This window comes from Molossus molossus, unplaced genomic scaffold, assembly GCF_014108415.1.
Source record: "Molossus molossus isolate mMolMol1 unplaced genomic scaffold, mMolMol1.p scaffold_m16_p_5, whole genome shotgun sequence".
Taxonomy (NCBI): Eukaryota; Metazoa; Chordata; class Mammalia; order Chiroptera; family Molossidae; genus Molossus; species Molossus molossus.
In genome coordinates this window covers 115,862,357-115,921,829 of record NW_023425388.1, presented here as the reverse complement: position 1 = coordinate 115,921,829, position 59,473 = coordinate 115,862,357, and the positions used below count along the sequence as shown (strand labels likewise).

At 45.7% G+C, this 59,473-nt stretch overlaps 2 protein-coding genes across 2 annotated transcripts in view; one reads left to right on the top strand and one right to left on the bottom strand.

The window, feature by feature from the left end:
- Positions 1–11,619: 11,619 nt before the first annotated feature.
- EIF2A (eukaryotic translation initiation factor 2A) lies at positions 11,620–35,046 on the bottom strand. The gene is made up of 12 exons (XM_036243464.1): positions 35,028–35,046; positions 34,836–34,896; positions 33,502–33,601; positions 33,011–33,093; positions 29,871–29,944; positions 29,606–29,750; positions 29,297–29,413; positions 25,302–25,861; positions 21,176–21,289; positions 13,753–13,878; positions 12,598–12,663; positions 11,620–11,719 (listed from the first exon to the last, which is right to left on the bottom strand). The coding sequence occupies exons 3-12, from the start codon at positions 33,510–33,512 to the stop codon at positions 11,654–11,656; spliced, it is 1,362 nt and encodes a 453-aa protein (XP_036099357.1). The 5' UTR covers positions 33,513–33,601; positions 34,836–34,896; positions 35,028–35,046; the 3' UTR covers positions 11,620–11,653.
- A 21,299-nt stretch (positions 35,047–56,345) lies between these two features.
- SERP1 (stress associated endoplasmic reticulum protein 1) overlaps positions 56,346–59,473 on the top strand; it is a 3,689-nt gene continuing 561 nt past the window's right edge. Inside the window, exons 1-3 of the mRNA XM_036243436.1 lie at positions 56,346–56,471; positions 56,582–56,657; positions 57,859–59,473. The exon at positions 57,859–59,473 is cut by the window's right edge and continues 561 nt beyond it. Coding sequence (XP_036099329.1) covers positions 56,388–56,471; positions 56,582–56,657; positions 57,859–57,899 — 201 coding nt within the window. The 5' untranslated portion in view covers positions 56,346–56,387 and the 3' untranslated portion in view covers positions 57,900–59,473. The remainder of the gene's footprint in view (positions 56,472–56,581; positions 56,658–57,858) is intronic.

Here is a 59,473-nt window from a genome sequence, read left to right as displayed (position 1 = left end):
AGTAACAAAAAAGACCTCCACAAAAACTATGTGACTCCTTTATAAAAAACAACATAAGAATAATGGATATACCAGGAGGATAAGAGAGGGAGAAGAAGACAGAGAGCCTACTCAAAGAAATAATTGATGAAAACTTCCCAAGCCTGTGGAAATAACTAAACTTAAAATAGAGAAAGCTAACAGAAAAACTCAAAGATCTTTTCCAAGATACATTTTATTCAAACTATTAAAAATTAATGACAAACAGAATGGCTTCCATCAATAAATCATCAAACAACAAGTGCTGGCGAGGGTGTGGAGAAAAGGGGACTCTAGTACACTGCTGGTGGGAATGCAGACTGGTGCAGCCACTATGGAAAACACTATGGTGTTACCTCAAAAAGTTAAAAATGGAACTGCCATTTGACCCAGTGTTCCCACATCTAGAAATATACTCTAAGAAGCCTGAAACACTAATCAGAAAGAATATATGTACCCCTATATTCATAACAGTACTATTTACAATAGCTAAGATCTGGAAACAGCCCAAGTGTCCATCAGTAGATGAGTGGATAAAAAAGCTGTGGTACATATATACAATGGAATACTATGCAGCTGTAAGAAAGATGGATTTCTTATGTTTTGAGACAACATGGAGGGACCTGGAGAGTATTATCCTAAGGGAAACAAGCCAATCAGAGAAAGACAAATATCACATGATCTCACTTATTTGTGGAATATAATGAACAAAACAAGCTGGAGAGGGATGGAAGGGGAGGGAAGAGTTAAACCACAGAACTTATACGCATGTATATGTAACCATGGACTTAGACAACAAAGCTGGGGACTGGGGTCAGGGAGTGGTGGGAATCAGGAGGAGGGTGTCAATGGGGAAAAAAGGAGAAACATCTGTAACAAAAATAAATTAATAAAAAAATAAAAAATAATTAATGCAAAGAATTCTCAAGGAAGCTGATAAGGGATAAGGGAGACTTAACCTGTTACGTACAAACCCCCCCCCCCATTAACCTATCATCAGATTTGTCAGTAAAAACATTAAAGCCAGGCCCAGCTGGTGTGACTCAGTGGCTGAGCATCGACCCTGCACCAAGAGGTCACCAGTTCAATTCCCGGTCAGGGCACATGCCCCGGTGGTGGGCCTGATCCCCAGTGGGGGGCGTGCAGGAGGCGGCCAGTCGATGTTCTCTCTCATTGATGTTTTCATCACCCTCTCCCTCTTCCTTCCTCTCTCTCTAAAAAAATCAATAAAGAAAAAAATTTTGAAAAAGAAAAAGAGGAAACAAAAGCAGCCAAGGATAATATGTCCAGTGAAGTTTTTCTTTAGATGTGGAGAAACAAAGGCTGCCCTAGGCAAACAAAGCTGAGGGCATTTGCCATGACGAGACACATCACAGGAAACGTCAGACGGAACTCCGCCACTGGAAACAGAGACAAGCGGACACAAAACCGTGAGTGAGATGACAGACAGACCAGCAGGAAACTGCAACCTGACTTCGGAACAGGATTCTGAACACTTAATTACAGCGAAAAGTTGAAAGGCCGAAAAGGGCATTAAAAATAACGGTAACTGCTACAATTTGGTAAAACCAAAAACGCACAATGTACAAAGAGATCATTGGTGACAATCACAACGGGACAAGCAGGCAATTGAGTGTATACAGGCGAAGGAACATAAGAGGCCACTAGAAAAAGGACTATTGTATATATGAGACGTTTTACACAAACCTAACATAACCACAGAACAAAAGTCCAGAGCTGACACAGAAAGCATAAGAAACACAGAGGAAACAGGAAAAAAGCACAGAAAACCACCAAACCAAAATAGCAGGCAGAAACGCAGAGGAAAAGAAACAATGGAGACTCAGAGCAGCCAGAACACAAAAGGTAAAATGGTCGTGGTATTTATCTATCAATCGTCACCCAGAATGTAAATGAACTGGACGCCCTGCTCAAAGGGCACCGATCAGAGTCTGATGGATTAAAAAACAAGGCCCAACTATATGTTGCCGGTAGGAGACTCATCTCACCTCCAGAGACAAACAAAGGCCCGAAGTGAAGAGATGGAGGAGCACCCCCCCCCCCCGAGCGAACCGCATCCAGAGAAAAGCAGGTGTATCAGTACTTATGTCAGACACAACAGATTTCAAGATAAAAAGGTAAGAGGAGACAAAGAAGGACTTTTTATAATGACAGGAAAGAATCAAGAAGAGCTAACACTTATCAACATATATGCACCCAACCGGGGAGCACCAAAATATACAAAGCAATTTCCAATAGACCTAAAAGGAGAAACTGACCAAAATACAATTATAGTAGTGGACCTGATTACCCTACTGGCAGCAATGGATAGATCATCCAGACAGTCAACAAGGCAATATAGGCCTTAAATGACACATGAGATCAAATTGACTTAATTGATATTTATAGAACTTTCCATCCCAAAACAAAGTACAAATTCTTCTTCAGTGCACTTAGAACATTCTCAAGTATAAACCATATGTTGGGGCAAACAAAGTACAAATTCTTCTTCAGTGCACTTAGAACATTCTCAAGTATAAACCATATGTTGGGGCACAAAACCAGTCTCAGTAAATTTAAGAAGATTGAAATCAGAACAAGCATATTTTCCAACCACAACATAAAAATGGAACTTACCTACAAGAAGAAAGTCAGGGAAACCACAAGTATCTGGGGATTTAACAACATGCTACCAAACAACTATGGGGCAAAGAAGAAATAAAAGAACAGAAGAAACACAGACACAAATGGAAATGAAATATGTCACACCAAAATGTTTAATGTGCCGTAAAAGTGGTACTACGGGGGAAGTGAAGAACATTACCAGTCTACACCAAGGAACAAGAAAAATCCCAAATAAACAACCTAACATTACACCTTAAAGAACAAGAACAAGAAAAGAACAAACAAAAGGCCAAAGTCACTAGTAGAAATAAATTAATTAACATCAGAGCATAAATAAATAAATACAGAACAAAAAGACAATATAAAAAAAAATAATGAAACGAAGAGCTGGTTCTTTGAAAAAAATAAAATTGACATACCTCTGGCTAAACTCATTAAGGAGAAAAGAGAGACGACTCAAATAATATCAGAGAAATTACAACAGACACCACAGAAATACAAAGAACTATGCAAGAATGCTGTATAAGGCTACATGTCATCTAATTCATTTACCTAGAAGAAATGGAAAAATTCTTAGAAGTATACAACCTTCCTAGACTGAATCATAAAGAAGTAGAAAACCCAAATAGACCTATCACTAGCAAAAAAATGGAAACAGTAATTTAAAAAATTAAAAACAAAAAACTCCCCCCCAAAAAACAAAAGTCCAGGACCAGATGGCTTTACTAGTGAATTTACCAAATATTCAGAAATTTAATACCAATCCTTCTCAATGTCTTCCAAAAAACTGAAGAAGAGGGAACTCATTTTATGATGCTAACATAACCCTGATACCAAAATCAGACAAAGAAAACAAAATTACAGGTCTGTATCTCAGATGAGCATACAAAAATCTTAAATAAAACATTAGCAAATCAAATATAATAATACACTAAAAGGATCATACATCACAGTCAAGTGGGGTTCATTCCAGGGGTGCAAGGATGATTCAACACTTGCAAATCAGTCAATGTGTTACACATTAACAAACTAAAAGATAAAAATCATATCATCGTATCACTAAATGAATAAAAAGCATTTCATAAGTTACAACATATCTTTATGATAAAAATACCAATAAAGCAGGTATAGAAAGAAAGCACCTCAACATAATGAAGACCGTACATGACAAACCCTCAGCTAGCATCATACTCGATGGTGAAAACTGAAAGCTTTTTCTCTAAGATCATAAACAAGGATGCCCACTCTCTCCTCTGTTAGTCAACATAGCACTGGAAGTCCTGGCCAGAGCAATTAGACAAGAAAAGGAAATAAAAGGAATTCAAATTGGGAATGAAGAAGTAAAACTATTTGAAGATTATCTGAATACACACACACACGGCCCTAAAACTTCACAAAAACTATTAGGAAAAAATAGACAAATGCAGTAAAGTTGCAGTTATTACAAAAGTAATATACAAAATGTGTTATATTCCGATATACTAACAACAAAATATTAGCAATAGAAATGAAGAAACTAAGCCCACTTACAACTGTAACAAAAATAATAAAATATCAAGGAATAAATTTAACAAAGAAGGTCAAGGACCTGTACACTGAAAACTACAAGACGCTGTGGAAAGAAATTGAAGACATAAAGAAATAGAAAGATATTCCATGATCATGGATTGGAAGAATTAACATTGTTAAAATGCTCATATTCCCTAATGCAGTACACAAGCTTAATGCAATCCCTGTCAAAATCCCGATGGCATTTTTCACAGAACTAGAACAAAAAAAATTGTTTTCTGCCCTGGCTGGTTTGGCTCAGCGGTTGGAGCGTCGGCCTGCGGTACAGAGAGACCCGGGGTTCAGTTCCCGCTAAGGGCACCTACCTCGGTTGCAGTTTGTCCCTGGGCCTGGTTGGTCGTGGGGGTGGCAGCCACTCGATGTGTCCCTTCACGTCGATGTTTCTCTCTCTCTCCCTTCCTCTCTCTCCCTCCTGCTCTATCTGAACAAAAAAGGGAAAAATGTCCTCGGGTGAGGATAAAAAAAAAAAAAATTGTTTTCTTAAATTTGTATGGAACACAAAAGATCAGAATAGCCAAAGCAATCCTGGGGGGTGGGGAGGAAAAAATCAGAGGTATCACACTCCCTGGTTTGAAATTAGACTATAAAGCTACAATAATCAAAACAACATGATACTGAGAGAAAAACCACAACAGACCAATGAAAGAGAACTGACAACCCAGAAATAAACCCACATATATATGTGCAACTAATTTTAAAAATTTATTTTTTTTCTTCATTGATTTTAGACAGAGAGAGAGGAAAGGAGAGGGAGAGAGAGAGAGAAACATGGATGAGAGAGAACATCGACTGGCCGCCTCCTGCACGCCCCCCACTGGGGATCGGCCCACAACCTGGGCATGTGCCCTGACCAGGAATCGAACCGGCGACCTCTTGGTGCAGGGTTGACGCTCAACCACTGAGCCACATCGGCCGGGCTGTGCAACTAATTTTTGACAAAGAAGCCAAAACAAACAGTGGAGAAAGGAAAGCCTCTTCAATAAGTGGTTTGGGGAAAACTTGAAAGCCACATGCTAGAGAATGAAACTGCTGTCTGACTCCATATTCAAAAATGAACGTAAAGCTCTGGCCGGTTTGGCTCAGCGGTTGGAGCGTCGGCCCGCAGACCAGAGAGTCCCAGCTTCAGTTTCCGATAAGGGCACGCACCTCGGTTGCAGTTTGTACCCAGCTCTGGTTCATCTGATGTTCTTTCTCATCGATGTTTCTACCTCTCTCCCCCTCTCCCTTCTTCTCTCTCTAAAGAAAAAAAAATTTTAATTCTAATAAGGGGCAATATCCAAAATATATAAAGAACTCATACACCTTAAAAACAGAACAAGCAATCAGACTGAATAATAAACAGAGGACGTGAATAGCCACTTTTCAAAGAAGGGCACACACGTGGCCCACAGACACATGAAAAGATGGTGCAACATCACTAGTTATTAGGGAAATGCAAATCTAACCACAGTGAGATAGATACAACTTCACCCCTGTTAGAGGGACTGTTATCAACAAGACAAGAAATAACGGGTGTTGGATCGGATGTGCAGAAACGGGAAGCTTACACACTGCTGGTGGGAATGTAAATTGGTGCAGCCACTGTGGAAAAGTATGTGTGGAGATTCCTAAAAAATTAAGAATAGAGCTACCCTACGATTCAGCACTTGCTCTTCTGGGTATCAACCTGGAATTTTGAAAACACATTCATAACTGGTTGCTGGAGGCAGATGAATAGGGGGAACACCAAGGATTTTTAGGGCAGTAAGAACATTCTGGGTATTATAATGGTGGATACATGACATTATGCGTGTGTCTGAACCAAGAATAAACCCTAAAGTAAACTATAGACTTTGGGTGACTATGATGTGTCAGTGTAGATTTATCTTTGTTAAAAAAAAAAAATATATATATATATATATATATACATATATATATATATATATATATATATATATATATATATGATTGTGCCCTGGCTGGTTTGGCTCAGCTGTTAGAGCATCGGCCCCCAGACCCAAGGGTTAGGGGCAGGTACCTGGGTTCAAGTTCTGTCACCGGACCTGGTTGGGGTCATGCAGGAGGCAACCAAACGATGTGTCTCTCTCACATTGATGTTTCTCTCTCTCTCCCTCCCTCCCTTCCACTCTAAACATCAATGGAAAAATATTCTCAAATGAGGATCAACACACACACAAATACACACACACACACACACACACACACACAATTCTGGCGAATGACGTGGATACGGGAAAGGCTACGCATGTGTGAGAGCAGGGGATGTATAGGAAATATCTGTACCTACAATCAATTTTGTTGTAAATCCAGAACTGTCTAAAAAAATCAAGTCTTAAAACATTTTAAAAAATATATTACCCCTATATATTACCCCTCTGTTCATTGCAGCATTGTTCATAATAGCAAGGCACGGAAAGAGCCCAGTGTCTTTTGATGTATGATTGGATAAAGTTATGGTACATACATACAACGAAATATCACTTGGCCATAAAAGATACAATATTGTCACCTGTAACAACATGGGTAGATCATGGGAGTATTATACTAAGTGAAGTAAGCAGATGGAAAAGGACAAAAACCATATTATTTCACTCCTATGTGCGATATAAAACAAAGCAACAAACGAACAAAAAAGCACAAACCCACAGATAAGATGGGATGATGGTTACCAGAGGGGTGGTTGGGGGAGGGGGAGGACGGTGAGCACAGAGTAGAGCATACAGATGGCGTATTATAGCTGTACCCCTGAAATCTGTGTTAACCAATGTTACCCAATACATTTAAAAAACCCACTCAATACCGATAAAAGATGGAACTTACTAGGTGTGCCAAAGGCGGAAAATACCCAACCCCAGATGCCCACAGGTTTGCCGTGTTCCAATGTTAGCAAAAACGTACGTTTAAAATCACAGGAAATATTAGTGAACAGTATGTCCACAGGGCAAGGTGCCAAACATTAATATTTTAAGCTCCATACAAATGGAGCTTAAGTCTTTTGGTACCAGATTTCGATTCTTCACTTTTCTTTTTATTTCGTTTCATGAACCAATCTTTCATCTACCTGCCCCGCAACAGAAAAAAATAAAATCACTCGACGTCCACATATATTGCATGACAGTATTAGTACTGTGGGAGACTGGAGAGCAGAGGCTGGGTGTGTGGCCCCCAACTTTGCCGACACACTAGGATCACCTGGGGAAGTCTGTAGAGAATGCTGGTGCCCGAGTCCCACAACCAGTCGTTGCTGCTGAATCGGCACAAAGGAGACACTGGACGCTGGGTGCTGGAAGGCTCTCAGACGATTCTGTTGTGCAACATAACTTGGGAATCATTGGCCTAAGTTACCCTGGGGATAAAAAACATCTCTAAACCCTCGATGACTAATCAAAAGTTTATTTCTCATTCATGCTACTAGTCCAACATGAAGAGACCCACCTGCTCCGTGGGGCAGTGCTACCTCAAGCCCCGGCCGCAGGGTCCCCACGGCAGGGAGGCGTGAAGAATCACACCTGGACTCTCTCACGCTTGCTCAGTGACACACTGCGCTGGTCATTGCAGTGCGGAAGCAAGCCCCTCGCATTCCTTACTTCAAGAGGACACGGGAGTATTTCTCTCCATGCCCAGGAGATGGGAACGAGAAATATCAGAACGACATCTCCCATCTTTTTAACATGATTATGTTTTTAAATCCTCATCTGAGGATATGTTTCTTATCAATTCTGGAGACGGAGAGAGGGAGAAACATCGATGTGAGAAACGTTGATCGGCTGCCTCCTGCACGCATCCTGACCGGGAACCGAACCCACAGCTCAGGTGTGTGCCCTGATGGGAATCAGACCCTTTTGGTGTACGGGAGGATGTTCCAACTAACTGAGCCACCTGGCCAGGGCTGTCCCATCTTTCTGTCCTTTTTTTTTAATCTTCACCTGAGGACATTTTGCATTTATCTTCACATAGAAAGGGAGGAAGAGAGAGAGAAACATCGATGTGAGAGAGACACATCAACGGGCTGCCACCCACATGACCCCAACCGGGGTGGGTACGAACTGCAACCGAGGTCCATGGCCTTAGCGGGAACTAAACCCGGGACTCTCTGGTCCACAGGCTGACGCTCTAACCGCTGAGCCAAACTGGCCAGGGCCATCTTTTTTAAATCAATATATATTGAATGCTTTTAATGATTTCCCCCGGTGTAAAGACTGTTTTGGTCTCCCCAAGGTGATGGTATTCGGAGGCGGGGCACTGGGAGGTGATTGGCCAGGAGGGCAGAGCCCTAACGCATGGACTTGTGCCCTTTCAGAGAACTGAGCCCCTTGCCCGCACAGCACGATGGCCGATGGCCGGGAACCAGGTAGCAGGACCAGCAGACCCCAAAGCTGCAGGTGCTTTGATCTTGAACTCCGCAGCCTGCAGAACTGAGGGATGTCCCTGCTGTTTACAAGCCTCCCAGCCTACCTGTGGTCTTTTGTTCCGGGGGCCTGGACGAACGAAGACACCTCGCCACAGCTTTGGGCCCCAGGTTTCGGTTCTTCCGTTTTCTCATTTCATCCCTTGACCCAATCTTCCATCCAGGAGGAATCGGACATCACCGAACGGCGCGCTGGGTCTCCTTCGTACCCAGCCTGGATGAATCGATCGAGTAGCTTGAAAGCAAGCGTGGTCGTTCCTCCTGTGCCTGGTTTGACGTGCGGCGCTGGTAGCCCAGGCCGGGGAGGCACCTGCGGCGGGCGTGGCCCAGTCCCTCCTGCCTTCCAGGGCTAAGTCGGAAGGATGCAGCCGTTCCCTTACTCAGCTTTGCTGCGGCTTCAGTTACCTGTGGGCCGTTGCGTTCTGAAAACATTCCATGGAAAATTCCAGAAATACACACTCCACGTTTTAAACTGCACATTACGAGCAGCGTGATGACGTCAACGCCATCCTGCCTGGGACCTGAAGCCCCCGTCCAGTGTACCCACGCTGTGTGCCCCCCACCCGCTAGCCACCTAACAGCGGTCTCGGGTCAGACTGGTTATCAGAGGAAGAGCACGTTCACGTGATTACTGTGTGTTGTTATCACTGTTCTATCTTCTTGCTGTTGTTAGCCTCTCACTGTGCCTGGTCTACAAATCAAACTTCATCACAGGTAGGTCTGTGTAGGGGAAAACAGCAGCGCAGGGCTCGGTGCTGTCTGCAGTGTTAGGGGTCTGCTGGGGGTCTTGGAACATCCTCCTCCCCGGATAAGAGGGGACCCCTGTATTTAAACCTCATCGCATCCACTTTTTTATTTCTACCACCTAACTCTTACACCCAGAGAATAATATATTTAAAATAAAAACAACAAAAATGGGTAGTCAAAGAACATCTCAATGATTTTTATATTGATGTGTGCTCAGTAATTCTTTATAAAGAATTACATGATTAGCCCTGGCCAGTTTGGCTCAGCAGTTAAAGTGTCTGCCTGCGGACCAGAGTCCCGGGTTCGATTCCCACTAGGGGCACGTACCAAAAAAAAAAAACCCAAAAAACAAAAAACAATTACATGGATTAAATCATTACAGAAATAAAAAAAATTCTACCAAAAAAAAAAAAGGTCTGAGAATTTTGGTAGAAATAGTGACCCTGGAGAAATTAAAAAACATCTAAGACAAAAGTTTCAATGAACGACCTGAGATAAAGATTTTATAAATGATTAATACATTCACTACAAACTGTGCTATAAATGGGGATTAATTAAAACAACTGTCAGGCTTCCACGCCAAAAACACATGACACTGCTTCAGAATGCACTGTTTAATATTTTATTAGAAAACATTTTTTAAGTAATATACTGATAATCTGCCTGTGTCAGTGTCTATTATCAGAAATACATGAGGAAGTGTAGAAAGCAATCATATGTCCACGCGCACATACTCAGACACTCCACACACAAAACATTTGTTATTAATTCTAGATCCTCACCTGAGGATATTTTCCCACTTATCTCCAGACAGTGTGGGAGGGGGGGAGAGAGAGAAACATCGGTGTGAGAGAGACACATCGACTGTTTGCCTCCCGCACAACCCCGGCCAGAGGTGGGGGCTGAACAGCAACAGTGGTACGTGCCCTTGGCCAGAATCGAACCCCAGACTCTGTGGTCCATGGGCTGCTGCTCTAACCGCTGAAACAACCCGGCCAGGACCACACCAGACATTTAAAAACCCACTCCAATTCAACACATTAGGTCTTTACCCAGTCCTGACAGAAAATCAGGCACAGTAAACGCAGTCCTCGGTGCGCCTCTCCAGGCGTCTCTGGACTCCTCCGCTCTATCAGCTTGAATGTCAGCTCTGTAAAGTGAAAACCCGCGTCAATGCAACGGAATGGAAACAATTTCAGCCTGGCTGGTGTGGCTCAGTGGACTGAGCGTCACCCCATAGACAGAGGTCCTAGTTCGATTCCGGGTCAGGGCACGTGCCCGGGTTGCGGGCTCGACCCCCAGTGGGGGTGTGCAGGAGGCAGCCAGTTGGTGTTTCTCTCTCATCGATGTTTCTATTTCTCTCTCTAATAAAAAAACAAAAACAAAAAAACAATAAAAATATATTTAAAAAATGAAAATAACTCATTGTAATAGACTCTAAAACCAAATATGAATTAATTTTGATAGTTAAATGTCTTGAATTATCATATCATTGTTTCATATGAAACTACAACCAAAACAATCACAGTTCACATCTGAAAAGTACCTCATCCTCAGATCACCAGGTTTATTATTTAAAATATCAAAATAAAATATTTTACTATTTTTTATTTTTAAGTCTATATTTACTTTAGAACTAAGAAAAACTTTACTTCAAATAATACAAATAATATAAACAATTTAACACGTTTACTACAACCTGATCTTTAAGGATTTAAAGTTTTGATAATCCAGAACTATTTTAGGATCAAAAGAGCTGTATTATATATTCAAAGGCAATTTTCCCAAACGTTCCTTCTAAATTTAATAAAGGACTTGAGTGAGAAACTTATAACAAAGCCACAAGAGATTAAATTTAAAGTATCTTTATTCATTTCTATGGTGAACAGTCTCCCCCTAAAAAACAGTAACATTTGTCTTTCAATCTGTCAAGCTGAGCTAGAAAAGTCACCGTCTCTTCTTTACATCACATGTCAACATGATACAGGGCGCAGGACGCAGAGACCAGTGTTCGCAGGCGTCGGGAAGCGCTGCGCGCGCAGCATCTCGGGAGGCCGGCGAGAGGGGCGGCCGCGCGGCAGCGAGCACTCTGCGCGCCGATGAGCGCAGCAGCGATGGGCCCCGTTCCGGGAAGATCAGTGTTCGCAGGCGTCAGGAAGCGCTGCGCGCGCAGCATCTCGGGAGGCCGGCGAGAGGGGCGGCGGGGCGGCAGCGAGCACTCTGCGCGCCGATGAACGCAGCAGCGATGGGCCCCGTTCCGGGAAGCACCTTGCTGCCTGTGGCCCTTTAAACGCCCAATTCCAAATCTCCCAGCTCCCGGAGGAGGCCTTTCTCCTTCTGAATTTTCTCCAACTAGAAAAGTTTAGAACAATAAAGTTATTCAATAGGAAAGAAAATAATTCTTAGCTCTACAGCCGAAACAAAGAAGAAAATACTCCGAGTGTCCCTGACTATCAGAGCCACTGGTAAACACAGGTGTGGGGGCGCAGCCCAGAAACCGCCTCCCGGGGTGTGTGTGGACGGGCAAAGGACAGCTGTCTCGCTGCACCCCCAGGCAGGGCGCAAGCAGGCAGCGCCCCCTGAGGCACAGCCAGGAAGAGACTCCGTATGTCTAACGTGTGCTCATTTTCAGCAGCGACAGCACTGATACAGCGCCTGGAAAGGTGACTTCCGGACTCACCGTGCCTCCCTCTGTCCTTCCCCGTGCAGGAGTGAAAACACTGAAAACTCTATGGCAGCCCAGCCACTGTGGCTCAGTGGTTGAGCGTCGACTCTGCACCAAGAGGTCGCCGTTCGATTCCCGGTCAGGGCACATGCCCAGGTTGTGGGCGCAATCCCCAGTGGGGGGCGTGCAGGAGGCGGCCTATCCATGTTCTCTCTCATCGATGTTTCTTCCTCTCTCTCTCCCTCTCCCTTCCTCTCTCTAAAATCAATAAAGAAAAAAAAAAAAATGGCATATTATTTCCAAAAGATATTTTTAAAATCTCTGTGCTCTTTGACCCAATTAAACAACTGCTTGTAATAAAAGGGGGAGGTGCCAGCTGGTGTGGCTCAGTGGGCTGAGCGCCGTCCCACACCCCAAGAGGGTACCGGTTCAATTCCCGGTCAGGGCACACGCCGGGGGTGCTGCCTGGTCCATGTCTCTCTCATCAGCGCCCCCTCCTCCCCCCGAATCAGTGAAAGCACATCAGGGGGAGTCACGACTGCGAACCAAATAGAAGCGCAGAGACCTGGTTCTTCTCCAGCTGCTTCCCGGCGGCGGCCTGCTCCTTCAGCTGCTCGATCGCCTTCAGCTTCTGCAGACACCGGGAGGGGGGTCGGTCACCTCGGGACGCAGCGCCCTAGGCCCCGGCCCTCAGCCACACGGCCGGGAGACCCGAACGAGGGTCAGTTCTCTCACACTTGTGTCAAGAACGGTCCTAAAATGCTAAGGTAAACTATTTTTAAAATTAAACGTGGGGGGATGTAGAGTGCAGCACAGGGAACGTCATCGACAACACCTGACACTGTGTGGTCCGGTGGGCGCTGGACTTCCTGGGGGTCGCTCTGTAAGTCATACAAATGGCTAATCACTACACACCTGAATACTGAATGTAAACTTTAACTGAAAGAATCAGAAATAGATAAATTTTAAAAAATGCTCCAGCTCTGGAGAAAAAAAAGAAAAGAAAAAGAATCCAGGATTTGGTCAGATATTTTCCCAACTTTTAATTACTGCTGTATATGCACATGTATGTAACTATCTCACCAACCTCACGTTTCTCTCAGCACCGCCCCGGCCTGCACCTGTCGCTGGCTCAGACACCAGGGAGCGGGCGGGGCTCTGGGCCGGGTGTCACCGCCCCGGCCTGCACCTGTCGCTGGCTCAGACACCAGGGAGCGGGCAGGGCTCTGGGCCTGGTGTCACCGCCCCGGCCTGCACCTGTCGCTGGCTCAGACACCAGGGAGCGGGCAGGGCTCTGGGCCTGGTGTCACCGCCCCGGCCTGCACCTGTCGCTGGCTCAGACACCAGGGAGCGGGCGGGGCTCTGGGCCGGGTGTCACCTCACAGCCGGCTGCGATCTGACGAGTCAACTGCTATTTCCTCACCTTTAAAATCGGGATACAGGCCTGTTCCTGCCTGTCGCACGTGTCTAACAGAACACCAGGCGTAAAAGTGTTCAGCATACTTCTGTACGGATGGACATCACTTCTCATTACTCGGAGATCGAGAACAAACAGACTCACAGGCCTTGGACAGCACGGAGCCGGGCGGCACATGCACAGCGGCAGAGCAACAGTGAGCCCGGCGCGGACGCCTGCCCCCCGGGTCTGCTCGAGTATCGCTCTCCATGCAAGTCTCACGCGCTTCCTCCAACAGACACATCTGCGTGCGCCCGCTCTCACCTTCCTCAGGTTCTTGATTTTCTTGTCCACCTCAGGGTCCCCGGAAGTGGGCGGAGACACGGTGCCCCGCGCCGGGCTCTGCGGGGGGGCGGGGGCCAGATCCACGCTCCTGTCACTTCTTGCTTCCTGCAGGAAACAGTTTCAAAGTTCAGTTTTCTAAAGTGAAGACACTGAAGTGTTTCAACCAGAACAGCCTTGGTGTATAAAATGCAGAAACCGAAATGTGATTTTATCTTTTATGCTACATGTTATATAAAGAGAGGATCTGAACTGAAAGTCTCCTAAAGCATGTGACATTGTCCCATGATAAATACAACGCAGCCTAAAGAAAGTCTCACAGTATAATGAGACACCCAAAAGGGTCTCACTAGATTTGTCAAGGGAACAGTTTGCAAGGTCTAGAAATTTTTTAATCCTCACGTGAGGATATTTTTCTATTTATCATCAGATAGAGTGGGAAGGAGAGAGAGAGAGAGAAACATCGATGTGCGAGGAACACATCAACTGGCTGCCTCCCATAGGACCTGACCAGGGCCGGGATAAACCACAACCCAGACACGTGCCCCTGACGGAAATTGAACCCGAGACTCATGGGTCCGCAGGCCGACACTCTAACCGCTGAGCCACACCGGCCAGGGCTGCTAGAGCTAGAATTTAAAGTAACATAACAAAAATTAAAAGACTATATTATGTTAGAATATAATAAAAGAACAAATGAAAAGAAATGGAACGACCTTAGCAGTCATCCAGGAGGTTTCTGAATCAGCCAACAAGCACTGAAAATGCTGTATTTCGGGAGGTCTGGAAGAGGGAGAGGGCCGTTCTGATCAAGGGATCTGACATCTACTCCTGTCATAGCTCCGAAACTAATGAGCGAGCATGACCAGGTGCACGTAAAGAAGGACGCACAGGACGAGTCCCACAGAGATTCGCGTGTGATCAGACCTGCGACAGAGTGCCACGGGAAACATGTCCCACGTGGGCGCCATTCTGCTGCCGACCGTGGACGGGGACCAAAGCAGACCCCAGCCCAGTCGGACAGGGGTCCCTTCGAAGTCAGAAGACAAGCAGGTTGGAGACTAGCGGAAGGGTTAGGTAAGTGGCAGATGTAATGCAGAGGTGCCCAGGGCACGGACGCCCCCAAAGAGGCTGCCTCCCCCGCGGCCGGGTGGCTCAGCTCGGGTTGCTGTGGGGCCCGGGCCACAGGCCACAGGCCACACCTGTCCTCGCCAAGCCCAGGAGGCGGCACCTGCCCTGGAGTCCGAAGCTTCCGTGGTGCAGTTTCGTCTCCATGGATCAGACCTCCGCCGACCTTTCCAGCCTCACCCTCCTCACCAAGAACCACTGATTCTGAGCCGCCTTCCCTTCCCCTCAAGGGCGGTGAACTCGTTTCCAAGCCTTCGACTGTGCCTGTGCCAAGAGCACTGCAGGAGACCTGGCTGAACCTACGTGTCCCTGAGGCCTTTCCCCCAATTTTCTCCAACTCCCAGAGACCGGACCAGCCACACAGCAGGTGGTCGGCGGCCCGTGTGCGCCACCCGCCGTCAGACTGCACCGAGGTCTCCCTGTCCACCGCGGGCTCGTGCCCTCAGCACACACCTGCTCCCTGCACGCGCTGAGCAAGTGGGGGAGGAGAGGGATGGCCTTCCTTCTGGTTCAGACGACACGCACATCGTGACAAAAGGGGGACAGCGTTATTTAAGTCTTTATTGCCCTCGAGGTAGGCCTTCTACCTCCTCCTCATAGAGTTCCCAGTGGGACACACAGAACCCCAAGAATCCAGAACCTTTCTCAGAGTTCAGGGCAGAATCCCCCGAGTCCCCAAAGCATCCCAGGGGGAACATGGGACACTCCCAGATTTCCAAAACTAAAAACGCGTGCCTGAGAACCTGGAGACTGCACAACAGAGTCACCTGTTCTTTTCAAGACACGTCACTGCACTTTTGGTGCCCTCCAGCGCAGCAGCTGCCTTCCGTGGGAAACACAGGACTGAGCGCCACAGTGTGCCGAGGACACCGTTCAGTTCTTCTCTTAAGGAGATGAGTGGACAATGAGACAACAGCGCCCTGGCCGGTTTGGCTGAGCGGTTAGAGCATCAGCCAACGGACCAGAGAGTTCCAGGTTCAGTTCCTGCTAAGAGCATGTACCTTGGTTGTAGTTTGTCCCTGGCCCCGGTTGGGGTCGTGTGGGTGGAAGCCACTTGATGTGTCCCTCTCACATTGATGTTTCTCTCTCTTCCTTCCTCCCACTCTCCCTCCCGCTCTATCTGAAGATGAATGCAAAAAAAGTGTCCTCAGGTGAGGATAAAAAAAGAGAAGAGAGATACTCTGCCTATCAAAATTCACTTTCAACATCAGATTTAAAAATTTAAAGTTTAGTTGTTTGTAATGAGTTGAGAATATTAATTTTTCTACTAAGAGAGGTGGATGTTATAAATGTAAGACTATTATAATAGTAAAACATTAATTTAATTTTCTATCCTATTTTAAATACCAAGAAGAAGTTAAAATGTCTGCATGATTGTAATTTAATTGCGGCCATTCTCTGGAAAGGATACGTATATGGCAAAACTACACTTTTAGTTTCAATTCTGTTGGGTACAGTGATAAGCTTATAAAACCATCACCAGTTTATAAAAGCACTTGGTTAGATTATATGCACCCGACTCTTTTATCTCTGGTTCCTTAATTCAGACCAGGACGAACAAGGTGTGGTCAAGCTGACACTGCCATGGACCATTACTCTGCTCTATCACACAGCCATAACTTACTAACTCCAGCCAGACAAAGACACACCCTGAGAGGGTTATGTTGCCAGGAGAAAGCAAATTTTACCCCCACAGGGAAAACAGGCAAAGGGCAACTCCCCGAGTGCTGGGTCAGCGGTACTGCCTCTGCACGGAGCACCCCTGGGCGATGCAGTCTCTGTGGGGTGGGCGGGGGTCTGGTCTGCAGGTACTGTGTCTCACACTGATGGGGACCTGTCTGTAGTTACTGTGTCTCACACTGATGGGGACCTGGTCTGTAGTTACTGTGTCTCACACTGTTGGGACCTGGTCTGTAGTTACTGTGTCTCACACTGATGGGGACCTGTCTGTAGTTACTGTGTCTCACACTGATGGGGACCTGGTCTGTAGTTACTGTGTCTCACACTGATGGGGACCTGTCTGTAGTTACTGTGTCTCACACTGATGGGGACCTGGTCTGTAGTTACTGTGTCTCACACTGATGGGGACCTGGTCTGTAGGTACTGTGTCTCACACTGATGGGGACCTGTCTGTAGGTACTATGTCTCACACTGATGGGGACCTGGTCTGTAGTTACTGTGTCTCACACTGATGGGGACCTGGTCTGTAGTTACTGTGTCTCACACTGATGGGGACCTGGTCTGTAGTTACTGTGTCTCACACTGATGGGGACCTGGTCTGTAGTTACTGTGTCTCACACTGATGGGGACCTGTCTGTAGTTACTGTGTCTCACACTGATGGGGACCTGGTCTGTAGGTACAATGTCTCACACTGATGGGGACCTGGTCTGTAGTTACTGTGTCTCACACTGATGGGGACCTGGTCTGTAGTTACTGTGTCTCACACTGATGGGGACCTGGTCTGTAGTTACTGTGTCTCACACTGATGGGGACCTGGTCTGTACTTACTGTGTCTCACACTGATGGGACCTGGTCTGTAGGTACTGTGTCTCACACTGATGGGGACCTGGTCTGTAGGTACTGTGTCTCACACTGATGGGGACCTGGTCTGTAGTTACTGTGTCTCACACTGATGGGGACCTGGTCTGTAGTTACTGTGTCTCACACTGATGGGGACCTGGTCTGTAGTTACTGTGTCTCACACTGATGGGGACCTGGTCTGTAGTTACTGTGTCTCACACTGATGGGGACCTGGTCTGTAGTTACTGTGTCTCACACTGATGGGGACCTGGTCTGTAGGTACTGTGTCTCACACTGATGGGGACCTGTCTGTAGTTACTGTGTCTCACACTGATGGGGACCTGGTCTGTAGGTACAATGTCTCACACTGATGGGGACCTGGTCTGTAGTTACTGTGTCTCACACTGATGGGGACCTGGTCTGTAGTTACTGTGTCTCACACTGATGGGGACCTGTCTGTAGTTACTGTGTCTCACACTGATGGGGACCTGGTCTGTAGGTACAATGTCTCACACTGATGGGGACCTGGTCTGTAGTTACTGTGTCTCACACTGATGGGGACCTGGTCTGTAGGTACTGTGTCTCACACTGATGGGGACCTGGTCTGTAGGTACTGTGTCTCACACTGATGGGGACCTGGTCTGTAGGTACTGTGTCTCACACTGATGGGGACCTGTCTGTAGTTACTGTGTCTCACACTGATGGGGACCTGGTCTGTAGGTACCGTGTCTCACACTGATGGGACCTGTCTGTAGTTACTGTGTCTCACACTGATGGGGACCTGTCTGTAGTTACTGTGTCTCACACTGATGGGGACCTGGTCTGTAGGTACTATGTCTCACACTGATGGGGACCTGGTCTGTAGTTACTGTGTCTCACACTGATGGGGACCTGGTCTGTAGGTACTGTGTCTCACACTGATGGGGACCTGTCTGTAGTTACTGTGTCTCACACTGATGGGGACCTGGTCTGTAGGTACTGTGTCTCACACTGATGGGGACCTGGTCTGTAGGTACTGTGTCTCACACTGATGGGGACCTGGTCTGTAGTTACTGTGTCTCACACTGATGGGGACCTGTCTGTAGTTACTGTGTCTCACACTGATGGGGACCTGGTCTGTAGGTACTGTGTCTCACACTGATGGGGACCTGTCTGTAGTTACTGTGTCTCACACTGATGGGGACCTGTCTGTAGTTACTGTGTCTCACACTGATGGGGACCTGGTCTGTAGTTACTATGTCTCACACTGATGGGGACCTGGTCTGTAGGTACCGTGTCTCACACTGATGGGGACCTGTCTGTAGTTACTGTGTCTCACACTGATGGGGACCTGGTCTGTAGTTACTGTGTCTCACACTGATGGGGACCTGGTCTGTAGTTACTGTGTCTCACACTGATGGGGACCTGGTCTGTAGTTACTATGTGTCACACTGATGGCACTGCTAGTTTTTTAAGAAAAGCCACCAGGGCTCTCTTTAAGTCCAATTATTTTAATATTGACTTTCAGAAGTAAAAGGTACTGATTCTATGACCCCTGACACAAATTTTATCAGAGAAACACACAAAACTAATATTTTATTACAAAGGAACCACAGCACAGTGCCAGCAATAGTCACACTGAAAATACCTATGAAAGGAAGAAACACAGTTTATAGCAGAGGATTCTAAGGTGGGTGGGTTTCAGAAGGGCCCTTCAATCTCCATTAGAAAGGCTCCTGCCGGTGCTATGGAAACCACGGAGGTTCTTCAAGAAATTAAAAACCGAAGAATCACGTGACCCCGCAACCCCACTGTGGGTACATACCCAGAGGGAACAAAATCACCATCTCAGAGACACCTGTGCCCCATGTTCACGCAGCATTATGCGGCACAGCCCAGGATGAGAACCAGGGTAAGTGACAGATTTACACATATATTTTTTTTTTTATCCTCACCCGAGGACATTTTCCCTTTTTTTTTTTTGTTTGTTTGTTCGTTTGTTCAGATAGAGGGGGAGTGGGAGAGAAGAAAGAGAGAAACATCAACGTGAAAGGGACACATCAAATGGCTGCCACCCGCACGACCCAACCAGGGCCGGGGACAAACTGCAACCGAGGCACAGGCCCTTAGCGGGAACCGAACCCGGGTCTCTCCAGACCGCAGGCCGACGCTCTAACCGCTGAACCAAACTGGCCAGGGCTACACATATTTTTTTAAAAGGAAAATACTGCTGCCCTGGCTGGTTTGGCTCACCGGTTACAGCATTGGCCCGCGGACCAATGAGTCGTGGGTTCGATTCCGGTCAAGGGCACGTACCTGTGATTTGTCCCCGGCCCTGGCTGGGGTTGTGTGGGAGGCAGCCACTCAATGTGTACTTTTCACATCAATGTTTCTCTCTCTCTCTCTCTCTCTCTCTCTCTCTCTCTCCCTCTCCCTCTCCCTCCCTCCCACTCCATCTGAACAAAAATGGAAAAATGTCCTCAGGTGAGGATAAAAAAGAAAAAAGAAATTTCTGGATGAAATCCATTAACTACAGAAGAGCACACTGATTTATTAAAGCCCAGGTTTTAGCAAATATGGTTTTTTTTTTTTTTTATCCTCACCCGAGGATATTTTTCCATTTTTTGTACAGATAGAGTGGGAGGGAGAGAGAGGAAGGGGAGAGAGAGAGAAACATCGACGTGAAGGGACACATCGAGTGGCTACCACCCGCACGACCAACCAGGGCCGGGGACAAACTGCAACCGAAGTACGTGCCCTTAGCGGGAACCGAACCCAGGTCTCTCTGTACCGCAGGCCGACGCTCTAACCGCTGAGCCAAACTGGCCAGGGCAGCAAATATGGTTTAATAATTCCATTCTATACCTTCAAACAGCTAACTGCCTACCGAAACACACAAGAAACCTAAAACTGTCAAATAAATTTTTTTTCAAGCATCACCAGCAAGACTGCATTGTTTGAATCAATGTCAAGCACCCAGTCACCGTGACTTCACTAACCACAGTCCCAGCCCAGCAGGTGTCACTGTGAGCCACACAGGACTGCAACTTGTCAACTGTTACACTGGTGTGGTTTTGCAACTACAAAATCAGATAAAAATGATGTTAGCAGTGTTATTGTTGGGTACTCCTGGCATTTAGGTTCGCAGCTGAACGATGTCCCAGCGTGACGTGACACGGGTGACAGGGCGCGTCACCGCCGTGCACTTTCGGGCTCTCCTCACAACACGTTTCAATAAAGCAAACGAGACCCCACAAGGCTCGGCCAGCACGGCCCACAGCGAGCAGCAGCCCACACGATCCCCCAGGGCTGGGTTTGAGGTCGGCTCAGTTCCCTTAGTCTCTATTATATACTGAGAATACTTAAGCATTCATAGCCGTACACAAAAGAAAGACTTTCTGACTAAGTCTAACTCCAACTTCATTTTTTTTTTTGTCCTCACCCGAGGACATTTTTAGATTCATCTTCAGATAGAGTGGGAGGGAGAGAGGGAGGAAGAGAGACAGAGAAACATCGACATGAGAGAGATACATCGAGTGGTTGCCACCCGCACGACCCCAACCGGGGCCGGGGACAAACTGCAACCGAGGTCCGTGCCCTTAGCGGGAACCGAACCCGGGTCTCTCCGGTCCGCAGCCGACACTCTAACCGCTGAGCCAAACCGGCCAGGGCTCCAACTTCATTTGGCAACATACAGTCAAGTCTTCAGGACAACAAAACTTTAAGGCTTCAAACAAGCTGAACAGATTTTGTCTGAGAGATTCATTTCCCGAATACCTGCTTTGCCGCTCTCTTAGCTTCATGTTTTCTTTGGTTTTTAAGGGCTGTTTTTGATAACGGCTTATCATTTCCTGGCTGCGGTTTCATATTCTGAGGTGGCTCTTCCTCATGCTATGGAAAATGTAAAATACACGACTGTGAGATAGAGTCCATGCTTTTAAACACAGTACAACAAATCACACAATTTTGCTAGTATGGGATAAACTTACTTTATCAAACTTAAGATTACCAATAAAGAATATTTCAAAACTCGGAGTGTAGCAGACACTCTCTAACTGTCGGGGAGATTTAATGAGGCTCTTCCTATGAGTTGGTAGATATATCTTACATAAGACCTGGCAAAGTTCACTTCAATTTTGTTTAAACAACAGAATTTATCTATTCATTTATTTATTTAAAAAAATTTTTTTTAATCCTTACCTGAGGATATTTTTCCATTTATCTCTAGGAGTGGGAGGGGTAGAGAGAGAGACAGACAGACAGACATTGATGCGAGAGAGACACATTGATCGGCTGCCTCCCACATGTGCCCCCACCAGGGATCACACCCATAATCTGGGTCCAAACCCACGAGCTGGTCTGTGCCCTGGCCAGGGACCAAACCCGCCGCCTTTTGGTGCACAGCATGATGCTCCGACCACCTGAGCCACACTGGCCAGGGCTGGAACTGTTTTTTTTTTTTTAGATACTACTATTGACACATGATTCTTACGAAATTAAATTAGATACCAAAAATAGCCTATTCTGGAATCTTTTTGGATCTGACTACTACCAATAGAAACCCAGTTTCTTCATTTCTTTTCTTTGCACTAAGAATTATTTGCTAGCCCTGGCCGGTTTGGCTCAGCGGTTAGAGCATCAGCCTGCAGTCCAGAGAGTCCCGGGTTCGGTCCCCACTAAGGGCACGTACCTCAGTTGCAGTTTGTCCCCAGCCAAACTGTTGGGGTTGTATGGGTGGCAACTAGTCGATGTTTCTCTCTCTCTCTTCCTCCCTTTCTCCCTCCCACCCTATCTGAAGATAAATGCAAAAATGTCCTCGGGTGAGGATTAAAAAAAAAAGAATTATTTGCTTGATCTCTACTTATAAAATCAGATTAGAAGATTAAAAATAAAAGCAAATAGAAAAACTAAAACAGACATCAAGAACATAGATCAAGCCCTGGCTGGTTTGGCTCAGCGGTTAGAGTGTCGGCCTGCGGTCCAGAGAGACTCGGGTTTGGTTCCCGCTAAGAGCACATACCTTGGTTGCAGTTTGTCCCCGGCCCTGGTTGGGTCATACGGGTGGCAGCCACTTGATGTGTCCCTTTCACATTGATGTTCTCTCTCTCTCCCTCCCACTCTGAACAAAAAATGAAAAAATGTCCTCGGGTGAGGATAAAAAAAAAAAGAACATAGATCAAATAGGAAAGAATAAGTAACTGCATAATAATAAACCCAGGATTAACATAATGAAGTGGCCTACAAAGACTAAGTAACTGTCAGAAGATAGGATCAAGGAGCATCTGATGTGGAAAACGGGACCATAGTAAACAACACTGTACTGTGTAACTGAAACTTGCTGAGAGAGGAGAATGGACATTTCTTACCCAAAACAAAAACTTCATCTACCAGTGACTTCATCGCAATTACCTTCGATTTAACTGTCTCTCGGGCGCTGTCGTACTTGGCACACAAAAGGGACGATGCCCATGAAGGTTCGTGAGCACCAGATCTCAGGTCTGTGTGCATCTCGTAAGTGCTACGAGGAAACGGGCTCAAACATGCAGGACAGAGTCACTAGGAAACGACAGTGACTTTGTCTTCACAGCCATTAGCTGCTTCAGATCATGGAAGTTCTGTGGGTGCACATATCCTGCTCGAAGCTACTGATACAGACCGGGGCCAAGCAGGTTTACAGTTGTGAGCAGGAGAAACAGTTTACTCCGGCCTTGTGAGTATTAACTGTATCGGTTTCCATACAAACATCCGTGCACCTACGTTGGCCCCACCCTGCATATAAAAGCCCACATTTGTAGAACAGAAAACTCCGAGGGCAAGTCTCTGCCACTTCTGTTTTTGTTTCCACTCTGGGCAGTGTGAGTGGAGATGTACTAAGATGTGCTGAACGTTTGTTTTACACATGAAAATCTTCTACAGCACCTTGCTTTGGCAGAGTTTGTACTCACGAGAACTTCAAAAAATGGCAAAGCAACTAAAAATGACGCAAGAAGAACGAGTTATGAACCTTCCCCGTGGTGAGCACCATGCCGCCGCTGACAGATGTCATTTCAGACAAGCAAACAGCATCCACACAGCTCCTCGCACCGGAGCTTTTCGGATTCAGTGCTACTGCTCATTGTTCACAATTTCATCCTGACTAGTGAGGTGTGCTCTTCGCCAGCCGCAGTGGCTCAGCTGGTCGAATGGCTGGGGTTTGATTCCCTGTCAGGGCACGTAGAGAAGGCAACCGACTGATGTTTCTCTCTCACACTGATGTCTCTCTCCCTTCTTCTAAGCATGTCCTTGGGTGAGGATTAAACATAAATAAATAAAAATAAATACAATAAAATGTGTTTCTTCAGTTATATCAATTACTATGTGACTGTTTTGATAAACACATAATAAAAGTGAAGGGTTGTTTTTTTTTTCTGAAAGCCAAAAAATACTTCCTTAAGTATAATTTATATATACATTTTTGCTTATAAAAAAAGTAATTTTCTTCTTCAATGGGAAAAATCCCAATAGTTTTTTTTCCTTCTGTCATGGAACCCCCTTCCTTTGTGAAGTTATTGACTACAAAATCTTTGTTTCTAGTAATTTCTTGACAGTATTTTCTTTGCTATTTACCTAATTTCTGGAATTAGATATGCACAAAAATTTCTCACTAGTGGTTACCTTGATTAAAATGATTTGTTAAGATCACATAATTACAATACCACATACAAAAGTGAAAACTTAGTGAAATCTTAAATGTTAAAACATTTTGGTTTTAAGAAGTTCTTACTTAGTTTTACCACCATTTTCAAACTATAATCTTTCTACATTAATTTCTCTACCTTCTCCCACCAAAACAAACTAGTTTTATGAATGAGAATATAAATATACACCAATTCAGAATTTCTTCCTCTTGTGCTCTCTTAACCAGATTTAGAAAGCAGGATAGGTTGAGGTTACTCCTGTTTTTATCGTAGATAAGATAAATTTCAATATACATGGGACAAATCTAAAGACTACAATATACTTTCCTTTTTGATCTAATAAAAATATCAGTAGGGCTTAATTTGTTACATAAGTTTTTATATATATTTACTAAATAACTTAATACAACAAAGGTATTTCAAAAGAGCATTTCAAGAAATTACAGCCCGCTGCTACACGTCAGAAGGAAGGTGTCTTGTTTCTGAGACGGTCAGGAGGCACACGGAGGCACGGGAGTATTTATCCTTTGAAGAAGTATTCACTTCCCTGAGTGCCCAGTACCTGAGCAACTCTGTATCTCTGTTTACCTGAACAGTCCCAGGATGCCCAGTGTATTGTCATCTTTTAAATAAACAACAGAAAGACTTACAGAGCTACTTTATTCCTTAACGTCATCCCAGAAACTCAGGCCATTATAACGCTTCCTCCTGAGCTCTGAAACACCAACACTTTAAAGTAGACAAGCATCTGACCGATACTCTGGTCATAACTTGACATTTTGTTTGACCAACAGTGTTTCAAAAGCGGAGAAATTTTACATCAACACCCAGACTTGCTCCGTCTTGAAAAATCACTTTGGCAAACCGGGCCTAACATCCCTGTGGAAACATGGGCGGCTGCTGCGCGTTGCTCTGCCGTTCAGGTGGCCGCCTGTCCCACTCACCCCTGCCTGACATCGCCAGCCTGACTTGACAGGCCTTTGAATTTGACCCATGGCCTATAGAGTATGTCCTCCTGCTATCTTTCCAGACGGGAAATGCGCATTGTTTCAAATTAACTACTTTGTCAACTTAAAGTGAGCTGTTCACTATTTTCAGCAACAGTGTCTCCCCTAGAGTGTATGTTCTAATCAGGTACTAAGTAACACAAGAAAATGCCCCTGGGGCGGGGGTCTAGAGACCTCCACACACTGAAAGCCTTCTCCTGCCACAGCAGTAACACTCACCAGCCTGGAGCTGGTGGGCGGCTTGTTTCTCAGGGCAGGGGGCCGGTACGCGACTGCAGCTTCAGGCTCTCCCCTGGGCGGAGCTCGGTGAGTCACTGCTTTGGCCGGAAACACGCCATCTGGAAACGGCTGCCAAGAGACCTGCCACAACTCGGCCTCCGAGGGCACATCACACCTGTGCAAGACCGAGCCGCTGTAGTGCCACACCTTGTACCCGTTGTTCACACGCAGCCTGGGAGCGCACGTGGCGGTCAGGATGTGCTCCCCGTCTGGGCACCAAGCGAAATAAGTGGAATCAGGGGCCACTGGTTTAGAAATGAGTTTGTAGTTTTTAACATCCCACACTTCCATCTGTCCCCTCAGGTTCCCAAATCCAGCGAGGACCAGGATGTGCCCGTGAGGGCTATAGTACGCGGCATTGCGAGGTCCAGTTCCGAAGTCAAACACGGGGTCACATTTCAAGTTGAAGATTGTCGCTTTGGCGGGCATGAAACCATAAACAGCACAGAACTCAGCAGAATTAGAACTCCAAACGACGTCGTAAATGGGGCCACTTTTTGCTAGAAAAAGAATATAAGACCCAGATTAGCAATAAAGAATTAAATGAGCCCTGGCCAGTTTGGCTCAGCGGTTAGAGCGTCAGCCTGCGGTCCGGAGAGACACGGGTTCGGTTCCCGCTAAGGGCACGTACTTCGGTTGCAGTTTGTCCCCGGCCCTGGTTGGTCGTGCGGGTGGCAGCCACTCGATGTGTCCCTTCACGTCGATGTTTCTCCCTCTCTTCCTCTCTCTCCCTCCCACTCTATCTGTACAAAAAATGGAAAAATGTCCTCGGTTGAGGATTAAAAAAAAAACAAAGAATTAAATGAATATGGTATTTATTAGCACAAATTATAGTCACGTAACACTCAAACATTTATGTAATCCCTAATAAATCTTAATTTCTTTTTTGTGTTGGCAATGTGGGTTCATAGTAGCATAAGTTATTACGACTGGTTATGAACAACTAGTTTCTGTTGTACTAGGTAGTAGTATATACACATAGTAATAAAATATAAACTATATAAAAAGACATGCCACAAAAATAAGTCCCTCTAGACCAGTGGCTCTCACCCTTCCTAATGCCGACCCTTTAATACAGCTCCTCCTGTCGTCTGTGGGAGCATCTGCGTGTGGGCGGGCCGCCTGGAGACGGACAGAGGAGCCCTGTCTCGGTTCCTAAGACCATCGGAAATGTGTGTTTTCTGATGGTCTTAGGTGACCCCTGTGAAAGGGTCATTTGACCCCCAAAGGGGTCAAGACCCACAGGTTGAGAACTGTTGCTCTACACAGACACAACCCTCTAGTGTATTTCTTTTCTTTCTTTCTTCTTCCTTTTTTTTCCCTTTGGTCAATCCTCACTGAGGAAAGTTTTTCCATTGATTTTTATAAAGAAAGGGGGGAAAAGGGGAGATAGAAACATCTACTGGTTGCCTCCCAAATACACCCTGACCAGGACCAGTGATCAAAACTGCAACCCAGGCACGTGCCCTTGACTGGAAATCGAACTCGAGACCTGGTGTGTGGGCCGAGGCTCTGACCACTGGGCAACACCGCCAGGGCCTCTCTGGTGTGCTTCTTGCATATGCGTGCAGAATATCTTTGTCGACATTAAGCCCCTCTCTCAAACACAGACAAAAGCCCCGCGCTCTGAGCCTGTGCCGCTCCATTCCAGCTCTGTCTTGGTGACCCCCCCCACCCCCCACCGGGCGCGTCAGGGTCGGTCTCGTCCCCTCTCCACTGGCCCCCTCTCCACTGGCCCCGCGCTCTGAGCCTGTGCCGCTCCATTCCAGCTCTGTCTTGGAGACCCCCCTGGGCGCGTCAGGGTCTGTCTCGTCCCCTCTCCGCTGGCCCTGCTCTCTGAGCCTGTGCCGCTCCATTCTAGCTCTGTCTTGGAGACCCCCCCGGGTGCGTCAGGGTCGGCCTCGTGGGCTCTCCGCTGGCCCTGCTCTCTGAGCCTGTGCCGCTCCATTGCAGCTCTGTCTTGGAGATCCCCCCGGGTGCGTCAGGGTCGGCCTCGTCGGCTCTCCGCGGGCTCTGCTCTCTGCAGGCCTTGCTGCACGGCCTCCACTGCGCATCCAGACCCATCTGCAGGCGTGCAGCTGCCCCGTCGAGGGGCGCCTGCCACCGCGCGATGGCACACCACCACGCCGCCCTTCACAGACGCTGCACGATCGTACGTCCACAGGCTTGGACAGCACAGCCCCTCACTCGTGCTGAGTCGTTCCGTACCTTTACCTTTGCCAGCCTACTAGGTGACAGCTGTAGTTTGTTTTCCTTTCTATTTATTTCATTATAAACAAAGCACCTTTTACATACATTTATACATACTTCATTTCGTTTCTGCGGCCTCGTCTTTACTGTCCCAAACCTAGTCTTCTCTTTAGTTGTTGGTCTTTTACTGCTCTATTTGATAATATTAACAAATTCACCTTTCTCATGCGCATCCTTTGCCTGTCTAAGAAACTTCCCCCAATTTTTGTTGTTTGTTTTGCTTACTTAATTTATGATCTCTTCTCTTCCCCTAATGTATAAATCCACACTTTTTATATATTTAAATGTACCCCTTGTCCCTCATGACTTCTGCCTTTAGTCTTTTTCTATTTTAAACCAGAAGAAAAAAATCTCAAATATCTACTTCTAGCTCTGTAGCTTTAGCACAACTGGATTTTATTTTGGTAGATTTTATTATTAACGTTTTGTTCCAAATAGCTAGACAGGTGCCTCCATACCATGTATTTAAAATCAGTATTTTCCACCAGATTCCAAGCTGACCTTCCTCCGCTGCAGCAGCCGTGGACGTGTGGGTCTTTCTGGCCCAGTCCTGCTTCGCGGACGTGACTGTCCACCCACCAGCCAGAGCCAGCGTCTTAACGACAACTGTCTCACGTTTCAAGACCTAGCACTGCAAGAAGCCCCGCCTGTTCTTCTTTTGCAGTTTTCAAAACATTCTAGCATGTTTACCTTTCAATATTAACTTTAGGATCAGCTCACCTAGTTAAACCTATTGGCATTTTAATTTCATTTAAAAATATTTACTTTATTAATTTTTTTGAGAGAGAGAGGGAAAGAGAGAAACATCAAGCAAGAGAGAAACATTGATCGCCTGCCTCCTGCACGCCCCCCACTGGGGATCAAGCCCGCAACCCGGGCACGTGCCCTGAGCGGAATGGAACGGGACCTCTCTGTACATGGGATGATGCTGAATCCACTCAGCCACACCAGCCGGGCTTAATTTCACTTTTAGATCAATCTGGAGAGAATGACATCTCCATAAAATTCGTATTAAAGGCCACAGTTTGTTGCTCCTCAGAAGTTTCTTCCCATCAGACCTACACGATTTGTTTTTGTTGCTCTATATGCAATCTTCCCTTCCATCGTGTGAGTGGCTGCTGTTCACACCAACGTCACCGATGAGCAGGGATGACTGTTCCTTCCTTGTGACACTGCATGCTTGGTCTCTGACCAGCTACCCTGACAGCCTCTCAGAGTGGGAGCTAGGAGTGGAAGGGGAGGCACCCTAGTTTTGTTTCTGACTTCAATAGAACACATAGCTTTTTCACACGTTCAACTCAAAATGAAAAAATTTGGAGCCGTCAGAATTTTAAAACTGTATCATTCTACAATGAATTCTGCTCAGCAAAACAAAGGATGGAGTGCTAACATTCTTTGGTCCTGAAGACAGTGCTGACTCACTAGATCTCGATCACTGTCCTGATAAGTCCATCAGCCACAAAGAGCTACAGCCACTGAAATGCTTCCCTCAGCAAGTTTCCTACCAAACTACGACTCAAGCAGCGAGCTGGGTTCTGGCAAAACCAGTCTTGTGGAGAAGACGCTAAGTCTCCTCATCAAGCAGCTTCCTCTCCCAGGCTAGAGCATGTGAGTCTCACACCGGGTCAAGGATGCAGACTGTGTCCCCTTCTCACTGTCCCGCTGCATCAAAGGGGGGTACTCACGCAGCTGCACCGCGGCGCTCTCCCCGTTGGCCGCGATGTAGTGCAGCGTCTGCTCCCCGTAGTAGGACGCCCCCGTCTTATCCACATCTGTACTGGCTATGACCAACACAGCAGAAGCTGCAACAGTAGATGCTTTAATTAGATGTAAAACACAAATAAACCCAATGGTGATGAAAAACATTAAACAATGTAACAGAGCCACGCAATTTTTCATTGAATAAGCATTGATGCTTTGCCCCCTTTATGCATAGGAATGACATCTAAGTCAATGTTCGGTAAACAAAATGAGAGAAAATATATTTATCATACCCTTTTTATTCCACAGCATTGTAACCTTATCCGCCTTAAAGAAACTTTTATTGGCTAACGCTGCATGAGGTCCATCAAAGTTGGGGTACTGATACAGTCGAACAAATGAAGGTGCACCCTTACTTCCTGGAACATAAACAGCCACCTAACATACACAGACATGAATCATTTAATTTTTTGAAGCATATAAACTAAGATACACATCACTAAATACTAATAAAAAGGTTAATAACCCCACATGAACAAACAAAAACATAGCCGTTACCTTGTATGGCTGAGGTCCAGGAGATAACACAAAATCACTAATTTTTTGCAAATGCAATTTATTTACAATTGTATCTAAAAAAAAAGAGAGAGAGAGAAATGGTATTAGACTGATGAAAGATGCTAACAGTGGTGTTAAACTCTGACTGTATTTAAAAGGTCAGTGTAAATACACACTAGTACTGCTCACTGTAGCCCGAGAGGGTGAGGCTGAGCAGGAAACGCATGGGGGGACAGACAGACTTCCACTTGACTCCTGTTCAGTCACTTACTGCTGTGTGAGCTTGGGCAAGTAATGAGATCATCCACCTCATTCCCAGTGATTACTTTTTAAGAGCCCAGTGTCAGGCACACAGTACTTATTCAATACATGTCGGTTCTCTTTTCTTCCTTTTTTTTTTTATCCTCACCCGAGGACATTTTTGCACTTATCTTCAGATAGAGGGAGAAGGAGAGAGGGAGGAAGAGAGAGAAACATCGATGTGAGAGAGACACATGGACCAGCTGCCACCCACACGACCCCAACTGGGGCCGGGGACAAACTGCCACCGAGGTTCGTGCCCTCAGTGGGGACCAAACCCGGGTCTCTCTGGACCGCAGGCCGACGCTCTAATGCTGAGTCAAACCAGCCAGGGCTGTTCTCTCTTCTTCAACCTCTGAAATCAAGTAGTTTCAGAGGCCATTAGATGGGAAAGATGATTTAGCCTAATATAAAATGTGGATATAGATATTCTGTAACTAATCACAGGGCAATAATGATCACAACAACAGTAACACTGGCTGATATTTATTGAGTACTAACTCAGTGCCAGGCAATCAGAACCCACATTATAAACAATACTACTTCCCTAGTTAATGGGATCAAGAGATGCCACCCTTCCTTTGTTAAAATTCAGAGATCAACAGCTGTTCACAAGTAGGACGTGCACCAAACTGCCCAACGGGCGGCCCCTTCTTCTGACGTGCTCACAAAGAAGCAAGATAAGCCAGCAAGCAAACTCAAAACCAGTGGGGCTGGAATGAGCCTCAAAGCAAGAAAAAGTATGCAGCTGTAACGATTAGTGAACAGTGCTCAGAATCAGCCTGCTTTCCACCTCTGGTTCATGTTACCCGAGTTACAAATTCCTATTCTACTTTAATATACTCAAATGTGTACCGTCACTAATGGGATACGCTAAGGACAAAAGAAACTGCAAAACTCTTTCTTTACATTATTTTCAGTAATCGTGTTATTGGTATTGCTGTTAGTATTGCTATTCTAAGAACACTATGTGGTTAATGTGAAACAAAGCAAGTAATTAGGTGAATGTGATATTCTCAAACGACCATCCCCAGTATCCCAGGGAACCAGGATTCCTGGCGTTGGCAAAGGCAGTGCAGATATAAGATATAAAAAAAGAAAAGAAAAGAAAAAGTCCTAGAAAGAATGATTAACACAGTGGCAATAAGAACCCCCTATACCCAGACTGTGTTCTCTAAATACCATTTTCCACTAAAAGGAATCAGAGTATCTCGAGGAACTGACTGATTCTAGGTATATAGCAGGAAATAACATACAAGATAGTCTTAGGACAGCCTGCCTCACCATATAGCAAAAAGTCATTAAAGACAAACTGACGGGATGGGATAGTTTAAGCATCAAAGAATAATTGCAATGGACTGAAACATGTCATACATGTTTAAATCCATAGCCCATAAAGATGGGGGTGGCGCCCTGGCCGGTTTGGCTCAGCGGTTAGAGCGTCGGCCTGCGGTCCCGAGAGACCCGGGTTCGGTTCCCACTAAGGGCTGTACCTTGGTTGCAGTTTGTCCCCGGCCCTGGTTGGTCGTGCAGGTGGCAGCCACTCAATGTGTCCCTTTCACATCGATGTTTCTCTCTCTCTCTCTCCCTCCTACTCTATCTGAACAAAAAAAAAATGTCCTCGGGTGAGGATAAAAAAATAAAAAAAAGATGGGGGTGGGGAGACTAATTGGTTGCAATGAAGATTGCTAGAGAAAGAACTCATTATTTTGTAAGTGATAAAAGGAAAGAATATTTATCCTGCCTTTCCTATATATATGGTACTGCTAGGTAACCAAATAGTAGAAGAGAAAATTGCTCTTTGTAGCTAATAAATGAGAGGGGAAGAGGATAATCAGACAATCACCAATTTGTAACCACTCATCAAATAGTGGCCTAGGCACTGAACGTCAATGTCAGCTAACCCTACAAAATTAGACAGTAAGACAGATGTGCTTCTTGATAAAATAATTCAGTACTGCCTTACGATGCAGTCTTATCTCCCTCAGAAAAGAAGCTGAAGCTGACGCTGACCAACTCTAGATCCAGACCAGTTACTTATAGGGGACAGATGAACGTGTTAAATTACAGGATGGGATACAATTCAAACTACGGGAAAATATACAGGACAAGTAACCTTGTTTAAGTAATAAATTACAAGAGGGAAAAGAGATGGAGAGGGAACTTGTAGCTTAAAAGCAACTTAAAAGATCTATCAGTCAATTGCAATGTGAGAAACCTTATTTGGATCATGAGTTTTAAAATATCTGTAACATTTACGACTATTAGAAACTTAACATTGAACATATTTTATAATCTGTGATAATGGTCTTTTGGCTAAGTTTAAAAAAATTAAGACTCCTACTCTTCCGAGATGCACACTGAAATATTTACAGGTAAACTGTACGAGCTCTAGGATTTGCTGTAGCCGAGTAAGAGACGGAAGATGGACAGGCATGGACGATGTAGGACTGGCAATGACTTGACGGGTATTGGGAGCAGGCGTCTAATTTTGTGTTTAAAATTCTACACAATAAAACATGCACATGCATCACAGAATTTCAATTGCAAATAAAGAGACATTTAAATGTCTTAGTTTAATAGAAATTTAAGTAATAAAAAGTTACTATAAAAGAAAATTTTGTGCTATAAAATTCTACTAGCATTTATATTTGTTATTCAAATAAATTAATACAACAGTAATTACTAATATATGCTTTATGTTTATAGAGTATATATAAATATACAGCAATGTATTCATAGTAATATATTAACAGTACTGTGGGGACTATCATACCATATAAGGCAATAAAAACTATATACATTTATAGTAAATAACAAAATTATAAATTTTTCCATACTGAAATTGTTATTTTCAAAGAAATGAACTTCATTGTTAACATTTCGGGCACAAATAGCTTCATCTTCTGACCAGGACGGACACCTACATTGAAAAGAAAGAACATAAAAAAGTTTAAACAGAGCGTGACATCACATGTTAACATGTTCAATGGTCTTTTGATAATGGTCTTTTGGCTAAGTTTAAAAAAAATTAAGAGTCCTAATCTTCTGAGATATTCAAGTGTGTGATGTTGCTTACTCTTTAAGAAAAAAATACTTACAATATGATGTTAAGTCAGTTAGTAATAGTTTTAGTCAACATATATAATAGAAAAAACATTAAACAAAAGAATGATCAAGAGTATTACATCCCTACATAAAAAAATCCTTAAAGATCTAGACTTTGGTCTGATAAATTATTTTCTAAACAAATTCCAAAGAAACAAATATTATACAATGAAGACATTTTAAATATTCTGTAAACAGTAAGTATCTGAAAGTAGTTACTTACCAATTTTGCATCTTTTTCTGGATGAAAGACTTCAAACACGTCCCAGTTTTCACATCGTAAAGTTGTAGGTTGGAAACTCCAGCGGCGCCATCTTTCGAAGCTGCAATAAACACACGTGTTAACAGTAACTGTCTCCTGGCACTAGGAAGAAAGAAGCCGTTCTTGGGAACCCACCAGGCTGACAGGTCCAGGGGGAGCTGCTCTACACCGCCTCCCTGCCACCCTCGCCGTGGTCCCCTCATCCACTCCTGCGGTCACGGTGACCGGAGCTAGCTGAGCAAAGGTCAGCATTTCCGAAATGAGTTCATAACTGTGGACTTTAAGAATACTTAAGAGATGTCCTGTTTTTCAAGGTTTACATGGTTTGCTGCTGAGTGGATTAAACTATTTTATTATGAAAGCCTGTATCTATCTGTAAGTCACACAAACAGGGTTATAAAACCACTCATGATTCTCAATTTCCCTTTTATTTTACTTGGAAAAAGAAAATTCTTAGAGTCTACACTTCTTGGAAGAACAAACCCAGAAGGTTTACAATCCAACAAGGAACTAAATATTTTACTTAACAATATCCATGTAATTGGAACACATTTCTTTTTTTAAATTGATAACTTTAATTGAATACTCGTGTGCCAGACACCGAGTGAGGTACTCTGCTCTCATCATCCTACCGGATCGATGCACAATGTGTATTTGGATCTAGAACCTGTTTCTTAAAATAAGCACTGATACCAATTCCTGGTATTTTATTAGTCACCTATGAAGCACAGCTCTATAAAATGCTCATGAAACATATTATTAAATCTCTGAAAGTGTTAGACAATGGCACACCATTTCCTCTTCTTTTCAACTATACACAGTTCTTAGATGCTGAGTCTACTGTACTTCCTCTTTCATTTACAATGATTATTTAAAATGTTTATTTTATTTTAAAGGTTATTATCATTCTTAATTTTTTTATTTTTTTGGTATGTGCCCCTAGCGGGAACCGAACCCAGGACTCTCTGGTCTACAGGCCGACACTCCAACCGCTGAGCCAAACCAGCCAGGGCTCATTCTTAATTTTTGAGATCTTTTCTATCCAGTGGTTATTTACTTTCTAAATTCCCCCTCAGCTTTTCCTTTTGCTCTATCTCATGATGAATCTTTCCACTAAATTACTATACCTTGAAATTACTTCAAGTACATTATATTTGGGGAATATGAGATTCATTGTTGATTAAAAATATCTGCACACAATTTACTATCATAAAGACTAATTACTTTTCTAGGGCTGTAAGCCCCTTCCCCCACGCACCGGCGCGGATGCTAGGGCTCCACGAGGAAGTACTCACTCGTGTAGGGCTGCCACGTAGCCAGGACGGTGCTCCTCGGCGAGAATTCAAGGCAAACTGCCTTTGGGAGGTCGAAGGAGTGCAGGAGGCTCTCGTTAGTGACACTGATAATATTTACTCTGGTTTCAAAAGAAATTACTTCAGCAATGAAATACTGTTTCACAACAGCCAGCACTATAAAAACATTCATACCTCTTTTCAAGTGCAGATCACACTTTAAGTGACTATTTTTCATAAAATCAATTTTCGGTTAGTTCTAAGAAATATCCAACAAACACCTGAACTGGAAAAAGCAACTTTATCAAAAGGCACCGATAAGGCTGGTGCTGAGAACGTGGGAATTAGCAGGAGGCCACGACAGACAGCCCACCTCCAGCTGGGCAGGACGCAGCGGCCTTAGGTGAGCAGAGCTGACCCAGAGACAGGCCGAGATGGGGCGAACTGAAGAGAAAAGGGGTGCTAAAACAGGAGTGCATTGCATTGCATTTCTAATTTTTATCTTTGGCTTAACTAACAGGCAGCATCTGCTAAGGTTCTGGAGGCACCGGCACCCAGGGTCAGGGCGCTGCTGACCTGGCTCCCGGCGAGGGCCCCCTGGCTGAGAAAGCTGCCTTCTCTCTGAGTTCTCACGTTGCACAGAAAAAGCGCATTCTGACATTTCAGTATCAGCGGAGGAAATCAGCAAACAGACGTTTGATGTCGATCAAAATCTCAGAAGCGGTCTCCAAGGACAGACTAAGATCTACTGTGGTATGAGAATGACAGAGATTACAGTAATTGTAGAAAAACAGCAGTTTCCAGGCTTTTGGATACTTTCTGTGCACCACGTTCTGGTCTAACTGCTTTATGTACGTTTTTCTCAGGTAATCCTCACAACAATCTTAGAAGATAGGTATTATCATCTCAGTTTTACAAATGGCAAAACTGAGACTCAGAAAAATCAGACGACTTGACGACTTGCCCGAGCTCATACTACGGATGAATGCCAGAGCCAACCTTTAAAACCAGCCTGGTGACTTGCTGTTGTGTCCTCTTTCGGTTTAAAAAAAAAAAAAGGATAATCCATCTTATGCCAGGAATTGCTTCAAGTTGCTTTGTCCTGCTCAGGTGTGAGAACGCCGGGTTAGTCTGGGCAGAAGCGGGTGGGAACACAAGATCACAGCATGTCGTTTTACCACAGACACAAACACTTTACGACTTACTGGAAATGACACAGTTTAGAATTACACGAAGCTTACTTATTGTAGTTTATGACCTTTAACAGTTACTCTTAGTTTAATGACGTGTTTAATTCTTTTTTAAAAATCACATATATAAAAAAAAAATCAGTTACGGTTTCTGATTGACTGACCAGGAGCTCAGCAGAGGCCACATACTCTGCCTTTTTCTCTTGCCCCAGGGACATTATGTGTCTTTGTGGCCACAGCCACTCTAAGAAAATAAATGCTAGAACCAGGTACAGAAAATATCTATTGAAAAGATGAACACAACATATGGGGGCATATGAAAAAGATTCAGAGTTGAATCCAATAGAAAGCCAAGTGGAGATATGAAGTATAGAAAATAATTGTAGTAACTGCCAAGGTAAAAACAGATTTACTCAAAAAACTCTAAGCTAGTAGAACCAGATTACTACAAAAAGATAATAAACCATGAAAAGTATGGTGTCCCATTAGACAGTAAATTTCTATTAACTCATTACTCAAATAGTATAAATTAAAATATGGACTTAAAAAAATAAAAGCCAAATACCCACAACAGGTTCACCAAAAAGTAAATAAATAAAATAAATAGTAAGAAAATTTGAGAGTACATCCCTTCATTGAGGCTGAGATTAAGACTGTCTGTCAACATTGTGGATAAGACTGAACATGATTATATACTTAATAATTTGAGAGCAGTAGTTTATTGGTTGGGTTTAATAACTTAAAAAACTGATTAATATTTTTATTTATAAAAGCTAACTCTGCCAGCTTATACAAAATGAATCAACTAATTCAACACAACCATTTTCGCATTAACTTTTAAAATCATGCGCTGATCCGCCCTGACCTGACAGTTGAAAGCCTTCACAATACATTGCCACTGTGTAAAAATCATTTAAAATGCACGTTTGAAACGAATGGATATCTTTTCCCCCTTTAAAAAAGCCTAAGATATCATATCTGGTTAGAAACAACAAAAATAACTTTAAACCAAGCAACATATTTGGGCATATTCCTGTTTTTGTGAACTGAAATGTTATACTGACTATGGAAAAATTAAAAAGGTCCAATTTTCTTGATAAAATATGAGCATTTAATCAAAATGCTTTTTTTTTTTGCAAGGCCAATTTTATAATCTGGTTATTTTATGGAATGTAGACTACACTAAACATACTTTTGATTATTTTATGTACATTAATATAGAGTAGACTAAACATACTTTTGAGTAACTTATAGTTAGGTGATATACTTTTATATACAAAAATACTAATAGCAATAGCTGGAGACAATGTTACTAATTTAATAGCAAAGATATAAAGTATCTAAATCTAAGGTAAACAAAAATTATTCTTTAAGTGTTAGTGCAGAACTTAGGGACTCCTAACCAATAACCTAGAGCACTATTTAAAACAACCTCTCAGGTTATTCAGCATTAAATTAATTGCCCTTTTTCATATGTTACTTCTAAATTCTAAGTAACTAGATAACTCAAATGAATCATGGCACATAAATAGAAACTAACAACTGGAAGGTATTCCGTGGAAGTTACGTTGGAGATAATACTTAACTGCATCATGACATCAAAAGATGGACTTTATTAATGACACCCAAATACATATTACTCAAATAATACCAGTTATGTTTTACATGCATGACACACACATAAAATATTACATAAATGAACACTAACTTCTCTCCGTTGCCCCAGGCAAACAAGGTCCCATCCTTACTAAAGGTATAGACTTTGCAATTTTTCCCAGAGTCCCTGAAAAGGACAATAAAAATGTTTAAGTTAATAAGCATTAATACTTTACAAGAAACTCACAATCTTACTACTAAATTAATAACTAAGAACTTACCTACATTTTAGCAAATAATTCCAAAATGCTTGTCTACCGAAATACTTTATCTCTTAAGATGCAGCGTCAGCAAACACAGTAAAATAAGCTGGAAACCGATTTTATACCAACAAGTCAATATTAAGGGTGGGGGGGCCCTTTTGGGTGAATATCTAGTTTGCGTGACAACCCAAAAATGGAAGCGAATGCGGAAGTGACCAGCTGTCCGCCTCGAAACTGAGAGGGCTGAAGGATTTCACAAGGGAGACTTTGTGAAGAACGCCCCAGCCCACTTACACAGAAAACAAAGGTGAACAGATTATCCGCAAGTGCCTTCCATCTGTCCTTTCTCGGGTGTAGAGACGGAAAGTATAACAAGAGGATCTTCACTGTAACTAAATACAGAAGCAGGATTCTGCATAAGCAGACCTGTGGAATAAGGCTTCTTGGCAATATTCTCGCACATGCTCAAGCTCGAAGCACTGCATCTCTCGACTGGAGACAGCCCCTCACATCTCCCAGTGACAGTGAGCCCGCACAGGAATGTGTGTGCTGATGTCTATGCTTAGTCCAGCATTGGACCAGAGCTTCGTGGCCAACAGATATTTGAATTATTAAACAGCAGTGCACTGAGAACTAACCAGTACACCCCTTTGAACTGGTTATTATCTTTGTATTAATTCATCTGCAGATGACATTTGTGTTTCTGCAATCACACAATAATGGTAGCTTATACTAAATTTGTGGTTAGAAAAATGTTATTTTTTGTCTCTTACAATAAACGGCTATGACCGAGATGTCCTCCATCTATATTGCAAAACTCACTTCTGAACCTTAAGGAAGAACTTTCAAATTATCATATTCAATCCCACTCAGGTGTGGGCCTCTTATTCCAGCCTACTGGGATCTATTTACATCTTGATTTTCTTTTTGAAGACATTAGCTGTTCCTTGTTGCTTTCCGGAACGTGTGGATCACAGGACACCGCCCTAAGCTACCATTCGCATCCAGGACTGGGAGTGCGGAGCGAGCGCTGAACAGCACCGTGCAGCCGGCACTGCCCGCACACTGGAGCCAGCTCATGGACGGCTCTGCCGTGACCCACCCACCCGAGACCTCGTCATTTCTCAGACACTTCGCCAAAATCATGTTCGTAGTTCTGTTCTGATGCGTCTGGAAATTCTACTCAGAAAGGTATCAGACAAGCTTAAAACAATTTATTCTTAGCAAGCTCATTTTGATTCTAATAATCAGCCCTTTGTATCATGATTATAAATTGTCTTTTTAATAACTTATTCTAGAATTGTGCTTAAGGCTGAAAGCAAGCTTCCTAGACTATAGCATCCAGAATTTAATTCTTTTCTCAAACTTGGCAACTGGGAAATTTTATCTATCTCCTTCTGATATAATTTTTAAATGAAAAATTTCAAATATATGCAAAAAAGAGAAAAAGTATGATAATCCACCCATGTACCTACCTATTACCAAGCTTAAATAATGATGAACTCATGGCCAATTTTGTTTAATTTACTCCCTACCTTTACATTTAATGCCAGAATATTTTACAGCAAACTCGATCTCATCATTTCACACTGCACTTTACTTTAGTACATAACTCTAACTGAAAAGGACCTTTGCTCAATCCTCACCCAAGGATACTTTTCCAGTGACTTTTAGATAGAGAGGAACGGAGGGAGGGAGGGAGAGAGAGCGGGAGGGAGGGAGGGAGGGAGGGCGGGAGGGAGGGGGAGTGGGAGAGAGGGGAAGAGAAAGAGGGAGAGAGAGACAGAGAAGCACTGATGTGAGAGACACGACTGGTTGCCTCCCACATGACCACAATAGGGATTGGGGACTGAACCTGCAACCCAGGTACGTGCCCTTGACCAGAAATCAAACCTGTGACTCTTTGGTCATCGGACCAACACTCTAACAGCTGAGCCAAACCAGCCAGGGCTGATGAAGGCATTTTTATTTGTTTTTGTTTTTGTTTTTATAAACATTGTTTAAAAAAATTTTTTTTAATTTTTTCTTTATTGATTGGAGAGAGAGAGAGGAAGAGAGAGAGAGAGAGAGCAACGACTGGCCGCCTCCTGCATGCCCCCCACTGGGGATCCGGCCCACAACCTGGGCATGTACCCTGACTGGGAATTGAACCAGTGACCTCTTGGTGCAGGATCGACGCTCAACCACTGAGCCACACTGGCGGGGCTGATGTGGACACTTTTTAAATACATAACCACAACCATTCTACTTCATCTCACTAAATTAACAATAACTCCTTACTATCATTTAATACCCAAGTACTTGGGTTTTTGAAAAGTTCATTCTGAGAGTCAACCAAATTTGAGACCCACTCAACCCAAAAGCTCGATTAGAACCGGCTTCGCTGTTTTTCACCTTCACAGCAGGTGAGCACCATGTCGCTCCCACTGCGACTCGCCAGGAGAGTAACCCTCGGCCTCCTCCTCGTGCTGAGGTTGGACTGGGCTCACCATGTGCCTCCTCCGATTCCCGACACTCGCTGCTCCCAGGGTCAGCCCCTCGCCGCAGAGACCGGGCCACCTCATCTCCTACCACCACTGGCTGCCCCACATCTCCGGGAGCGAGGGCCCCGCTGCAGCACGGCCTCCGTCTCGCCCCTGCAGTGGCCGGGCATTCGGATCCAGCCCGAACAGACCGGGAGGAGCCCGGGCTGCAGGCCAGCTTCGTGCCCTTCCTCCCCACAGCAGAGTGTGGGGGCAGTGCTTCCACACAGCCTCTCTGCAGACATTCTGCGACCACCCAACCTGGCTGTCCTCTGGGAATCTGTGGTGTCGGGCTCCATCCCCGGTAGGGGGTGTGTAGGAGGCAGCCGAGCAATGTTTCTCTCTCATGGCGTTTCTCTCTCTCCCTTTCTCTAAAAAACAAAAAAAATTTTAGATCCACTTCTTGGTCCCTACCTCGGATTTAATAAATCAGAAAATCCGGGTGGAGTGCAGCAACCTGTGCTTTAACCAGCGCTTCAGATGTGCCAATGCATGTAGTTTGAGAACCACGGACACCACAAAACAGTGACTGTCTCATCCCAGCACTTCCTCTGCATCAACTGGAACTCTTCCATAAAAAAGTTTTCCTCATCGACAACTTGGCTGCTCTGAAAAGGCCTGTGCAGGAAAGGCAAGTTAAAGGCTGATTCCTTTTTACTGACCAATTTCCAAAGTAATGAGCGAGAACCGCATCAGTCGTTCGTGTTGACCAAGGAGTTAGGAGGAAGCGGGTTTTGGGGGTAGTGTTTATATACCTGACATGCCTTAATCCTTTTAGTCATAACCCTTCTTACTGCTCAAACTTCCCCATCTGAGGCTGGGCTGAACCCCTTCAAGTTGACTCCTGTGACCCTTCACCGAAACTCCTGCCTTCGGGCACAAGGCGTCTCGAGCTCAGCTCGCGTGTTCTCTGTCCTAGGCCTGGAGTCAGCCACTCCGTGGTCCCTTAGCGAAGAAGGGTGTTTAGACACCACGAGCTGTGACGCGGGGCACCCGCTGCCCTGGGCTATCCCTACCCACAGACCTTTCCCGTGGACGGCTCTAGGAGAGACAAGTGGTTCTATGAGGGGAAACCATGAGTCCATGTTGACATATGCAAATCTGTCCCTTCGCTGCTATGCTGGAAATGCTGGTTCCTGATGACACTGTTTTATCCTACTGTAGATTTAAAATGGTGGTGTCAGTTTTCTGTTAACAATAAAACTACTGAACGCATTCGGTTATGCCACCACTTGTTTCCCTTTTAATTTATTTTAAATTTAAAACAGTAACACGGTCCAAAGTAAAAACTACACAGACCAAAGTTCATTCACAGAGACGTCCACCACTTAAGTCCTGTAACTCTTCCCCCTATAGATAATCACTTTGATTCATTTTTGATTTGCCCATTCATTGTTCCTTTTTGAGAAAACTGTATCTATACCTGTCTAGCTGTATATTATAAATATATATCTATATAAACTATAAATATATGTTTATAATATACATATTTATATAGATACATACATATATATTCATATTCTCTCTCTTTTTTTTTTTTTTTTTAATCCTCATCCGAGGACATTTTTCCATTTTTTGTACAGACAGTGTGGGAGGGAGAGGAAGAGAGAGGGAAACATCGATGTGAAAGGGACACATCGAGTGGCTGCCACCCGCACGACCAACCAGGGCCGGGGACAAACTGCAACCGAGGTACATGCCCCTTAGCGGGAACCGAACCCGGGTCTCTCCGGACCGCAGGCCAACACTCTAACCGCTGAGCCAAACCGGCCAGGGCCATATTCTCTTTTTGTACCTTTTCCATTCTGTGATTTCAGGAAAATTACTGGCAGTGTTTTTTGGGACGTTTTCCTCATTCCCCAATATAAATTCTTTGGAGTTAGTGACTCGACCTCAGTTACACTATTATCTACATTTTTTCTTGTAAACATGTTTAACCTATTATTTTCAAATCTAAAGATCATTTGTCTTGATAAAGTATATGCATTCTTTCCAACTTCTGTTAATATTACACACGTGTTCTTTCTCCTTCTCAGGATGTAACAATGATAAAAAGAATCCTGTTAGCATCACTTAACAAGATGAGCCGTACCTCGGAAGCACCGTGCTCTCTGTAAAATGTGGTGGTCCGTTCACCATGCATAGTCCTTGTGATCCTCGGACTAAAGAAGTAAAATAAAAAGAGCCACTTTGTTAATAAACACTCAGTTACCACAACTGTTTCTGAAAACAAAAACTTTCCGTCTTAATAGTAATAAAATGATTAAACGTTTCTTAAACTTAGAGAATGTCAGTGTTAAAAGGGCACATTTTTCTGACCCTATTGCATGACATCATAGACCTGCTGAGAATAAACAGGAAATGCAATAGACTGAATGTTTGTGCCCCCCCCCCAAATCCTCAAGTTGGAACCCTAATCCTAATGTGATTTTTGAAGGTGGGCCTTTGGGAGGTAATTAGATCACAGGGGTGGGGCTCTTATAAGACCAGCCCGAGAGCCAGCCAAGCAAGTCGGCAGCCTGCACCTGGGAGGAGGGCCCGCCCCAGAGCCCGCCCCAGAGCCCGCCCCAGAGCCCGCCCCAGAGCCCGCCCTGCTGGCACCATGTTCTCAGACTTGCAGCCTCTGGACTATGAGGAGTACATTTCTGTTATTTACAAGTCACCAGCTTGTTATAGCAGCCGAAACTGACACAGTGATAACTCTTATTTCTTTTCCTAGAAAGCATACTTATTTAGTCTCTAAGGAGACTACATCAATAAATCCACTTTTACTATAAGAAATTTATGCATGTGCACGGAGTATAACATTCATACTTATATTACATCATTCAAATGAAAACAGGTGACCTTGGTATTATATTTTCACACTTTAATCTCATTTTCAGAGTGTGTGGATAGTGCAAACAGAATTAAAAACTGAGTCTAAGTTCAATCTTCTTTGAATCAGTTACTCTCTCGAGTAACTTTTACAAATAAAAGCTCGTCGTCTGAACTGCTCTTGTGAGAAGGATCTGAGCCCAAAGGCAGACTTCTGTTCCTGTCTGGCTGTGGGACCCTGGCTACATCGTCTCCAAATCTGTTCCTTAACCTGTAAATGAAAATATTGGAACAGAGAGTGGCTGTGTGCTTTTTAAAAGAATGACATAAAAACACAGTATACATTCAAAGTTCTTAAAAATGTAAGGAATTATAAATATATTTACAATTTTCAAACTAACAGAACAAGTGGGATTAGACACATTCATTTACAAAGTCCCCAATGATAGTAGTATCCTAAAATATTGCAAGAACTAAAACTAAGCAAGAACATCTGTAGAACTAGATTATGTATACTTTTAAAAATGGTTGGATTAGAAGCTTCTAGAGCTGAACCAACTAAATTCATTCAATAGTCAACAAATGCTTATTGGGGAAAAACAACAACAAAGTGCCTTCCAGATCCTATGCTGAAATACTGGAGCTACAACAGGGAGGAAAATAACCTTTGCCTCTGACCTCATTAATCAAATGATTAGTCAAATAATGGAATTCTATAACTGTGTCTAGTGCTACAAAGGAAAGATATGAGGCCAGCAGAGCTAATAGTTTTGATTTTAAAACGGAAGGTTATGGAACATGTCCTTGGTTAAGTGATGTGTGTGCTGACAGCTGAAGGGTGAGCAGCCCTTAGCAAGCAGCGAGAGCAGGAACAAGTGCAAGAACTCCGCGGCAGGAGCGATGGCGAGGCGGCAGAGTTAGGGAAAGACGACCTGGGGGCTGGGAGGAGCCGGCGCTGGGGAATAACACAGGGCTCAGCCCAAGGAGAATCCTGCGGCCTAAGTTACGCAGGTTGGTCTGTAACCTATGAATGGTGGGAGACTTCAAGAGGATTTTAAGATTTTTAAAACCAGATTTGCATTTTGAAAAGTTCAGTTTAGAGAAGAAACTGGGAGTAAGAGTGGACATAAAGAGACGAATCGAGAGCCCCACAGGGGGAGTAAGGAAACTTGGGCGTGGGCAGAAAGGGGAGGCAGAGGCGAGTGCTCAGTACTGAGAGACGGAGCTAACGGGACCTGGCGACTGCCTTCGATTCCATGAGCCGGGATTGAGACGGAGCTAACGGGACCTGGCGACTGCCTTCGATTCGATGAGCCTGAGCCGGGACCTCGGCTGGCAGCAGCCGCAGAGGAGCTGAAAAGAAGAGAGCTTTGACAGGTCCGTCGCCAGTTACAGCTGCTTCCTTTTCGGTCGCTGTTCTCCCGCGGACTGGAACACAGCAGAACTGGTAGAGGGCCGCTCCAGGCTCCAGGTCTAGCCCAGCTCTCCTTCCCTTCTCCAGGGACAGCTCTCGGATCACCAATATTCACCCAAGAATTAATCGGCTCAATGTTCAGATGTGAAAGTAACATAATTTACACTCCCAAGGAAAATAATTTAAAGTTAGAATGAAAGGAAAAGAACCTCTGATGAGCAAGATAAAAATCTGTATCCTCATTGAGCTTGCATTTTAGTGGAGATGAAAAATAAGTAAACACATAACTGAATGATGAGTCTCTTTTTAATTAAAAAAATTTTTTTCCCTTTATTAATTTTAGAGAGAGAGGAAACGAGAGGGAGACAGAAACATCAATGAGAGAGAACATCAAATGGCCGCCTCCTCTATGCCACCGACTGGGGATCAGGCCCACAACCTGGGCATGTGTCCTCACCGGGAATCGAACTACCGACCTCTTGGTGCTGGGTGAACACTCAACCACCGAGCCACACCGGCCGGACAGAATTATGAGTTTCTTATTAGACATCCACAAATATACACCTGGACAGCATGCTTCCTCATACTGTACACAAAGCACCAGATGAGTCTCCAAACTGCTGTGGGTGGTTTGCCCTTAAATAGAATGGAGCCTAGCAAAGTATTCTGCAGACACCAAAATCTAAACTCTACACCACTGCCTACAAGGCTCTCTGTAAGACCTGGCCCCTGCACAGCCCTATGTGCTAGGCACTGGGATTTAAAAATATGAATCCATCACTGCACTCAAGATGATTTCTTCTTCTTTTTTTTAATCCTCACCTAAGGACATTCTTTCGTTTTTTGTTCAGATAGAGTAGGAGGGGGAGAGAGAGAGAGAGAGAGAGAGAGAAAGAGAAAGATCGACGTGAAAGGGGCACATCGAGTGGCTGCCACCCACACAACCCAAACAGGGCCAGGGACAAACTGCAACTGAGGAACGTGCCCTTAGCGGGAACCAAACCCGGGTCTTTCTGGACCACAGGCTGACGCTCTAACTGCTGAGCCAAACCGGCCAGGGCTCAAGATGATTTCTAAGGAACTCAGCCTATTTCCACACCTTGAATGAAACCCTAAAGATACATATTCTAGTAATCTAATGACATTTAGAAAATGTTTTGTGCCACGAAATGTTTTTCTAGATTTGAAAACTATGAAGTTCAATTTTTAGCATCAAAATTCTTTCACTTCTTTTACTATGTTCTAGTCACCTGTTGACTATACTCTTACCACACATGCAGAAGTGTTATTTCTCATCACCCAATAAACCACCTGCTGTGATATCATGTGTGATACAGTATCATTTAGAAGAGGAAAGGCCATTCCTTCATTTTTTTTTTTTTGAATTTTTAAAATATATTTATTTATTTATTTAAATCCTCACCCAGGAATTGATTTTCCATTTATTTTCAGACTCAGTGGGCGGGAGGGAGACAGGGAGGGAGAGAGGGAGAGAGAGAGAGATAAACAAACATCGATGTGAGAGAGACACATTGATTGGTTGCCTCCTGCACAACCCCGACCAGGACCAGGGACGGAACCGAAACCGAAACCGAGGTATGTGCCCTTGATCGGAATCGAACCTGCAACTCTTTGGTCTGTGGGCTGATGCTCTAACCATTGAGCAAAACCGCCAAGGCCTTTCTTTTTGTTCTTCAAGATTTTTCAATTCTTTTTAGAGAGAGAGGAAGGGAGAGGGAGAAATCTCAAGAGAGAAACACAGGTAAGAGCAGAACAGCGATCAGCCGCCTCCTGCATGCCCCACTGAGGGTCAAGCCTGCTGCCTGGCATGTGCCCTGACCCAGAATCGAACTCGTGACCCTTTGGTACACAGGACTACACCCAACCAACTGAGCGATACCAGCCAGGGCCATTCTTTTCTTAATACTGTAATTAAGTTTTTAACAAATATTTATTTGAGAGAGTAACAAAAAATGACTTTCCCAGACGAGGGAGCTCAGCTTCCGGAGCTCACCTTCACCGGGCTGCCAGGCCCCGCGTGAGCTGCAGTGGCCCCGCCCACACTGACAGCTGTCAGGAACCACCTGCGCCTGTCCCAGCGCAGTCCCCGAGAGGCCACGTGTACTTAGAAAATGTGCCGCACGGTGATGCAATCACACCGTGTTCTATTGACTTAGCTGTTGGCCCAAGAATGCTCGAGAGGACTAGCAAAGAGGAGAAGGAAAACCACCTTCCCCAATGCAGCTTTGTATGTTCTCATACTTGTAACCAGTGACCTCAGTCCTCATATTCGTTGTGCCGTGATCACTGACCACAGTGCTTACTTGGGGGAAATTAAAAGTTTCTGTACATTATGCTAAAGAGGCAGTTGCACTCAGAACCCATTAAGATAGGCTTCTGGCCACAGCAGTGGGAACTTTCAGGGTGTTCCCAGCAACCAACACAAGGCTTTCCTTTCCTTTAAAAGAAAAAAATGTTTTTACTGATGTTTTTTAGAGAAATAAAAACATCAATGTGAGAGAGACACATCGATCGGCTGCCTCCTGCAGGCCCCCCCCCCAGGGAATTGAGCCCACAGCCCTGGCCGGGCCCTGACCGGGAATGGAACCGGGACTTCTCAGTCCCCGGGACTGATGCCCAATCACTGACCACACTGGCTGGGCGTGGCTTTCCTTTCTACCTCATACCTCCACCCCAACTAAGACAGGGAAAGGACCCCACAGGAATCGCTAGGCTCTATGTTCCTGTACCACGTCCCTCAAATTCACATGTTGAAATTCAATCCCTAATGGGATGTTCTTGGAAGTGAGACCTCTGTGAGGTGATGTGCACACCCTTACACAAGAGCCTCCGGGAGACCCCTCCCCCCCGCCACGTGAGGGCAGAGGAAGGCAGCCACGGAGAAGGAAGTCGGTGCTCACCAGGCACCAACCTGCCAGCGCCCTGGTCTTGGCCGCCAGTGTCCAGGACTGAGAGACACATTTCTGTTGTTTATACGCCACCCAGCCCGTGGCCTGTTGTTACAGGAGCCCAAACAGACCAAGACAGAAGTTGGGGAGACCCCACCTAACCCACACTCTTTCGTGTAGATTAACCCCGAATCTTGCGAGGCAGCCCTTGACGAGCAGTCAGTGTGGACAGCGGCATGTCTGTCCGCCGGGCGCACTCAGCCTCGTGTGGTTTCAATTCCCGGTTCCGGTGGTTCGGGGGAAGTGGGAACCGTGAGTCAGACTGATCTGCTGCTGCTGAACATGCACGTGTTTGCATTCCACATGAAGAACGCTTCAAAGTAAAAATCCAAAGGATACACATCATGACTCCATTTATGTGACACTCTAGAAATGACAAAATTATCACGACAGAGGACCAAGCAGTGGCTGCCATGTGTCAGAGGGGAAGCAGGTCCTACACGAAAGACTGGCCTCTTCTCTGCGCTCATGAAACAGCTCTGAATTCTGACAACAGCAGTTACATGAGTCTACACGCGATGAATTCCTGCGACCACACACACACACACACACACACACACACACACACACACACACACACACACACACACTGGTGCGGTCCAGATAAGGGCTGCAGCTTGGCAAACACCAGTGTGCCAGTGTCAACTTCTTGGCTTTGATAACGGACTCTGGTTCTACACGGTACCCCTCTGGCTCTACACGGTTCCCCTCTGGTTCTACACGGTTCCCCTCTGGTTCCACACGGTTCCCCTCTGGTTCCACACGGTTCCCCTCTGGTGCTACACGGTTCCCCTCTGGTTCCACACGGTTCCCCTCTGGTGCTACACGGTTCCCCTCTGGTGCTACACGGTACCCCTCTGGTTCCACACGGTTCCCCTCCGGTTCCACACGGCTCCCCTCCGGTTCCACACGGCTCCCCTCCGGTTCCACACGGCTCCCCTCCGGTTCCACACGGCTCCCCTCCGGTTCCACACGGCTCCCCTCCGGTTCCACACGGCTCCCCTCCGGTTCCACACGGCTCCCCTCTGGCTCCACACGGCTCCCCTCTGGCTCCACACGGCTCCCCTCTGGCTCCACACGGCTCCCCTCTGGCTCCACACGGCTCCCCTCTGGCTCCACACGGCTCCCCTCTGGCTCTACACGGCTCCCCTCTGGCTCTACAACGGCTCCCCTCTCTAACAACGGCTCCCTCTGGCTCTACAAACGGCTCCCCTCTGGCTCCACACGGTTCCCCTCTGGCTCCACACGGCTCCCCTCTGGTTCTACACGGCTCCCCTCTGGCTCTACACGGTACCCCCTCTGGTTCCACACGGCTCCCTCTGGCTCCACACGGCTCCCCTCTGCTCCACACGGCTCCCCTCTGGCTCCACACGGCTCCCCTCTGGCTCCACACGGCTCCCCTCTGGCTCTACACCGGCTCCCCTCTGGGCTCACACGGTTCCCCTCTGGCTCTACACGGTTCCCCTCTGGCTCTACAACGGTTCCCCTCGGCTCTACACGGTTCCCCTCTGGTTCTACACGGCACCCCTCTGGTTCCACACGGCTCCCCTCTGGTTCCACACGGTTCCCCTCTGGTTCCACACGGCTCCCCTCTGGCTCTACACGGCTCCCCTCTGGTTCTACACGGCTCCCCTCTGGCTCTACACGGCTCCCCTCTGGCTCTACACGGCTCCCCTCTGGCTCTACACGGTTCCCCTCTGGCTCTACACGGTTCCCCTCTGGCTCTACACGGTTCCCCTCCGGCTCTACACGGTTCCCCTCCGGCTCTACACGGCTCCCCTCCGGCTCTACACGGCTCCCCTCCGGTTCTACACGGCTCCCCTCTGGCTCTACACGGCTCCCCTCTGGTTCTACACGGCTCCCCTCTGGTTCTACACGGCTCCCCTCTGGTTCTACACGGTTCCCCTCTGGTTCTACACGGCACCCCTCTGGTTCTACACGGCTCCCCTCTGGTTCCACACGGCTCCCCTCTGGTTCTACACGGCTCCCCTCTGGTTCTACACGGCTCCCCTCTGGCTCTACACGGCTCCCCTCTGGCTCTACACGGCTCCCCTCTGGCTCTACACGGTTCCCCTCTGGCTCTACACGGTACCCCCTCTGGTTCCACACGGTTCCCCTCTGGTTCTACACGGTTCCCCTCCGGCTCTACACGGCTCCCCTCTGGTTCTACACGGCTCCCCTCCGGTTCTACACGGCTCCCCTCTGGCTCTACACGGCTCCCCTCTGGTTCTACACGGCTCCCCTCTGGTTCTACACGGCTCCCCTCTGGTTCTACACGGCTCCCCTCCGGTTCTACACGGCGCCCCTCTGGTTCCACACGGCGCCCCTCTGGCTCTACACGGTTCCCCTCTGGCTCTACACGGTTCCCCTCTGGCTCTACACGGTTCCCCTCCGGCTCTACACGGCTCCCCTCTGGTTCTACACGGCTCCCCTCTGGTTCTACACGGCTCCCCTCCGGTTCTACACGGCGCCCCTCCGGTTCTACACGGCGCCCCTCTGGCTCTACACGGCGCCCCTCTGGCTCTACACGGTTCCCCTCTGGCTCTACACGGTTCCCCTCTGGCTCTACACGGTTCCCCTCTGGTTCTACACGGCTCCCCTCTGGCTCTACACGGCTCCCCTCTGGTTCTACACGGCTCCCCTCTGGTTCTACACGGCTCCCCTCTGGTTCTACACGGCTCCCCTCTGGTTCTACAAGGTACCCCTGGGGAAAGCAAGGTGAAGGTTCCACGGAGACTCCAGTTTTTATAACTTCTTATCTTAAATTATAAATTGTATCAGAATAAAGTGCCTTTAAATAGCCAACTATCTTGGGTAATGTTTTGTTCACAATATGGCAAGAAATTAAACCAACTGAAAGTTTTACATTTCTCAAAAACTCTAAATTAAAATCAAAAGTTGAGTAGAGCCCTGGCCGCTTTGGTCCGGTGGTTAGAGCATCAGCCCTCAGACCAAAGAGCATCAGGTACAATTCCAGCCAAGGGCATGTAGCTCGGGTGCAGTTCAATCTCTGGTCAGGGTCATGCAGGAGTCACATGGATGTCTCTCTCCCTTCCCCTCCTCTCCCTCCCGCCGCTCTCTCTCCCTCCTACTCTATCTGAAAATCAATGGCAAAATATCCTCTGGTGAGGATTAAAAAAAAAAATAAAGAAAAAAAAGTTGAACAGACCAAGATTTCTGTACCAAGGTAACAACATATTCCGCAAGACAGAAGTCCCCATTAAATCAGACAGCCTTCTTTGTACATGATACTTTACAATAGACATGCCTATTTTAGGGGAACTCACTATCACCTGGATTATCATAAAAAGCAGACTGAGTCATTACAGTTTTGTTCATACAGATACACGTTATTTAAAGCAAACACTGAAATGAAACAAGCATTCCACTCCAGCAGCATGACTATGAGGAAGTGCTACAAAGTATTTTGGTGCCATAATAGACTTCACTGGATTAAATCAGTTTGAGCATTTTTTACACCGATTTGAATAAACAGATACACCAAGTTTATTAGAAGAAACACCAAATCAGGTTCATAACAGAATATAAACTATATTATAAGTTAATAAAAGCCAAAAAAGAAATATAAACTCAAAACAAACGCTTTTCAATAACTGAAACAATATTTTTCTACACAGGACTTTCTAATGAGGACTTCATTTAAATTAGAAGTGACTGAATGTGAAACAGTTAACAGGATGTGGGAGCTAGCTTAATAGTGTATTGAGACATGAAATGATTTCTTATTTTTAACTACTTCCCTTTTTAATCAAAGAGGGTCTGGCAATATGTTCGATTAGAAAGAAAAATCTAAAATGTAAACAGTTCTTTTCATTCAAACAACAAATAAGTGCCCGAATTTCATACAGAATAACTGTTTAAAAACAATATTAGGCCCTGGCTGGTTTGGCTCAGCAGTTAGAGTGTTGGCCGGCGGACCAAAGAGTTGCGGGTTCGATTCCAGCCAAGGGCACATACCTTGGTTGCGGTTTGTCCCTGCCCTGGTTGGGGTTGTGTGGGAGGCAACCAACCAATGTGTCTCTCTCACATCAATGTTTCTCTCTCTCCTCCTCCCCTCTCCCCTGCTTCTACTCCATCTAAAGATAAACGGAAAAAAAACATCCTTGGGTGAGGATTAAAAAAAAAACAAACAAAAAACAATATTAGCCTGGCTGGTGTGGCTCAGTTAGTTGAGTGTCATCCGGTGTATGATCAGGGCACATACAGAAGGCAACAGATTGATGTTTCTCTCTCACATAGAGGTTTTCCTCTCTCTCCCCCTTCCTCTCTCTAAGCATGTCCTCGAGGGAGGATAAAAACAAACAAACAAAAAAACCACAAAAACTCCAATAATATATTGTATATACACAACATATTTTTAAAACTTACTATGCTTTGCAGGTGCTCACGTGCAATGTATTGCTGCTCTAGGCCTGAGTTAATAAGAGAGAACTACTGGGCTTCAACTAGTACTGGGTCCTCCGGCAGGGCTTTGGTGATTATTACAATGTTACTCTTTCCAACCTTTACATCCACTGAGGTGTATCTCAGTTAGAAAAATGACTCAAGTTTTAATGCATTACCTCAATGGCCTCAACGGGCAGCTGACCAGGCAATTCGGGTTTCATGTAAGGCCACTGTTGCTCTATGCGCTTAGCACCCAGGCCCCCTTTTCAGATGACTCTAATTTTCCTCTGGAAACTATCCAGGGTGAGCATCTAATTTGGTCCTGGTGACCTGATTAAAAAGGGGCTGATTCAAATCGAGAGCCAAGCCACGCTGAAGACAGCCAGCCTCGTGACTGGCAACAATGCGCTTTCCCTCGGGCTGCCGCTCTGGCTGGATGTACACCCTGAGCTCCATGGAGAATGTCAGCCTGAGGATGAACTTAACCGAGAAGAAAGCAAGAGCACAGGGATAAAGAAAAACAGATTTGGGGAGTCACGCAAATACCCAGATGCAGCAATACTGAAGCTTTAAGGTTACATCAAGTTTTCTTTAAAAAATCCCCTTTTACAGGCTTTGGCTTTTTGCCATTTCCAATTAAAAGTCATGCCTAATAAAATTTACTGGATAATCTCCAAATTATTCACAACTCCAAACCCCATGAATCTAAGTTTTAAAAGGATTCTGAAAGTAAAATAATCTATTGTTCACTAAAATATCTGTACTAAAAATATTTCAAAGATTAATCATGTGGACAAAACCAAAAGGGGGTAGTCTATGGAAAGTAGCTTCAGGGGTGATCAGATCATAAATTGCTAACTGGGGAGGTCATGGTGGGTAGTAATGTCCCAGGCATATAACTTTTTAGTCAAAGGTTTCTTTGCCCTGCCCATTATTTCTGTGCATCTAGGTTAACACACCTTTGAAATAAGCACACTTACGAGAGCACATAATCTTAACTATCCTTTAATCCAATCCCTACCTTGCTCTCTCCCATCTCCATGTAATCTTCCTTGAGCTCCCTACTAAATTTCAAATGCATAAAAAAGCTGCAAAGCGCCCTGGCCAGTTTGGCTCAGTGGTTAGAGCATTGCCTATGGTCTGGAAAGATTTGGGTTCGGTTCCCGCTAAGGGCATGTACCTTGGTTGCAGTTTGTCCCCAGCCCTGGTTAGGTTGTGCGGGTGGCAGCCACTCGATGTGTCCCTTTCACGTCGATGTTTCTCTCTCTCTCTCTCCCTCCCACTCTATCTGAACAAAAAGTGGAAAAATGTCCTCGGGTGAGGATAAAAAAAAAAAGAAGCTCATTTTCTGAAGCATTGGAGATCTTGCTCCCCTGCAGGTCTTCAATTTGGCTCAAACTCTTATAAAAATTCTCTACAGGTTTGGACATTTCTCACATAAGCAATCCGTATGTTCTAGTGAAGAAGGAAGAAAAAGCCCTGGCCAGCGGTTAGAGCGTCGGCCTGTGGTCTAGAGAGACCCGGGTTCGATTCCCGCTAAGGGCACGTACCTCGGTTGCAGTTTGTCCTCGGCCCTGGTTGGTCGTGTGGGTGGCAGCCACTCAATGTGTCCCTTTCACGTCGATGTTTCTCTCTCTCTCTCTTCCTCTCTCTCCCTCCCACTCGATCTGTACAAAAAATGGAAAAATGTCCTCGGGTGAGGATAAAAAAAAAAAAGAAGGAAGAAAAAAATAAGAAGACCATGAAGTTGAATGGCTGAATGTAATCCTGCCTCTACCAATCCGACATGTGAATCTGACCATGTAATCTCCCTGGGCCCATATGAATATGAAGACAGGATGGGTAGGCTGACTGGGTAGCCTTTACACTCAGACAAATTCCTTGATTTTAAGCACTGTAAGAAAACTGTTAAACATTAAACATTTAGAGTGTCCAATGTTTACCAGGCACTGTACTTGACACTGAAAAACAGAGGAGTGAATAAGACTATCCCTACAATCAAGGAGTTCACAGTCTAGCAAAGGAGAAAAGCATCTAACTAGTAACTACACAATTACCCTATGTAATAAGGGGGGGAAAATCAAGTACATATGAGGTACAAAAGTAGCCTGGGCAGTGATTAGAGGGAGAAGAGAAGAGGGAGGAAAGCTTCACAAAGCAATAATGGCTGAAATAAATTTTAAAAGATAAAAAGATGCCGAAGAAAAATAGGATCGTTGGAGACTGAAGAAATAGGTTGTTCAAGGGTTTTATAAGCAGTTCAATATAGATGGAGCACAAAATAGGATGGAATGGCAAGGATATTAATGCCAAGGGCTGTTCAAGGATTACGAAGAACTCCACATGCTGTGCCAAACTTACCCTGTAAGCAGTGAGGAGCCGCTGCTCAGATTTTAAAAAGGAAGAAAGTTTATCGGATTTTTAAATGCACTAAGTTTTAAAATTAGAGTTCAAAGAAGCATTTAGTATTCCAAAAATTGTGAATAGCATACACGTTACCTTTATAAAGCTAGAGAAAAAGATTCATTTAAGTATGTAATTATGTCTTTTAAACAGTACCTGCTTGGCATATTATCTACCAACTGATAGTCAGTATTTGATACATGTCTGATGAGTAAACTGTAGTAGACAAATTGAATGTGAGTGGGCACAGTGTCTAATAACAAAGATCTTAAAACGTGGACCGGCAAGAAGTCCAAAAGCTTCAAAGGTTCTTCTCAAGGCTCAGGAGGAAGTAATCCCCTTCCACGAACGAACATAAACGACTTCTCTCCCAATGATTTCTTTTTCCTTCTCCGTAAGTTATTAAGTGGCTGGTGATTTAATCAAAGCCTTCTTTTCCCCTCCCCCCTCCTTACTTGAGACTCCTAGCCACTACCCTGGTCCAGAATCTTCCCTGACATCGTCCAAGACTAAGTCCATTACCTTCCCCAACATGACCAACTCCGCCTCGGCCTCAACGCCTCGGGAACCCTCCAACACTCTCCTTCTAAGATGCTCACAGCCCTGTCGACATCAAACACGGCTACGTTCTCTTTATCTCGGGCTCTGCTGCCACCGGGGACCACACCTGCGCCCCTGTGAACGGGCACGGGCACGGCTCCCCTTTCCCAGGGCAGTCCCACCGCTGTCCTCAAGCCACGTGCTCATCGTGTGTGGTCCTGGAGGGCCGAGTGCTGTGTTTACGTTCCCTCCTCACTAAGGAGCCGCGTGCTTTCACGCTGTCAGGGAGGTGGGTCGACGGGGCGGGGTCCCTGCAGCGCCGCCGCTGCGAAGTCGGGGCGGCCCATCCCGCCGGCACCTGCCGTCTCCCCGCTTTCGGCACGTGGGCAGCAGGGAGCGGCGGGGGCAGCGATGGACGAGCAAACGGGAGGTCTGTCGACGGGGCGGGGTCCCTGCAGCGACATCGCTGCGAAGTCGGGGCGGCCCATCCCGCCGGCACCTGCCGTCTCCCCGCTTTCGGCACGTGGGCGGCAGGGAGCGGCGGGGACAGCGGTGGACGAGCAAGAGGGAGGTGGGTCGACGGGGCGGGGTCCCTGCAGCGACATCGCTGCGAAGTCGGGGCGGCCCATCCCGCCGGCACCTGCCGTCTCCCCGCTTTCGGCACGTGGGCGGCAGGGAGCGGCGGGAGGAGCGATGGACGAGCAAACGGGAGGGGAGAGCGGCAGCCGGAGGCGGAGGACCCCGCTTCCCACGGCCACGCTGCACGAGGAAGCCCCCGGCCCCCGGCCCCACAAGCACAGGCCGGCCCCCCGCAGCCAGGACGGGGACGCGGAGAGCTCGCGCCCGGGAGAGGCCGACCCCGGCCCGCGCAGCACTCACCCGCGAGCACAGGCGTGGGCGGCGCCATCTTGTCCCGGAAAGAGAAACCCCCGCGCTCGGGTCAGAGTTCACGCGGGCCAAACCCGGCCCCTACACGTCTGCTCCGGCGTGGCCCCCACGAGGCACTTCCGGGGTCGCCCGCCTCGGTCCCGCGCGCTTCCGGTTGGAGGCGGCGGCGGCGCGGCGGCGCCAGGGCGCACGCGCGGCGGCGGGGACGCCGCGCCCGGAACGTGGGCGGGCGGCACCCCCGCGCCCGGCGCCCCGCCCCCGGCAGGCGGAGCCCGCGCTTCCGCGGGGCGGGGCCGCCCAGTGCTGACGTTGGCAGCCGAGCCCGGAGCAGTCGGAGCCGGCGGGCGGCAGGTCGGCTGGCGGCGTCGCGTCTCCTTGCCCTCGCCCCCCGCGCGCCCGCCGCGCTCGGCCGCTGAGCCCGCGCCCCGCCCCAGCGCGCCCGCGCCCGGCCCCGCGGCCCGCGCGACAACCGCCTCGCCCCGCGGCGTGGGCACCGAGCCGAGCGGCCGCGGCCCGAGGGCGGCCGGGGCAGGTGGCGCCGCGAAGATGGTGGCCAAGCAGCGGATCCGGATGGCCAACGAGAAGCACAGCAAGAACATCACGCAGCGCGGCAACGTCGCCAAGACCTCGGTAAGGGCGCGCGCCGCCGGCCGGGGCCGCCGCGCGGGGCCGGGCCGGGCCGGGCCGGGGCCGGGCCGAGTGGGCGCTGCTGCTGCAACGGCGGCTTTTCCCTTTTGCAGAGAAACGCTCCCGAAGAGAAGGCGTCCGTGGGACCCTGGCTACTGGCGCTCTTCATTTTCGTGGTGTGCGGTTCTGGTGAGTGTGGGGGCGCCGTCGGAGGACGGCGGGGGATGACGTGGTGGCCCCTCGGTGGTGACCTAACCGTAGTTCCCACCACCTGCCGGGAGCGCCCCGCGATTCCCTCCTCCGAACCCACTTACTTGTCCCAGCTGCACGGAGGGCGGTGCTCCAGAAACTTCCCCCGGCTGGGTCTGTGCTCGCAGGAGACCAGGAAAGGAGGTCAGCTCCTGACTGAGGATCAGTCGGCAGCAATTTAGACCAAAACCAAAAAAAAAACAACACACACATCACACGCAAGGAGATAAAGAATGTTTTGCGATTCCATTGTCAACACCTTTGCAAAAGAAAAAAGAAAGAAAAGAAACTTTTGAACATCACGTACACATGGATAGTCTAACTTAATTGAATATGTCCTAGAATCGAACATCTTGATGCCGAAACTGAGAGTGTTTTACAGGGCAAAGCTGGTGCAAAGAACGGATTCACGTAGAGGAAACGTGGCGATTTAACATGGGACAAATGTCTCTACATTAATGAGAGAAACGTTTGACATATGGTAGGAAAATTCGTTATCAGGGTAGCCTGCTGCTAGCGTAAGAATAGACCCTTCCCTCTGCAGATGTGCTACCGAATGTCTTTCCTCCTTTATTGTCTTATATAAGTTGTTGATACCGAGGTACATGTTTCTGTGTTTTCACATTCTGGCATTCTAAAGTTATTGAGGTTCAAACATTTAACGTGGCCTGTCTCCTACACTTACCAACTGGAAGCTTTCCTGATAAATGGCCAAGAGCCAAGCAATTTATATAACCTAAAGATGATCGAATTTCAGCTTTGTGAGAATGAGGAAACTTGCGTACGTTAGGGGCCAGGCCTTCAAAGGACACACAATATTTAGCGATAAACCAGAATAATTCTGTGCTTGCAAAACCTGTTTGCTTTGGTACTTCAGGTTTTTTTCTAAAATGATTGCTTGCTTTCAAACTCTTGCACATTTAGACATAAAACTCAGAGAAGTTGAGATTTAACAAAATAACTTATGAACATTTAATTGTTTTATTAGGGGGGCCCGTCTTTATTTCTTACTACAATGAAGTTACATGGCATTTGCAAGTAATTTTTTAAGGATACTCTTGGGCCCAAACTACCTTATTAAATATTTGCCAGACCTGTTTTACTCAAAGCGTGTTTTAATATTTGCTCTTTTTCTTTACAGCAATTTTCCAGATTATTCAAAGTATCAGGATGGGCATGTGAAGTGACTGACCTTAAGATGTTTCCATCTCCTGTGAATTTTAACTTGAACTCATTCCCGATGTTTGATACCCTGGTTAAAAACGATTCAGTAAATCATCCTGCCTCAGAATGACTTTTCCTATCATCATTCATGAGTCATTCCAAGGTTTCTTCACGAGTCATTCCAAGTTTCTAGTCCATACCACAGTGCCTTGCAAAAGCACCACATGAATAAAGCAATAAAATTTTATTGTTAAGCTATAGTAGTGGACCCTACTTATTCAGTCATTTAAGAGTAAGTTTTTAAATGTGGTTATTAAAATAGCATACAGTATAGATAATTAGATTAAGTCTGTGTAGACAGGGTCTGGATTTTGTTAATCTTAATGTGTACATGCAATTAGCTTAATTTAAAATTTGGAATCTTACAGTTTTTATATAGCTAGGCACTTATTACAATACCTTGAATGGAAAGCACACTCCCATATAGGGTCATGTCCCTGCCCTGTAATAAGGTGCTTATAAATGGAACAACTATACAGTTAGCCTAGATTTCCCACGATCTTTAGCACCTAGGGCATTTTAAAAGCTTCTAAATGCCTAATGTAAAGGGAGATGCTTAAAGCCACAACATTTATTTGAACAGTATTATTTCCATTACACTACCTTGGATTTTGCATGAGTGAATATACTAACCTAAAATGCCATAAGAAGACAACTTGGTTGAGCATTTTGTAACTTAATCAGTCACTTCAGTTTTACTAAAAGCTATCATGGTGGAGTAAAGTCAGGGAAGCTTTGTTTATGTAACCGATTTCACCAGGATTACTTTAATGTTTCAGAGGGGTCTACTATGGTAGACAACCTCTTAGGGGAAAATACTACTAAAAAACGGATGCCTCATCAGGACATGCTGTTGAGCCCAATGTGCCATAAGACATCTTAGCATTTGCTAGCACTTTTAACACCAAAAAGGCACATCAACTAAAAAGTTACACTTAGTTTGGAAATTCTTCTTCTAGATTTATGATTAAAATTCTGTTAGGGTTCTAGATACATCAGACTAAAGTGTCATCTGTAATTAAATGGATTTACTGATAAGGGATCACTCTAGTCTTCCCCTTGTATGATTTTGTAGGTTATGATTGATCAGATTTTCTTTGTACTAATGGTAAGGGCGAGTGAGAAGGCAGATTTGGAGTTTTCTGTTACTGTTGAAAACTGCAAGTGTTGGCTATTGAAATACTTAGCCATAACTTGATGAAAAAAGCCTGAGAGGTATCTTTGTATTAATTAATTGGAAAGAAAGCTGTTTGTTTGCTTTAATTGCCTCAGGATATTTCTTTTAAAATAAGCTGTTTTAAGAGGAACAGAAGGGAAATCTGCTACCTACTCTATACACAGTGTGAACCTCAGAGCTTCTGATGCCCAAAAGTATGGGAGAGTGAGGGAGGGGGAGTGGTAAGGACTATCGGGAATTTGACTACTCTGGAATTGGACAAGAATCAGCTGACCTGAGGCCAGCAGTTTTATCTTCATTGTTACCTGCCTTTCTCACCCAGGAGGTCAACCCCTATACTTGTTTCCCTCTTTGA

Coding starts and splice junctions, on each gene's coding strand:
- EIF2A (XM_036243464.1), bottom strand. Junction 13,879..21,175: donor CTAAGAGAGCGGCAAAGCAG/GTATTCGGGAAA, acceptor TGTTTCCTGCAG/GAAGCAAGAAGTGACAGGAG. Junction 11,720..12,597: donor AGCAGCTGGAGAAGAACCAG/GTCTCTGCGCTT, acceptor AAACTTTTCTAG/TTGGAGAAAATTCAGAAGGA.